At 45.6% G+C, this 58762-nt stretch overlaps 2 protein-coding genes across 2 annotated transcripts; both read right to left on the bottom strand.

Annotated features, from left to right (window-relative positions):
- Positions 1-401: 401 nt before the first annotated feature.
- LOC143961751 (E3 ubiquitin-protein ligase TRIM39-like) lies at positions 402-25625 on the bottom strand. The gene is made up of 2 exons (XM_077471092.1): positions 25358-25625; positions 402-8979 (listed from the first exon to the last, which is right to left on the bottom strand). The coding sequence occupies exon 2, from the start codon at positions 8975-8977 to the stop codon at positions 7340-7342; it is 1638 nt and encodes a 545-aa protein (XP_077327218.1). The 5' UTR covers positions 8978-8979; positions 25358-25625; the 3' UTR covers positions 402-7339.
- Positions 25626-29664: 4039 nt separating this feature from the next.
- LOC143961752 (E3 ubiquitin-protein ligase TRIM39-like) lies at positions 29665-42263 on the bottom strand. The gene is made up of 2 exons (XM_077471093.1): positions 41995-42263; positions 29665-31950 (listed from the first exon to the last, which is right to left on the bottom strand). The coding sequence occupies exon 2, from the start codon at positions 31946-31948 to the stop codon at positions 30311-30313; it is 1638 nt and encodes a 545-aa protein (XP_077327219.1). The 5' UTR covers positions 31949-31950; positions 41995-42263; the 3' UTR covers positions 29665-30310.
- Between the last annotated feature and the right edge of the window lie 16499 nt (positions 42264-58762).

The raw sequence follows: 58762 nt of genomic DNA on the forward strand, positions 1-58762 counted from the left end.
ATGGCTCTGTCAGTGTAACATGACTGTGTGGTGCTGACTTTCCTGATATATGACTGTACTGTGTGTTACAGACTATAACTCAGCACAGCCATAACAAAGTCAGCATCACACAGTCATGTTACACTGACAGAGCCACACAGCACCTGCTGTGCTCTGATCATCATAATGATAATGACCATGAGCACATAGTGAGATGCTACTTTTACACATGTGATGGGGGAAGGGACAGTAAAAATACATAGCCAAGCTGCATTTTTACCACCCCCAAACCACTCTCCTTTCATAACCTTTCACCCAAGCTTTGCAATTAGGTCCTTTTTCATGCAGACCTGATTGAAAGCTCCGTATGAAGACACAAACTGAATGGGCACAGATGTCAAAACACTGACATCTCTCCCATTCAGATGCAGTTATGATTGGTGGGGCGCTGTAAATGTTAAATGTTCCAGCTCCTGCCTCCTGCCCTGACAGCGTGGAGGCAGGGGTGGGGTTATGGGCGGAGCCAGGATGGGTTGTGGGCTGGGTCAATGGGGCCCCGTCAGGTAGGCTGTATGGGGCCCCATGATTTCTAACAGCGGCCCTGTCCTTGCTTACTGATGTGATTATGCATGCATTAATATGAGGTATATGGACATTACTGTGGTTTCGTACTAGAGCCAACTAGTATCCAAATATGGGTAACGCACCTGTTTATCATTTACCTCAGAACAACCTAAAGATTTGTACAGGAAGTGACTGTTTGTTTGGATTCTGAAGGTTGACCTCGTTACCCAGGAGTACGTGTGTGACCTACCCATTAACATTCTCTTCTGCAGTGCATGCTGGGTAGGGGATATAAGGGACAGCAGCGGCCATTTTAGGTCTCTTGGGACCACTTTACCTGCCTGTGCGGATCGGTGGAGGGGTGTCCCGAGAGGCAGTGACTAACAGCTATTGCGGAGCGCCAGACTGCTCGCGTTTGTGAGGTGACCTGACGGAGCCTGAGAGCTGGTAATCAGATTGACAAGGCCCAGAGATGCTTATCGGAGTATCGGAGGACCAGATCCAGTCAGTGGAGTGACACAGAGCATCTGCCCAGCTGATACAGAAGCAAGCTACAGTTGCTGGATCAAAGTCATCACCCACAACTCCGATCCAGTTGGTGAGCGTGTTACGGCCCACTGTTTGTTAATTTGCTGCACACAGTTAGACTCCCTTACAGGCCTCGCTGGAACCTGTTGTTCCACAGAGGTGTAACAGAGCAACTGACATTGAGCGGGCTTGAGGCCTACTTCACTTTAGTGCCCAAGCGTCGTGTATAAGTTCTTGGAGTTATACCTGGAGTACCTTAAGCTAACTCTTACCTACCTTTGGATTACAAATATCAGAGGAGTCATCTCTAGCTAGCAAAGAAAGAAGATACGGGAGAGAGTACTTTAAGTGAGGCCTCACCTATAACTTTAAACTAGCGGGAGCTCCCAGGTTTAGATACATAGAAATATATATATATATATATATATATATATATATATATATATATATATATATCTTTCATATTGTATTTGTCTGCTGATTTATATTGTACTGACATCCTACGTTGGGATGACAGCACAATTACTGTAACCACCTATTGAAATATTTTACAGTAAAAAATATTTCTGGTTAAGTATCCAGTTGTGTGGTGTATTGTCTTTCCTCACCAGGTGGAGCCATTGGATCCTTATGGTACAATACATGTACTTTGCATTGTTGTATATTGTACTGCATTACATTGCACCACAGCTGTGCCAAGGGGATTGAGTCAAGTCAGTGGGGTTTCTAGGTAGAGTGCAGGCCCAATCAAAACCAGCAGCTCCTTCAGGGGTAAGTGCTACACGTGGGGGCGTCATCCAGGATCCTGTCACTCTAATAGCAAGCCTGCCCCCTTGGCATCACCATGGATCCAGTCAAAGCAATCCAATGGTGCGAAGCAGAAGAGACACGCTCAGAAGCAAGCGTGGCCATCGAACTTCCAGGAAGTGACTGGGGAGAGAAACAGGTCAAAGAGATGGTCCAAGTCTTGTCCCCAGACAGGAAGGCACATGTAGTCGCAGTGAAGACAGACTACAACACTGGTTACACCTACGCACTGATAGAGTGGGGACAGGGCATCCCTGAAAGCTTCCATGGTGCCAGTATAAAGTTGTCTGAAAGGACAGAACTCCAACTGACACTACCGATCCAACAAGTTGGGGTTTCTGGAAAATCACAGGCAGAGCAACAGTTGGCTGACCTGAAAACACAGTATTGCAATATACAAGAAAAGTTTCAGGAGACCTCCAGATTAGTGGCTGAGCGCATTAGCGAAGCACGTGCCTCCCTGGAAGATCAGACGGATGGACAAGTGACGCTTAACCCGGTGAAGACACAGAAAAGACCCAGCCAGGGCCGCTTGCAGGAAGTAACCATCCGTAAAGACTTCCGCATTGATGGTTAGATAGGAGAAAAGGGACAGAAGCACAAGCTGTCCTACACCAGTCTTCTACACCAAGTAGAGTTAGGGTTACAGAAAGGATACTTGGAGTCCGAAATCAGAGAGGCGGTAATCCATGCCATCAGCCCAGGCTCAAGTGTCAGAGACATGTTGGAAAGGAAGACTGGAATGGCCTTGAATCAGTTAATGAGAATACTGAAGAGCTACTATGGAGGAAGACACTGCTGAACTGTGTCACAGATTGATGAACATAACTCAGGATATCAAAGAAACACCTCAGAACTTCCTGTTCTGGGCTATTGAGCTTAAGGACTGCCTGCTGTCTGCAAGTCAAGAAGAGGGAGCTGGAGAACACTTTGGAGCAGAGTTAATCCAGAAGAAATTCCGGAGATCTGTGACTACAGGATTGAGGAGTGATAATATTAAGATGGCTCTGAAACAGTACTTGGAAGATCTCTCTACTTCAGATGAAGTACTTATCGAGAAGATGAATGAAGCAGATAAGATGGAGAGGGACCAAAAACAGAAGAAGCTCCAATTCCCCAGCAACTTTCCAGAGATTGATGGAAAAAACAGTGGGTGACATGAACCTAATAGAAGTACTGGTCTACCTGGATGACATAATAGTGTTTGGAAGAACGTTGGAAGAACATGAAGAACATGAAGAACGCCTGGAAAAAGTCCTGAAGAGACTTCATGAGGAAGGCCTGAAACTCTCTATGGAGACATGTCAGTTCTACCAGCCCTCAGTGAATTACCTGGGACACATTGTGTCTGAAGAGGGAGTAGCAACTGATCCCAAGAAGTTAGAAGCTGTAACTTCTTGGCCCAGGCCTACCAACGTAACTGAACTCAGGTCATTCTTAGGATTCTGTTCCTACTATAGAAGGTTCGTGCAAGAGTTTGCAAAGATAGCCCACCCACTCACTGAGCTACTGAAGAATCACAAAGAGGCCAATGAAAACCCAAATCAGTCGGCAAAGCCGGAAGAAGGGCCCAGGAAAAAGAAAGAGTCTATCCAGGACCAGTGGACTCCAGCATGTGAAGAAGCCTTCAGACAGCTGAAGTGGAGCCTTACCACTTCTCCAGTTATAGCCTATTCCGAACCTGCCAAGCCTTACGAACTACACGTAGATGCCAGCCGAGGCGGCCTAGGAGGGGTGCTCTACCAGGAGCATGAAGGGCATCTGCGACCAGTTGCCTATGTGAGCAGAAGTTTGAGTCCCGCTGAAAAAAACTATCCAACTCACAAGCTTGAATTTCTGGCTCTGAAGTGGGCAGTGGTAGACAAGCTGAAGGATTACCTGTACGGGGCTGAATTCATAGTGAAGATGGACAACAACCCCCTTACTTACTTGCTCACCACTGCGAAGCTGGACGCCACTGGTCACAGGTGGCTAGCCGCTCTTTTGGCATTTACCTTCAGCCTGAAGTACAGACCAGGAGCTGGTAACCGAGATGCGTATGCTCTGCCCAGAAGGTCCCACAACCCTCAAGATCCCTCAGGAGACTGGACTCAGCTTACCCCAGAAGGGGTAAGGGCCCTGTGTGAAGGCACAAGCCAATCCAGAAAAGGTGGGCCCAGAGCTGAAGAAATAGGAGTGTCCTCAGTGGTAGTCCCCAGGTGCTATTGCAATGTCTCCCAGGTTATGCAAGAAGGTCTTCCCAAGCTATCCAGGAAGGATCTCAGGAGAGATCAAGAGGAAGACCCATTGTGTGGAACGGTACTAAAGGCATTGGAACACAAACAGTCTGAGGTACTGAAGAAGAGTCCCAGTAAAGAAGCCCGGGTGCTCTTGAAGGAATGGGATCGGTTGCAATTGCACAGGGGGTGGTCTACTGAAGGGGCCCCTCCGATGTCCCAGAAGAGAAGTGGCAGTTGTTCTTGCCGGAAAAGCACAGAGAGAGAGTATTGATTGCCCTGCATGACCACCATGGCCATTTGGGAGCAGAAAGGACATATTCTACTGGCCCTACATGAGGAAAGAAGTGGAGAGTTACTGTCATTCCTGCCTCAGGTGCATACAGCGGAAGACATTGCCTCATTGGGCCATCTAGAGAGTCAGGGCCCAATGGACTTAGTTTGCATAAACTTTCTCTGCTTAGAATCAGACCTAAGTGGGCAAGGGGACATCTTAGTGGTGACAGATCGCTTCACCCGTTATGCCCAGGCATTTCCCACTAGAGACCAGCAAGCAACCACAGTGGCAAAGACTCTTGTTGAAAAGTTTTTCATCCATTATGGCTTACCTCGAAGGATACATTTGGACCAAGGGAGAATCTTCAAGAGCAGGTTGATAAAAAGGCTGCTGGATTTACTGGGCATACAGAAGTCCAGGACTACTCCTTATCACCCACAAGGGGACACTCAGCCAGAGAGGTTCAACAGGACCCTCCTGAATATGTTGGGGACATTAACAGCAGAGCAAAAGCCAAAATGGAGTAGACACATTGCGGCACTGTGTCCATGCCTACAACAGCACCAAAAGTGACGCCACTGGGTATTCACCCTATCGACTGATGTTCGGCCGTGAAGCCCATCTACCAGTGGATCTGGCTTTTGGAACCTCCCTGGATCACACCTCAGAGACCTCCCATAGAGGATATGTGTATAGGCTGAGGAGGAATTTAAAAATTGCTTATGAGCAGGCCAAAGCCACATCGAACTCCAGGGAGAACTGGAACAAGAGGAACTTTGATCTGAAAGTGAGAGTTGAAGATCTTCAACCAGGTGACCGGGTTCTACTATGGAATCTAGGCATTCCAGGCAAATATAAGCTGGCTAATCACTGGAGGTCGCAGCCTTATGTTGTGTGCAGAAAGCTTCCAGGGCTCCCCGTGTATGAGATAAAGCCAGAAGGAAACACTGGACCAGTGAAGACTTGGCACAGGAATCACCTCTTGCCCCTCACTGAAGCAGTTAGGATAAGTACAGAGGAGGAACCCTCATCCTCATCCACCTATGTGAGTAGGCCATCAACCAGATCTCAGCCTGTGCCTTCTACAGAGGAAAATTAAGAAGTAGAAATGAGTTGGTTGTGGCCTACAGAAACTTTAGAAGTAGATGCTGACGTCTCTTCAGAGGTGGGAGAAGAAACTGATGGGACTCTCAGAGCAGAGGCTTTGGAGTTTGTATCAACAACTTATCCTACAGAGGAGCTTAGTATTTCAAATGGCTCCCCACCTGCAGACATTGAGGAAGAGGTTGAAGATACTTGCCAAAAGGAAATGGAAACCCAGAAAGTACCAAGAGCAAAGAGGGACATTCGCCTGCCTCGCAGACTGACTTATGATACATTGGGCGAATGCTCTGAAGCCTCACAGTTTGTCAGCAAAAGAAACTCAGAACTGCCTGGTCCCTCTACTACTGATTCAGTAGGGGACAGCCCCACCTCACCTCTTGGCACATCTGTACAAGATATGGTAGTATCAGCTGTGAGTGCACAGGATAGCTCCTCACCATATGACAACTGGTGGGAAGTTCCTCTAACTGTACTGTATGATCGTATAGATACTAAGATACAGGATAGAGCCAGCAATTTGAGCCTCTTTCGGGACCAAAGAGTTAAAGCAGGGGGAGTGTGTAGCACTGACATCTTTGCTTACTGATGTGATTATGCATGCATTAATATGAGGTATATGGACATTACTGTGGTTTCGAACTAGAGCCAACTAGTAGCCAAATATGGGTAACGCACCTGTTTATCATTTACCTCAGAACAACCTAAAGACTTGTACAGGAAGTGACTGTTTGTTTGGATTCTGAAGGTTGACCTCGTTACCCAGGAGTCCGTGTGTGACCTACCCATGGACACTCTCTTATGCAGTGCATGCTGGGTAGGGGATATAAGGGACAGCATCGGCCATTTTAGGTCTCTTGGGACCACGTTACCTGCCTGTGCGGATCGGTGGAGGGGTGTCCCCGAGAGGCAGTGACTAACAGCTATTGCGGAGTGCCAGACTGCTCGCGTTTGTGAGGTGACCTGACGGAGCCTGAGAGCTGGTGATCAGATTGACGAGGCCCAGAGATGCTTATCAGAGTATCGGAGGACCAGATTCAGTCAGCGGAGTGACACGGAGCATCTGCCCAGCTGATACAGAAGCAAGCTACAGTTGCCGGATCAAAGTCATCACCCACAACCCCGATCCAGTTGGTGAGCGTGTTACGGCCCACTGTTTGTTAATTTGCTGCACACAGTTAGACTCCCTTACAGGCCTCGCTGGAACCTGTTGTTCCACGGAGGTGTAACAGAGCAACTGACATTGAGCAGGCTTGAGGCCTACTTCACTTTAGTGCCTAAGTGTCATGTATAAGTTCTTGGAGTTATACCTGGAGTACCTTAAGCTAACTCTTTCCTACCTTTTGGATTACAAATATCAGAGGAGTCATCTCTAGCTAGCGAAGAAAGAAGATAGGGGAGAGAGAATATATATATGTCTTGCATATTGTATTTGTCTGTTGATTTATATTGTACTGACATCCTACGTTGGGATGACAGCACAATTACTGTAACCACCAATTGAAATATTTTACAGTAAACAATATTTCTGGTTAAGTATCCAGTTGTGTGGTGTATGGTCTTTCCTCACCAGGTGGAGCCAGTGGATCCTGATGGTACAATACAGGTACTTTGCATTGTTGTATATTGTACTGCATTACATTGCACCACAGCTGTGCCAAGGGGATTGAGTCAAGTCAGTGGGGTTTCTAGGTAGACTTCAGGCCCAATCAAAACCAGCAGCTCCTTCAGGGCTAAGTGCTACATATCTAAATATAAAAAATATATGTATGATATTTATAGTTGCACATGCTCCAAGCATTAACTACAATGGATCAATCCTACCCTCTTTCCCTGTGTCACTACTTTTGGGTCGAGTTATCGCATATCATGCTTTGCCCCCACATATCTTTATACAACCTATTGCTGCACATAACCCAGCATGGAGGGGCTCAGTGAAGGTGGTGGTGAAGGTGTGGAGGTGTCGGATCGGATCACACAGATCATAAAAGGAGATCCGCCCGGCCTCATAATCCAGATATATCCTGACTCTGTTACTAGAGATATTGGCAGGTAAGGGGGTCTCTTTGTTGTCATGTCTCACAAAATGCTGACTACCAGTTCTGAGCAAAGCCCAGGACTTGTTATTCTTTCCTATTCCTGCCTCCAAAACTTTTCTGCCCATGCTGGGGTAACACATCCCAACTCTCCAGTATCGTGATCCTCCAACATCCACTTCCCAGTAATGTTTCCCCGAGGAAAAAATCTGACTGCTCAACACCTGAGGATAATCCTGAAATCTCTCTGGTCTTTCTGGGCGATTCTGGTTCCTCACTGACCAGGATAAAGTTTTCCTGTCATCTGATATACAAAGCTTATTACCAGCTGTATTTACATCCAGTAATATGTCTGCAGCCCCCTGTATATAGAATACATTTACCTTTGTTAAAATATCAGATAAACATGTGTGTAAGACCCCCGCCACATCCAGACCCCCTCCATCATGGAGGAGTTCCTCATGTCTCTCTCTGTCCTCATTATCTCCATCCTCAGTATCACACAAGTCACCTGTGTCTGATTCCTGTAAGACAGTCAGTGGATCCGTCACGTTACACAGCTCCTCAATGTGACGCAACTTCCTGGACAGCTCCTCCTTCTTTATTTCCAGATCCCGGATGGAGATGGAGATCCGCTCTGCCCTCCCGGAGATGTCCCTCAGGGCTCTCTTCTCCAGGTCTTCCAGACGTCTCCTTAGATCTCTAAACTGGGCAGTGACTCTCTCGGTGTCACCAGCTGCTTTTCCTTCTACTTTCCTCTTGTGTTCCTGCAGACTCTGGACTCTTTCCTCCATCATCTTCCTCTGTGTCGAAAGTTTGTGCAGAATGCTCTTCTGTTTGTTCTTTTTCTTCTTAAAAGCCTCATCCATCATCTCCACCTGGTGTCCCCGATGTTCTCCAACCAAGCTGCAGGCTACACAAATACTGGTTTTATCCTTAGTGCAGTAATACTCCAGGACCTTCTTATGGACGGAGCATTTCCTGCTCTCCATGGACAAGGTGGGGTCACATAAGACGTGTTCTGTGGACTTTTTATGGACTTTAAGGTGTTTATCACACAGAGAAACCTCACAGTGTAGACAGGATTTAACAGCAGGTACAGCAGAGTCCACACAGTAAGTACAGAAGACCCCGGACTCCTGATCCGTCTGAGCAGACGGGGAATTCTCCACTTTGTTATGCACTGGTATGTTATACCCCAGTGTAGGACGACTCCTGAATCTTTTTCTACATACAGAACAGAAGAAATCTCCAGCCCCTCTCTGTGTATAAAGCGCATGAGCAATACAGACCCGGCAGAAGTTGTGTCCGCATTGTAGCTTTACAGGATCTGTAGAAATGTTCGGACAGACTGAACATTTCAGCTCAGGTCTCGGATCAGTAGATACTGCCTCTGAATGTAGAGTGGGGTAATAGCCATCGTTATCCTCTGAGATTAACTCTAAGGTGTTTAATACATCTTCGGACATTGCTGAAATTACAAAAAAACATTAAGTCATGGTTGGCTATTCTTACAGGACATAAATAACATAAATATGATGTTCTTTTATAGTAAAGTGTTAGCTGATCACACTTTTGAGTCACGTGTTATACTGACTCATTGCTGTACTATGTAACTGCCTGATCATTTTAAAGTAAACCCGTCATTTAGAAAAAAATCATAAGGTAGACCCAACTTCCACCCTCCCCAGAATCACATATATACCTTACCTTTTGCTCCTTTGACATTCTGTATGGTAGCTGGGAACTAAAGGCAAACATTGTGAAAGTTTTGAGTACACAGGGCTAAGGGCTCTCCCCACCCCCACATGACAGTTTAATGGCACTAACCAAAACTTTTATATGGGAGGAAGGGAAGTGAGTGATCCAGAGAGTCCTGGACTACACAGTCACGCTGAAGAATAGGGGTTTTTCACCTTTAAGGAAAGGGGAGCGGTGCCAGCTCAGGGGCGGGGCCACGCGGAGGAGAAGGGGAAGTGAGGGAAGGATTTCGTCATCGGAGAGCGGCAGGGAAGAGATTCCCACCCACCCTCCCTAGTTATGGTAATTTGGAAAGGCTGTGTTTTGGGTCTGTAGGAGGAGGAAATGTAGGTTATATGGATATATAACATGGTTGGTACCCATCTGCGGCATGGGGGTTATAAGTTACCTTCTGGTTAAGAGGGGTTAACCAGGAGGGGGTAATGGTAGGTCACTGCGAAGGTTGGGTACCGTCTCACAGTCTGGGGGTTTGCGACGGGAGGCCTAAAAGTTAAACGGAGTTTGTCGCAGCGACCAGTGGTGTGTATTCCCCTCTAAGCCCTTGTACACACGGTCGGACATTCCGACAACAAAATCCGATTTTGTCCGAAACTGGTGTTGCATACACACATTCGGACAAAGTTGAACGAAAATCCGATCGTTCGGAAGGTGATGACGTTATTTCGTTACGACGGGACTACGTTCAGGCTAGTAGCCAATAGCTTTGGTCTAGGAATTTGATCTGAGCATGCGTGGCACTTTGTCCGATCGGAATTCTCTACAAACAATCGGACAAAGTCCGATCGGACCATGTTGTGTGAGAATTTTATAGCCCAGCTCTAAACCTTTGTCGGTCGGAATTCAGGGACGGACTGACAACTCATGGGGCCGCCAGGCAATAGGAGATTATGGGGCCCCCAGGCAATCAGAGATTATGGGGCCACACAGTATACACAGACATGTTTCTATTGGCTGAGAAGGTACTGGAGAGGTGGGACAGCTATAATCTCTGGATTTTTACATACTGTCCCTGGTTTTACTGAGGCTGGCATCCCTGATGGGCACCCTAGTGGCCCGGGGCCCTCGGGCAGTGCCCGAGTGGCCAAATGGTCAGTCCGCCCTGGGGTCGGATATTCCGACGGAAACAGTCCGATGGAGCCCACACACGGTCGGATTATCCGACAACACAGTCCGATCAGACATTTTCCGTCGGAATGTTCTACCGTGTGTACAAGGGCTTAGACCTTTGTAAAGTACTAAAAGGTTATTTAAAAGTTATTTTAAAATGTTATTTATTTAATTTATGTTATTTTGTTAATAAAAGGCCGTCAAGGCCATTTACTCCATAACCTTGTCATGTCATTTGTGGGGGGTTGTTGGAAGGAGTACAGATTAAGTTTATGGTTGCTTTATAGACTGGGGTCTTAAGTCCTTCACAGGTCATGAGTTAAGTTTGTCCTTAAATCAATTCATGTTTATATATGTTCCACTATTGTTACTATTGTACAGTAGGATCACACGTTACTGAAATGCATTGCTATGACCTTGTATGTAGGCAGGCTTGACTGCAGTGGCAATGCAGGCGGGGGGAGGGGGGTAGTCAAAAGCAGCTTGGTTCCTCTATGATTTTCTTTGGTCAGGGAGGCAGCTATCCGCTTGGATGCCGGCTCCCCATGTGGCTTTGGCAGCCATCTTTGGTCGAACAGAGTCTATTTAAGACTCTGGTTTTAGGGCTTTGCGTGCTTTTTTGGGAGTGGCTATCGTAATGAATGAATCCTCATCTGTCAGGGACAGTGCTAGAGATGTGAGATGTTCCAGAGGAGTAGGAACAGTGCAGGGACTAGGTCTACCTCCCAGAAAGCCTAACCTTTTGAGTTAGGACTGGCCAGGCTACATTCAGTGGGGCAGATTCTGTCAGAATTCTCCATTCTTTATCTTGTGGGTCCATAGCTGTCTTAGTTGTAAGTGGTTCAGGTTGGGTGTGCTCCCCCCCACTGGGCCTTTTGTACTGAAGAACTTTTCTACAATATACTGTATTTGCCAAATTGGGACTCTATGTGTATGTGTGTGTTTTTCAGGGGGCCCAATTAGGGGTAGAGGCGAACTGCACCACATTATAAGCTACCATGCCCTCCTGGAGTGATAAACAGTACCGACAGCTGTATATACAACTGGCTATTCCCTGTGCCACATTACAAGCTGTCATGCCCTCCTTAAGTAATAAACAGTACCGACAGCTGGAGAAACAACTGGCTATTCCCTTCCAAGAATACACTCTGCCATAGTAATGTCTTCAGCTACTGGAAAAAAACCTACTGGTCTTTGCCAATAGCCCTAAGGACTATGGATGCACTGAGGCAGTAGACCAGGCAATTCACACGGGGGATGCTCTACCCATCCAGGAGTGGTAACATCATATTCCCCCAGCCCTGTGCCAGGAGGTCAAGGAATTGATCCATAAGTTGCGTCAAAGTGGGCTAATCCGGGAGAGCCACAGCCCATGGGCCGCTCTTGTTGTCTTATTGCAGAAAAAAGATGGAAGCCTGCCGTTCTGTGCGGACTATCATAAGCTAAATGCCTGCACCCACCAGGATGTCTACCACTTGCCTACAGTGGAGGAGTCACTTATAGCACTGGGCCAAGCACATGCCTTGGCAAATGGCTACTGGCAAGTCCAGGTGAGGGAACAAGAGCAAGAGAAAAACACTTTCATTGCACCCCTGGGACTATTTGAGTTTGTTTGTATGCCCTTATGGCTGAGCAATGCCCCCAGTAATTTTTAACAGTTGATGGAGGGATGTTTGGGGGATTACAACTTTGACACTATATTAATCTATCCTGACGACATCATTATTTTCTCCAAATCATTCAAAGAGCGTATTCAGCACCTGAACCAGTTGTTCACCCATCTGGCTCAATATGAGTTGAAGTTGAAGCCCAACAAGTGCTTCCTTATGCGACCGAAGATCCAATACCTGGGACATATTGTGGAGGCTGGGGAGGAAGGGGGGGTCTCCCTGGACTCGGCCAAGGTTCAGGCAGTACAGGAGTGGCTTCCCAAGGACTATCACTGAACTACATTCTTTCCTGGGACTGGTGGGTTATTCCTGTCACACCCCTTACCCAATTACTGAGCTGCCAGAGGAAAGGGGGGCTATTCCTCTCAATCCAGTCCCAACAGCAGGAGCCACAACAGAAGGCCTTTGAAGCTCTGAAGCAAAAACTAATGTCCGTATCTCTGTTGGCCTATGCCGATTACTCAAAACCCTTCCGGGGGTGGGGGGGGTATGTGGATGGGAGCTTACAAGAGCTGGGAGCAGTTCTAGCCTAGGAGCAGGAGGGATGCAGTGTTTGCCTATTCCAGTCACGGCCTGTGGCCATCAGAACAAAACCCCCACATTTACAGTTCCTTTAACCACTTTCAGACCGGACCATTTTGCTGGTAAATGACCAGAGGTCTTTTTACACTTTGGCACTGCGCTGCTTTAACTGGTAATTGCGCGGTCATGCAATGTTGTACCCAAACAAAATTTGCGTCCTTTTCTTCCCACAAATAGAGCTTTCTTTTGATGGTATTTGATTGCCTCTGCGATTTTTATTTTTTGCGATATAAACGTAAAAAGACCGCAAATTTTGAAAAAAAATGATATTTTCTACTTTTTGTTATTAGAAAAATCCAATAAACTCAATTTTAGTCATACATTTAGGCCAAAATGTATTCAGCCACATGTCTTTGGTAAAAAAAAAGTCAATAATTGTATATTTATTGGTTTGCGCAAAAGTTGTCACATCTACAAACTAAGGTACGTTTTCTGGAATTTACGCAGCTTTTAGTTTACGACTGTCTATCTCATTTCTTGAGGTGCTAAAATGACAGGGCAGTACAAAACCCCCCCAAATGACCCCATTTTGGAAAGTAGACCCCCTAAGGAAATTGATAAGAGGCATGTTGAGCCCATTGAATATTTTATTTTTTTGCCTCAAGCGATTGAATAATGACAAAAAAAAATTTTTTTTTTTTTTTTTACACAAAGTTGTCACTAAATGATATATTGCTCACACATGCTATGGGCGTATGTGAAATGACACCCCAAAATAAATTCTGCTGCTTCTCCTGAGTACGGGGATACCACATATGTGGGACTTTTTGGGAGCCTAGCCGCGTACAGGGCCCCGAAAACCAAGCACCGCCTTCAGGCTTTCTAAGGGCGTAAATTTTTGATTTCACGCCTCACTACCTATTACAGTTTTGAAGGCCATAAAATGCCAAGATGGCACAAAACCCCCACAAATGACCCCATTTTAGAAAGTAGACACCCCAAGCTATTTGCTGAGAGGCATGTTGAGTCCATGGAATATTTTATATTTTGCCACAAGTTGCGGGAAAATTACAAACTTTTTTTTTTTTTTTTTTTTTTTCACAAAGTTGTCACTAAATGATATATTGCTCATGCATGCCATGGGCATATGTGAAATGACACCCCAAAATAAATTCTGCTGCTTCTCCTGAGTACGGGGATACCACATATGTGGGACTTTTTGGGAGCCTAGCCGCGTACGGGGCCCCGAAAACCAAGCACCGCCTTCAGGCTTTCTAAGGGCGTAATTTTTTGAGTTCACTTCTCACTACCTATTACAGTTTTGAAGGCCATAAAATGCCAAGATGGCACAAAACCCCCACAAATGACCCCATTTTAGAAAGTAGACACCCCAAGCTATTTGCTGAGAGGCATGTTGAGTCCATGGAATATTTTATATTTTGCCACAAGTTGCGGGAAAATTACAAACTTTTTTTTTTTTCACAAAGTTGTCACTAAATGATATATTGCTCACGCATGCCATGGGCATATGTGAAATGACACCCCAAAATAAATTCTGCTGCTTCTCCTGAGTACGGGGATACCACATATGTGGGACTTTTTGGGAGCCTAGCCGCGTACGGGGCCCCAAAAACCAAGCACCGCCTTCAGGCTTTCTAAGGGCGTTAGTTTTGAAGGCCATAAAATGCCAAGATGGCACAAACCCCCCCCCCCAAATGACCCCATTTTAGAAAGTAGACACCCCTAAATTTAGGGGTACACTAGTGAGACTAGGTAATAAATGGCGGGTGCCCTGAAACTATAAAAAAATAACTAACCAACCAGCGTCACCTGTAACAGTTATATGGTGATCACTGGTGAAAGGGTTAACTAGGGGGCAATCAGGGGGCTTTATGCGGTAGTATATGGGGGTCCCTGGCGCTATAAAAAGCTGCGGCGAACCTAAATACCTACCTGCCTAACTAGCGTCACCTGTGACACTAATACAGCGATCAGAAAAACGATCGCTTATTAGGCTGGGTTCACACTGGAGCGATGCGGGAACGCCACGAATGCGCGGCGGGTTCCCGCATCGCATGCCTCCCGGCGGCAGTTCACACTGCCCTATGCGAACTGCTGGGAGTGTCAGTGAAATGTTAATGACACCCCCAGATCAGTTCGCATATCGCAGTGCGATCTGCAAACTTGGATCGCATGGTGTGAACACCCATGCGATCCGATTCTGCTGCGGACCAAAAAAAGGGTCCCGTGCGAGTTTGCGGCGGGTGCGGCGGGTGCGACACGAATTCAGCCATACTATCTGTATAGCTGAACTCGAATCGCACAGAGATCGGATGTGATTTGCACTGCAGTGCGGTGCGAATCACATCCGTTCTCATAAACCGCTGCAATGTGAACCCAGCCTTAGTGACACTGGCGACGGGGGGTGATCACGGGGTTAAACCTTTATTGGGGGGGTTAGGGGGGTACCTTAGAACTAAAGGGGGCTAACCCTAACTGCCCTAACAGTTATTAGTCACAAATGACACCTGCCGGGTGATCAGGGGGTTAAACCTTTATTAGGTAATAAATGGCGGGTGCCCTGAAACTATAAAAAAATAACTAACCAACCAGCGTCACCTGTAACAGTTATATGGTGATCACTGGTGAAAGGGTTAACTAGGGGGCAATCAGGGGGCTTTATGCGGTAGTATATGGGGGTCCCTAGCGCTATAAAAAGCTGCGGCGAACCTAAATACCTACCTGCCTAACTAGCGTCACCTGTGACACTAATACGGCGATCAGAAAAATGATCGCTTATTAGGCTGGGTTCACACTGGAGCGATGCGGAAACGCCGCGAATCCGCGGCGGGTTCCCGCATCGCATGCCTCCCGGCGGCAGTTCACACTGCCCTATGCGAACTGCTGGGAGTGTCAGTGAAATGTTACTGACACCCCCAGATCAGTTCGCATATCGCAGTGCGATCTGCAAACTCGGATCGCATGGTGTGAACACCCATGCGATCTGATTCTGCTGCGGGCCAAAAAAAGGGTCCCGTGCGAATTTGCGGCGGGTGCGGCGGGTGTGGCGGGTGCGGCGGGTGCGGCGAATGGCTGAACTCGAATCGCACAGAGATCGGATGTGATTTGCACTGCAGTGCGGTGCGAATCACATTCGTTCTCATAAACCGCTGCAATGTGAACCCAGCCTTAGTGACACTGGCGACGGGGGGTGATCACGGGGTTAAACCTTTATTGGGGGGGTTAGGGGGGTACATTAGAACTAAAGGGGGCTAACCCTAACTGCCCTAACAGTTATTACAGTCACAAATGACACCAATGCAAAAAAAAAAAAAAAAAAAAAAAAAAATGACATTGGTGTCACTGTGACTGGGGGGCAGGGGTAATTGGGGGGGTGATCGGGGGGTAAAGGGGGGGTGTGAGTGTGCCTGGCATGTTCTACTGTGTGTGGGATGTGTTGGTGCAACTCACTGATCCGCTCTCCTCCGTGTCGGAACGAAAAATACCGACACGGAGGAGAGAATACATCACTTCCTCTCCTGTGTTTACATTACAGGAGAGGAAGTGATGTCACCGGGGATTTCCATTCGTCGGGAGCGATCGCGAGGGGGTGGCCATGAATGAATGGCCGTCCCCTCGTCCGGGATCGCTCCCGAACGAAAACCGACCGCCGCAGGCACCGGGCGGGGGCCCGATCGGGCCCCCGACCCGCGGGAGGCAAAGCACGTACATGTACGTGCTTATGCCTGCCCGTGCCATTCTGCCGACGTACATCGGCGTGAGGCGGTCGGCAAGTGGTTAAACTGGAGTTACTGGCTCTGGTGTGGCTCATCACGTAAAAGTTTGCTAAGTACCTCATGGGCACAGAAATAGAGGTCTTCACGGACAATAAACCCCTTATCTATAAACGGCTAAACTGGGGGCACTTGAACAGAGGTGGGTCACCTGGATGGCCTGTTTCAACTACAATATACATTACAAGCATTGTTCAATGATCATCCGGATGCCCTCTCCCAGTATCTGGGGGAGCACCCAAGTGAGGATGTGGACATGGGTCAGGAGGATCTGGAGGTGGCCCTCATTCTGTCCATTGCAGCCTCCTCCTTCTTCCAACAACCAGTTCTCCAAGATAGGTCTATTGAAATCCACACCCTTGAGGAATGAGCTTTGATCCAACAAAAAGACCCCAACCTCATATACAGTAGGTACAGCATTTCCTGTCTCGATGGCACAGGTTGTCCTTATACATAGTTACAAAGGTACATAGTAGGCGAGGTTGAAAAAAGACAAAAGTCCATCAAGTCCAACCTATGTGTGATTATATGTCAGTATTACATTGTATATCCCTGTATGTTGTGGTCTTTCAGGTGCTTATCCACTCGTTTTTTTTTTTTAATTCTCGTTGCTCCCCACTGAAACCACTGCTTGTGGAAGGGAATTCCACATGCTTACCTCTCTTACAGTAAATAACCCTCTACGCAGTTTAGGGTTAAACCTCATTTGCCATGTAGTTGCCCACCCCATTTATTTGTTCAGATCTTCTTGCAAGGTTCCCACCTCCTGTTGAGAAGATATTGCCCTGCTTAGCTTAGTATCATCTGCAAATGCTGAGATTGAACTATTTATCCCATCCTCTAGGTCGTTTATGAATAAATGAAATAGGATTGATCCCAGGACAGAACCCTCTTTCCCCCACTTTCCACCCCTGCCCATTCTGAGTAATCCACATTTATAATTACCCTCTGAACTCGCCCCTGTAGCCAGTTTTCAATCCATGTACTCACCCTTTTGTCCATGCCAACGGACCTTACTTTGTACAGTAAACGTTTATGAGGAACTGTATCAAATGCTTTTGCAAAATCCAGATACACCACATCTATGGGCCTTCCTTTATCTAGATGGCAACTCACCTCCTCATAGAAGGTTAATAGATTGGTTTGGCAAGAACGATTCTTCATGAATCCATGCTGATTACTGCTAATGATACTGTTGTCATTACTAAAATCTTGTATATAGTCCTTTATCATCCCCTCCAAGAGTTTGCATACCATTGATGTTAGGCTAACTAGTCTGTAATTCCCAGGGATGTATCCCGGCCCTTTTTTAAATATTGGTGATACATTGGCTTTTCTCCAATCATCAGGTACCATTCCAGTCAGTAGACTGTTCGTAAAAATTAGGATCAATGGTCTGGCAATTACTTGACTGAGTTCCTTAAGGACCCTTGGTCCCAGTGACTTATTAATGTTACTTTTTTCAAGTCTATTTCAAATTTTGTCCTCTGTTAGCCATGAGGGTTCTTCCTGTGACGTGTCATGAGGATAAACATTGCAGTTTTGGTTACTGAAGCCCCCTGATTCCCTTGCGAAGACTGAGGAGCAGAAAAAAAAAATCAATACCTTCACCATCACTCTATTATTAGTAACCAGATTTCCTTCTTCATTCTTTATGGGACAAATATCATCTGACCTCCCTTTCTTACTATTTATGTACTTAAAGAATTTCTTGGGATTTTTCTTACTCTGCCTTTCGTATTCTATCTTAGCCGCCCTGATTGCACCCTTACATTTTTTGTTGCATTCTTTGTAAAGTTGGAATACTGATGATGATCCCTCAGCCTTGTATTTTTTGAAGGCCTTCTTTGCTTTTATATGCATTTTTACGTTGGAATTAAGCCACCCAGGAGCTCTGGGTTAGCTCTTTTAAATTTATTTGCCATTGGGATGCACTGGCTAATGCCCTTATTTAATATGCTCTTAAGGCATACGCATTTCTCCTCCATGTTCTTTGTTCCTAAAATTTTATTCCAATTTGGATCTTCTAGCAAGGCTCTTAGTTTAGGGAAGTTGGCTTTTTTGAAATTCAGTGTCTTTGTATTCCCCTTATGTTTCCCATTAGTGTGATTTATACTGAAATTAATTGACCTGTGATCCCTCTTTCCTAAATTACCCCGTATTTCCACATCCGTGATCAGATCTGTATTGTTGGTAATCAGTAGGTCTAGTAACGCTTTGTAGCTAGTTAGTGCATTTACCATCTGACCCATGAAGTTGTCCTGCAAGACATTGAGGAACTGGCTCGCCTTAGACCACCCAGTCTATGTGTGGATAATTAAAGTCCCCCATTATGATAACACTTCCCATCCTCGCCGCTAATTCAGATTGTTATAGGAGATCTGTCTCCACCTCCTCCCTCTGGTTAGGGGGCCTATAGCATACTCCTGTATTACTTTTGTCTTAGTTTGATCCCTTTGCAGCTCTACCCATAAGGATTCCACCTCCTCCCTTGCTCCCTTAGTGATGTCATCTCTCACATTCACTTGTACACTATTTTTTTATATACAGGCATACCCCTCCCCCTTTTTTACCCTCTCTTCCCTGCAATATAGGGAATACTCTTGAATGGTTGCCAGCCAATCGTGAGAGCTGTTAAACCAAGTCTCTGAAATTCCTACAAAATCGAAATCCTTCTCATACAACAGTATTGTTAGTTCTCCCATCTTGTCTGCCAGACTCCTGGCATTGGTGAACATGCCACGTAGTTTAGACCGGTCGTATACTGTCTCCTTATTGGGTGTTCTGAGGTTGCAAATAGGACTTGTTACTATACTTACCTTGGGTTTAGAGACTTTAGTCAACCTACCACTAATGCCCCCAATACTACCCTCTGAAATATGTTCCGCGTTTACTATCTCTACCTCTGGACCCTTCCCCTCGTTGCCTAGTTTAAAAGTCCCTCTAACTTTTCGGCCATCTTCACTCCTCAGATTTGCACCCTCCTCATTTAGGTGCAGTCCGTCCCTTCTATAGAGCTGGTGACCGACAGAGAAGTCGGCCCAGTCCTCCAGGAACCCAAATCCCTCCTTACTACACCAGCTCCTCAGCCACTTGTTTACTTCCCTAATCTCCCTCTTCCTTTCTGGTGTGGCTTGAGGTACCGGTAGTATTCCTGAGAATACTACTTTGGAGGTCCTTTTCCTCAATTTAGCTCCCAAGTCCATAAAATCGTTTTTTAGGACACTCCATCTGCCTCTGACTTTGTCATTGGTGCCATCGTGTACCATGACAGCCGGGGCTTCCCCAGCCCCTCCCAGTAATCTGTCCACCAGATCTGTGATGTGCTGAACCCGAGCGTCTGGTTGACAACATACAGTTTGGCACTTCTGGTCTTTGTGACAGATTGCCCTCTCTGTCCTTCTAAGAATTGAGTCCATTACCACCAGAATCTGTCTTTCCTTTCCTTTAGCGTCACTCCCGCCCTCACTTGAGTAATTATTCCCCTTGCAGCCAGGGGAGTCCCTTAGCTCCAGCACTGCTGGTCCCTGACTGGTTTCATCGACGTTACTCAACCGGGTGTACTTTTTGGGATGTTCTAGCCCAGGACCTGCCTCCCTTATTCTTTCCCCTCTATCCTTCCACACTGTCAAACGTTGCTGGACACAGTGAGAGCGATCTTGAGGCAATGGTATCAGCTTTAATCCCAGGGCAACATACTGTACCATCACACACATCCCAACTGAGCAGTGGAATATTCAATAAAAATATATGAAATAGAACCGTGGAATATTCTGCAAGTTGTGGTCCCCCAGCTGGATATTTTCAAGGTCTATTAAGTGCTTCATGCCTCAAGTGGGCACTTTGGGGGTGATTGAACAAAAGCTTTGGTCACAAGATATTTCTTCTGCCCTCTTCTGCAGAGACGATGGAGCAGGCTTGTCGGGAGTGTATAGTCTGTGCTGTGCATAAAGATCCTCCTCCTGAAAATACTACCCCAATGGTTATTAAGACCTCGGAACCCTTTGGGCTTGTAACAGTGGACTTCCTAACAGTTTCCAACTCCCCCCTCTGGTTTTGCTATGCCCTAGTCTTTATGGATAACTTCACTTTTGACATTTCATATTTCACACCAAGTTTGCCATGGTAGTGTCCACTAAAGACCATTGTCTATCTGTTTTGGGAGCACATGGTCCAGCCGTACAGTTGCCCCAACCACCCAAGGCTCTGGGATTACAAGCAGAAGATGACGACTCTGAAGTTGACTCCCACAAACCACAGTGAGGTTCACTTCCCAATGTGGTGTATCCTTGGGCAACTCCCTGCAAAGTACTCTGATTATGTTTGAAATGTTGTTGCCATTATCTTAATTATGTTTTGCATCGTTTCATGTCGTTCTGCATCTATCAAAGAGGGGGGGGGGGGGATGTAGGCAGGTGCAGTCTCTATTCTCCACTGCAGGTGGCACTCGACCACAGTGTCAATGCAGGGGGGAAGGAAGTCGAGAGGGGCTTGGTTGCTCTATGAGTTCCTCGGTCACATGGAGGCAGCTATCCGATTGAATGCTGGTGTCTCATGTGTGGTTGGTGGCCATCTTAGGTCAGGCAGAGTCTAATTAAGACTAAGCGAATGGTCACCAAGACAAATAGAGAGAGCGAATCACAGACAGGGATAAAAACCTGAAGGGGATTACGGCTCTCTACCAGCAAGTGGAAGGCAATGTCCTTGCCTCGCTGGACAGGGTGGTCACCGGTAAGGTGCATATTACCGCTGACTCACAGTCCAGCAGGCATGGACAGGGACATTACCTATCTTTCACGGCGCATTGGGTGACTTCTGGCAGCTGGGAAGGATGCAGGACAATGTGCAGTAGTGTTGGAGGTTGTTCCGCCACCATGCCTCCAAAATGCTACTACTGGTGATTGTGACACACCTCTCTCCTCCACCCCTTCCTCTTCTTCTTCCTCCATGGCCTTTTCCTGTGCTTTGTCCTCGGAAACCAGCGGTGCTCTGTAGGCATTCAAGGGGTGCACATTCAGTGCTGCTGGAGGCTTTGTAACCGAGCACAGGGTGTGCCTGTCCACCAACTCGTTTGATCGACTGACCTTTTTAAAAATGAATCAGTCTTGGATCACCACCAGCTACCAAGCACCTGAAGCTGATGTAACTGAATCATTTTTTTTGGAATGTCACATCCCTTCAAGACTGCCTATGCTGATGCTGAGTGACTACCCTGTTATGCTGAGTGACTATCCTCTTCCTCCTCAATGATCATGCTGATAGCTTGGAAGAACATTTTTGGTTCTGGGCGCCACCACCAGTGGCTAAGGCCCAATTTTTCAGCCCCTGTTTAACAGGGGCATGTAATTACAATTTTTGATGCAATACTTGATTTCTTTTCATGAGATGGTAAGTAAAACGTTGGACAGAGGGTTGGCGGTGGACGTGGTATACTTGGACAGAGGGGTGGCTGTGGACGTGGTATACTCGGACAGAAGGGGGGCGGTGGACGTGGTATACTTGGATTTTGCAAAAGAATTCGATACAGTTCCGCACACACGGCTCATGTGTAAGGTAAAGTCTACAGGTTTGGAAATATCAGTTTGTAGATGGATAGAAAACTGGCTAAAAGACAGAATTCAGAGAGTAGTGGTTAATGATTCTTACTCTGAATGGTCTAAGGTTATCAGTGGTGTACCCCAAGGTTCAGTGCTGGGACCCTTACTTTTTAATATCTTTATAAATGATATTGGGTTTGGGATCAAAAGTAACATTTCCGACTTTGCAGATGACACCAAGCTATGCAGTGGAATAACGTCCTTACAGGATGTCTCCAATTTACAAGCCGACCTCAATGCTCTGTCTAATTGGGCGACTATGTGGCAGATGAGGTTTAATGTTGAGAAATGTAAAGTTATGCACTTGGGGGCTGAGAATATGCATCATACATACGTGCTAGGGGGAGTACAACTGGAGGGATCCATAGTGGAGAAGGATCTGGGGGTTTTGGTAGATCATAAGCTCGATAATAGCATGCAATGCCAAGCTGCGGTTTCCAAAGTGAGCAAAGTCCTTTCTTGTATAAGAGAGGTATGGACTCCAGAGAGAGAGAGAGATATCATTTTGCCCCTGTTCAAATCATTAGTAAGACCTCATCTGGAATATGCAGTTCAGTTTTGGGCTCCAGTTCTCAAAAAGGATATCGGGGAACTGGAGAAAGTGCAGAGAAGGGCAACCAAACTGATAAGAGGCATGGAGGAACTCAGCTATGAGGAAAGATTAGAGGAACTGAATTTATTCACTCTTGATAAGAGGAGATTAAGGGGGGATATGATCAACATGTACAAATATATAAGGGGTCCATATAGTGAACTTGGTGTCGAGTTATTCACTTTACAGTCAACAAAGAGGACAAGGGGGCACTCTTTACGTCTAGAGGAAACGAGATTTCATCTCCAAATACAGAAAGGTTTCTTCACAGTAAGAGCTGTGAAAATGTGGAATAGACTCCCTGCAGAGGTGGTTCTGGCCAGATCAGTAGATTGCTTTAAGAAGGGCCTGGATTATTTCCTAAGTGTACATAATATAACTGGGTACTAACATTTATAGGTAAAGTTGATCCGGGGAAAATCCGATTGCCTCTCGGGGGATCAGGAAGGAATTTTTTCCCCTGCTTTAGCAAATTGGATCATGCTCTGCTGAGGTTTTTTTTGCCTTCCTCTGGATCAACATTGGGTATAGAATTGGGTATATGGGATTGTATGATATAATTATTATTATTATTTTTTTTTTTGTGGTTGAACTGGATGGACTTGTGTCTTTTTTTAACCTGACTAACTATGTAACTATGTAACTTTACAGAAGGACTCATTCCTGCACTCCAACTAGAGTATCTGTGAGGGGTTGCAGTTTTATGGCCCCAGCAACAGTGCCTAAGGCCCAATTTTGAATCCCCTGTTTAACAGGGGCATGCAATTACAATTTTTGATGCAATACTTTGCAGCAGGGCTCATTCCTGTGCTCCAACTAGAGTATCTGTGAGGGGTTGCAGTGTTGTGGCACCAGTGCCTAATGCCCAATTTTTCTGCTCCTGTTCAACAGGTGCATGTAATTACAATTCTTGATATATTTCACAGCAGGGCCCGTTCCAGTACCCCCCAAGAGTAACTGTGAGGACTTACAGTGTTATGGCACCAGCACCACCACCACCACCACCAAAGGCCCAATTTTTCTACCACTGTTCAACAATGGCATGTAATTACAATTCTTGATATAATAGTTCACAGCAGGGCGTTCCAGCGCCCACCAAGAGTCACTTTGAGGGCTTACAGTGTTGTGGCAAAACCAACACCTTCAAACATCCAACTTACAAACGTCTCCTACTTGCAAACGGAAGGAGACAACAGGAAGTGAGATGAAATCTACCCCAAGGAAGGGAAATTCTCTCCTGTAAGAGTTGATATGGGAAAAACGTGTCTCCTCTCCACTGATGCTTTATCCCAATCCTTGTTTTACTAAAAACCCCAAATTTTCACAAAACATTTCTTATTGGGACAGAAAGTGAGGTGAAATCTTCTGAAGAGGTGCACAGACAGCAAAAAAAAGTTACAGGGCTGATAACCCTTCCCTATGTTTTTGCCGGGACCAGACATTACATTAAAGCTGCAAGCAGTTTTAAATGACTTTTTTTGCATTGATACATGTCCCCTGGGGCAGGACCCGGGTCCCCAAACACTTTTTAGGACAACATCTTGCATATTAGCCTTTAAAATGAGCACTTTTTATTTTAACGTTCAAGTCCCATAGACTTCAATGGGGTTCTAAAGTTCACTCAAATTTTCGGTCCGTTCTCAGGTTCTGGTGCGAACCGAACCGGGGGGGTGTTCGGCTCATCCCTACTCCTTATATTGGGAAAAATGTTCCTTACATTGTGAGTTAATGGGAAAAATGCGATATGTATTGGGGGGGTTAACCGCTTGTCAACCAGTGCGCGACGATGTACGTTGGCACAATGGCACAGCTGCGCAAATGGGTGCACCTGTATGTCCTCTTTAAGACGTGGCATTGTGGGCACGTACTCCGTGACCGCGCTCGCGGGTCCCACAGACTCGATGTTCGCCAGTGTCCCGTGATCATGTCACAGAGCAGTAGAACGGGGAGATGCCTTTGTAAACAAGGAATTTTCCCTGTTCTGCCTAGTGACAGGACAGAGATCTACTGTTCCCTGTCATCGGGAGCTGTGATCGCTGTCATGCCAGTGGTAGCCCATCCCCCCCCCACAGTTAGAATCATTCCCTAGGACACACTTAACCACTTGTTCGCCCCTAGTGTTTAACCCCTTACCTGCCAGTGTCATTTATACAGTAATCAGTGCATTTTTATAGCACTGATTGCTGTAGAAATGATAATGGTCCCAAAATAGTGTCAAAAGTGTCCGATGTGTCCGCCATAATGTTGCAGTCCAGATAAAAAACGCAGATCACCGCCATTACTAGTAAAAAAAAAGTTTATAATAAAAATGGCATTAAAAATTATCCCCTGTTTTTTTAGACTCTATAAATTTTGCGCAAACCAATCAATATACACTTATTGCATTTTTTTTTTTACCAAAAATATGTAGTAGAATACATATCGGCCTAAACTGAGAAAGAAATTTGTTTTTTTTTATATATATATTTTGGGGGGATATTTATTATAGCAAAAAGTAAAAAATAATGCTTTTTTTTCAAAATTGTTGCTCTTTTTTTGTTTATAGCGCAAAAAAATCAAAATCGCAGAGGTGATCAAATACCACCAAAAGAAAGCTCTATTTGTGAGTAAAAAAGGACGTCAATTTTGTTTGGGTGCAATGTCGCAGGACCGCGCAATTGTCAGTTAAAGCGACGCAGTGCTGAATCACAAAAAGTGCTCTGGTCAGGAAAGGGGTAAAATCTTCCGGGGCTGAAGTGGTTAATAGAAAGATTTCTCCCTCTTACAGATAGGTAAAGAATACGCAGCATATTATCAGTCTTCATACCTGATGCTGCGTCCTCTGGTCTCGGTGATATCTCGCTGTGTGATAGGGAAGTCAGTTATAATATTTCTTCATTAAGATTAGTTTCATTTCCCAGCTCTGCCCTCAGATCCTCCCCTCCCCCTCCTGTTTCCTCCATCGTGCAGCGTACTCAGTCTTGGCTCCGTGTTCTGGCACGCTGGTCGGTGAGTTTCACAAGGTCTCCACAATAATCACACAGACAACCCAACACCCACACACACCATTCACTAAAGCAGGACAGACTCTTCGCTCTGGAAATGTTAGTAAATAAGGTGAAGCCGGGTTCAGTTTGAATATCCAATCATGTGCCAGAGAAATTGCACCGACGTGATTTTTTTTGCATGCACATTATCGAGTGTTGAAAGTGAAAATGGTTTCATCTTATTTCTTAGAGCTGAACGCTGAGCATGAAAACTTTTACCTAAATATATTGTCCAATAGCCACAAAGGACATAAACACATTCTGGTGAGCAGCAACTGCCTTTACAAACCAAGATACTACCTTATAAAAATAGCAGTGACACCGGATCCTAAACAAGTACATGCCCTGCCTCCTCACTAGGGATGAGCTGAACACCCCCCGATTTGGTTCGCACCAGAACCTGCGAACGGACCGAAAATATGTGTGAACTTTAGAACCCCATTAAAGTCTATGGGACTCGAACGGTCAAAATCAAAAGTGCTCATTTTAAAGGCTAACATGCAAGTTATTGTCCTAAAAAGGGTTTGGGGACATGTATCAATGCAAAAAAAAAAAAAAGTTTTAAAAACTGCAGTTTTTCGGGAGCACTGATTTTAATGATGCTTAAAGTGAAAAAAAAAAGTAAAATATTACTTTAAATATGGTGCCTGGGGGTGTCTGTAGTATGCCTGTGAAGTGCCACGTGTTTCCCGTGTTTAGAACAGTCCCTGCACAAAATGACATTTCTAACGGAAAAAAAGTCATTTAAAACTGCTTGCATAGGTAGCCCCCCTGCCCATTACCAGCCCCTTTGGGTCTTGTACGGATATTAAGGGGAACCCCATACCCAAATATAAAAAAAGGAAACGCATGGGGCCCCCAGGCCCTATATACTCAGAACAGCAGTATACAGGGGGTGCAAACAAGACAGGGACTGTGTAGGTTTGTTGTGTTAAGTAGAATCTGTTTGTAATTTTCAACTGGTACATTTTTAAAGTGTAGCTCCAGTCAAAGAATCTATTTTTAAGCTTTTTGGAAAACATAGGGAAGGGTTATCACCCCTGTATAATTTGTTTTGCCGTCCGTCTTTTTTCATCTCACTTCCTGTTGTCTCCTCCAGTTTGCAAGTAGGAGACGTTTGTAAGCTGGATGTTTGAAAGTAGGGGCCTGTTCTATATGCTGTGCAGAAATGGCGGAACAAGGTGTTGGTGTTGCCACAACACTGTAAGCCCTCAAAGTGACTCTTGGTGGGCGCTGGAGCGCCCTGCTGTGAACTATTATATCAAGAATTGTAATTACATGCCATTGTTGAACAGTGGTAGAAAAATTGGGCCTTTGGTGGTTGTGGTGGTGGTGGTGCTGGTGCCATAACACTGTAAGTCCTCACAGTTACTCTCGGTGGGCGCAGGAACAGGCCCTGCTGTGAAATATTATATCAAGAATTGTAATTACATGCACCTGTTAAACAGGGACTGAAAAATTGGGCCTTAGGCACTGGTGCCACAACACTGCAACACCTCACAGAAACTCTAGTTGGAGAGCAGGAATGAGCCCTGCTGCAAAGTATTGAATCAAAAATTGTAATTACATGCCCTTGTTAAACAGGGGCTGAAAAATTGGGCCTTAGGCACTGCTGCTGGTGCCACGACACTGCAACACCTCACAGATACTCTAGTTGGAGTGCAGGAATGAGCTCTGCTGCAAAGTATTGCATTTAAAATTGTAATTACACGCCCCTGTTAAACAGGGGCTTAAAAATTGGGCCTTAGGCACCGGTGCTGGTGCCAAGACACTGAAACCCCTCACAGATACTCTAGTTGGAGTGCAGGAATAAGCCCTGCTGCAAAGTATTGCATCAAAAATTTTAATTACATGCCCCTGTTAAACAGGGGCTGAAAAATTGGGCCTTAGCCACAGGTGGCGGCGCCCAGAACCAAAAATGTTCTTCCAAGCTATCAGCAGGATCATTGAGGAGGAAGAGGATAGTCAGTCAGCATAACAGGATAGCCACTCAGCATCAGCATAGTCAGTCTTGAAGGGATGTGACATTTAAAAAAAAAAATATTCGGTTACATCAGCTTCAGGTGCTTGGTAGCTGGTGGTATTCCAAGACTGATTCATTTTTATGAAGGACAGTCGATCAACCGAGTCGGTGGACAGACGCACCCTGTGATCGGATACAAAGCCTCCAGCAGCACTGAATGTACGTTCCGAAAGAATGCTGGATGCAGGACAGGCCAGTATCTCAATTGCATACTGTGCAAGCTCTGGCCAGTGATCCATCCTCAAGACCCAGTAACCCAGAGGATTTTCGGTGGGAAAGATGTCCAAGTCTGACCTTGCCCCTAGGTATTCCTGCACCATGTAAAAAACAGTAAAGTTAGCCCAATTTTTTTTGTACAACATGAAAGATGATGTTATGTCGAATAAATAGATACCTAACATGTCACGCTTTAAAATTGCGCACGCTCGTGGAATAGCGCCAAACTTCGATACTTAAAAATCTCTATAGGTGTCAATTTAATTTTTTTTTACAGGTTACTTGTTTAGAGTTACAGAGGAGGTCTTGGGATACCATTTTTTGCTCTAACACACATGGCGATACCTCACATGTGTGATTTGAGTGCCGTTTACATATGTGGGCGAGACTTGCGTATGTGTTTACTTTTATTTATTTTTTTATTTTACACTTTCTCTTTAAAAAAAAAAAAAATTGATCACTTTTATTCCTATTACAAGGAATGTAAACATCCCTTGTAATAGGAATAGTGTGTGACAGGTCCTCTTTATGGAGAGATGTGGGGTCTATAAGACCCCACATCTCTCCTTTAGGCTGGAAAGGCTGAGATCAAAAAAAATAAAAATAAACTCTCTCTCTGTCTTTCAAGCTACGTCCTCGGCTTTGTTTACTTACGCCGGCCCAGACTTGACATCATAAAATTGCGCCCAGGCCCCCGAGGGTCAAAGAGATGATTGGGGACCAGCTGGTCACCAGCAATCTCTATGGTAAACTTCCGTCGCCGACTGATTAGTTCTCTGGCTCGCCGATCGCAGGGGCGAGCCGGGAGAAGCACCGGAGGGCGGCGGAAGGGGGGGGACGTCCTCTCCTGCCACCTGTAAGAACGATCAAGTGGCTGAATTACCGCTATGATTGTTCTTATGATGCACAGAATCACCGGCTGAAAAAGATGATATCTGGATGGTGCCTGTAGCTTCAGATATCCCCACTCAAAGTCCTGTGAAGTCATGTGACGGCCTACGGGTGGAAAGTGATTAAAATATGTCAGGCAGAAAAATCTTATATCTGTAGATGTAAGAAGAAATCAGGACACACAAAACAATATCTCCTGGTATCTCCCTGATGACCGGCCCCAGTAGCTGGTAAAGATGTTGCCTGCATTGCTTCAGCGGTAATAGGTTTTCAATTATCAGTCTTTTTTGCCATCACCATATTATTGTCCAGCTGATCGGGCAAGCAGCCTGCTATCACATCCTGCATGCTTGGGTCAAATCTGGGTTCATCCCAAACCTTAGCTCATCACTCTTTACAATGACATATAAAAGACCATGTAAGTAGGATTGCCACCTTCTCTTCAAGCCAAACCTAAACACTTTAGAGGCACAGGGCCAATTTTATTTCCTCCCGTAGTATACACCATAGGATTATAAAAGACCTGGGACACCTTTGGGTGCCCCAAGGAGAGTAGTACCTATGTGCACAGTGGGTGTGGCCAAACTGCTCCTGCTAACATCATTGCCCAGCCCCCCAGTGATGCCGAGCCTGCCCCCAGACAGCCGCCCGCAGATTCATGCTCGACTATCTCGGTTACTTGGGAAGCCACAGCCCGATCTGAATAATGTGTCCGGGTTTTAGGCAGACTGGCTGAATCCTGGACAGGTGGCAACCCCACTTGTAAGCCACATAAATGATGACTTACTTAAAAATACCAAACCATACTAGATGAGCAGTTCATGGAACCACCACTGTGACGGAATGTCCCCCACACTCCGATTGAGTGTTTCCATCTATATACTGCTTCCTAAGTCCTGGAACACAAGTCCAATGGATCTGGCTATAGGAACCCCCAAGAACTAGACGACACCAGTCTTCGAGGACATCAGGAATGACCTTTATTTGAGATCTCACACAAAATATATATACAGCGGGGTGACTAAAAGCTAACCTAATTAGCACGAGCCAATTATCTAATCAACACTCAGACTAGTTGACTGAGAGATAAGACTTTTCGGCTCCTAGCTCACTAACAATTCAATAAACATTACCATAAACATCAACACAGGGTTAATTAGCCCAAACAACAATGTGTGGAATACTATTACAAGCCAGACTAGACTAATTTACATTATACAAGCAAACAAACAGGTGGCTGGTGTTCATGACATTAGCATCTGACAGTGTGTGTCCCAACAGCATGAGGCAACACACATTATATATACATATATACAGCATTGAATCTGACTAGCACAGATTATAGTGGGGTTCTCATTCACCCTGTGCCCCTTAAAATCCAGGGCCCATAATCAGTCGGCAAGAGGCTTGCATTCAGTCCTCTCAAAAAGCCTGTGCCCTGGCTAGGTCTGTCACAACCACCCTCTGCTCAGCTCTAATATACAAGAGTGCAGTTTCTTTCCTTCTTATGTCTTATGTCCTTTATAAAGAAGATGTGTATTTTCCTGGACTGTAAACTGACAAACCTCCCTCCTGTGAGGTCACCAGTTTCTTGGTGGAGTCCTCACATCTCCTTAGTCCCCCCACATATCTTTATACAACCTCTTGCTGCACATAACCCAGCATGGAGGGGCTCAGTGAAGGTGGTGGTGAAGGTGTGGAGGTGACGGATCGGGTCACACAGATCATAAAAGGAGATCCGCCCGGCCTCATAATCCAGATATATCCTGACTCTGTTACTGGAGAGATTTGTAGATAAGAGGGTACATTTTTTGTCATGTCTCACAAAATACTTGCTACTAGACCTTAGAAAACCCCAGGACTTGTTATTCTTTCCTATTCCTGCCTCTAAATCTGTCTTATCTATACTGGTGTAACACATCCCGACTCTCCATTCCCCTGACCCCCCGACATCCACTTCCCAGTAATGTCTCCCTGAGGAGAAACTCTGACTGCTCAACACCAGAGGATACTGGAATCTCTCAGGCTTTTTGGGGTGATTCTGGTTTATATTTAACCTGGATACAGTTTTCCTGTCATCTGATATCTGTAGAATATTATCAGCTGTGTTTACATCCAATAATATGTCTGCAGCTTTCTGTTTATAAAAGTATACATTTACCCCTCTTATTATATCAGATAACGTGTGTAATGTGCGTAAGACTCCCACCACATCCAGACCCCCTCCATCATGGAGGAGCTCCTCATGTCTCTCTCTGTCCTCGTTATCTCCATCCTCAGTATCACACAAGTCACCTGTGTCTGATTCCTGTAAGACAGTCAGTGGATCCGTCACGTTACACAGCTCCTCAATGTGACGCAACTTCCTGGACAGCTCCTCCTTCTTTATTTCTAGATCCCGGATGGAGATGGAGATCCGCTCTGCCCTCCCGGAGATGTCCCTCAGGACTCTCTTCTCCAGGTCTTCCAGACGTCTCTTGAGATCTCTAAACAGGGCAGTGACTCTCTCGGTGTCACCAGCGGCTTCTTCTTCTACTTTCCTCCGGTGTTCCTGCAGACTCTGGACTCTTTCCTCCATCTTCTTACTCTTTGGCAGAAGTTTCTGCAAAATGTTCCTCTGTTTGTTCTTTTTATTCTTAGAAGCCTCATCCATTATCTCCACCGGATGTCCTTGATGTTCTCCAATGAGACAGCAAGACACGCAGACACAGGTCTCATCCTCAGTGCAATAATACTCCAGGATCTTCTTATGGACGGAGCATTTCCTGTTCTCCATGGACAAGGTGGGGTCACATAAGATGTGTTCTGGGGACTGTTTGTGGACTCTCAGGTGTTTATCACACAGAGAAACCTCACAGTGCAGACAGGCTCTAACAGCAGATACAGGATAGTCCACACAATATGTACAGAAGACCTCATTCTCCTTCTTATATGGTTGTGCTCTGGTAGTCATTGCTATGTTTCTCTGCAGTGCAGGACGACTCCTGAACCGTTTTCTACATACAGGACAGAAGTAATCTCCAGACCCCTCCTGTTTATCCAGCACACGATTAATACAGACCTGGCAGAAGTTGTGTCCACATTGCAGCATTACAGGATCAGTATAAATCTTTACACAGATGGAACATTTCAGCTCAGGTTTTAGATCAGTAGATGCTGTGTCTAAATGTGGAGATGTGGCGTAAAGGTCATCAATATTCTCCAAGATTAGCTCTAAGGTGTTTAATACATTTTCGGACATTGCTGAAATTACAAAAATATGAAATCGTGGTTGGCTGGTCTTACAGGACATAAATACCTTAAGCATGATGTTCTTCTATAGTAAAGTGTCAGCTGATCACACTTTTGTGCCCCATGTTATACTGACTCAGTCATTGCTGTGAGCTGGAGAAGGAATCCACAGGAGTGGAAGTTTAACAAAGAGTTGACCGAGGACCTTATGGTCCTCGGTCAGCCACAGAGTGGGCTTTCTCACCTCACTACATAGACAACTAATGGGGTAGGCTGTGAAAGCCTGCAGCTACCAGGCTGAATTTGCTTGGGCATTTACACCACACTATAGCAAAGGGTGCAATCGGCACAAACTCAATAAAATGCACCCAATTCGTTTCCAGCTGAACAGTTAAAGGTTAATCACAACATCTTGAGGATAACAATATAAAAAAGAAGTGTGGTGCAAAAGACCCAATCTGAAACACAAATATACGATATACAATATACAAAAAATGGTAAAAGTCCAAATGCTTGGTAAGCAGAACCGAGCATTTGGACTTTCCAGAAGCACAAGGTATGCGTGACAATCCCTCCACCATCGAGTTGCCTGCTCACTCCCCTTAAGAGAATGACCCCTGAACTAACAGGAAATCTTAAAGTGGAGGTCCATCCTAAAGTGGACCTTCCGCTCATTGGAATCCTCCCCCCCCCTCCAGCACCACAATTGCCACCTTTCAGGGGGGAGGGGGTGCAGGTACTTGTACAGTACAGATATCTGCACCCACTTCCGGGATAGCTCTCTGCAGAAAGGGGCATAGATTACGCCCCTTTCCGAAAGTCCCCCGCTGCCTGCTGGGAAACACACAGATCCCAGAGGCAGCGGGTCCATCCTTATTGGGCAGCACGACTCGCGCATGCGCAGTAGGGAACCGGGAAATGAAGCCGAAAGGCTCCACTTCCTGATTCCCATACCCAAGATGGCGGCGGCAGCACCCGAGAGACGATCGAGAGATCGGCTTCGGGTGCCGACATCGCGGGCACGCTGGGCGGGTAAGTGTCCTTATTTTAAAAGTCAGCAGCTGCAGTATTTGTAGCTGCTGGCTTTAAAAAAAGAAAAAACGGCGGAACTCCCGGCGGACTCCCGCTTTAAGGGTGACTAGTGGCCAACAATGTAAAGAGCAATCTCCCAATGGTCCCCATAGACATGCGAAATAGAAAGAAATCAAAGTGCTCTCTACTTTAAATCAACCAAGCTTTAGTAAGATAAAAGGTTCCTACTCACATAAAGAACAAACAGTAAAGACATGTAGCATAGGACGGCAGTGGGTGACCTCATTCGAACAGCAACTCGATGGTGGAGGGATTGTCACATTCCTTGTGCTAAATCTCTTTTTACACATTTGCTGCTGCCTGGGCTTTGCAGTTATTCTTAGCAAGCATGCGGACTTTTCCATTATTTTTTTTAGATTGTATTTTTGTATTTCAGGTTGTTTTGTTTTTTTCTGCTGCTCTTCTTTTAAAGGCTTTGGTATGAGTTTAGGGGGGCCTCAAACTATTTTCTTTTACCCAATTCCTGCCTCTTTGTTTACATTCACCTTTCAGCATGGAAACCCTGACTGATAGCTGAATGAGCATGGTGGGAATAAGTCAATGTTGTGTAACACCCTGAAGTTTAGGCAGGGTTGCTCCTCACATATTTACTTGGCAGGAGTAGTTATCCTGGTTGATTGATAGAGATCTATTGATTTCTCCCCAAGTTTGGCCCTGTTGCACTTTTCTCTTCTATCACTGGGTGGCGAGCTACTTGGTGGTACTAGATATGAGAAGGGCAACACAAGTTCAGGTTATAGGTATATGGGGTATCTCAGTCAATGGGCAGGGGTTTTCTTGGATCCCTTGGCCTGCTGGGAGAGCCTATATATTTGGGTGGAGTCAGGTGATTTATGTTCTGTGCCACCTGGACAGCTGTCTGGATGGACATGTGTTGTATTGCCCGGGCTGTTATGCCGGAGATGGGGCCTATCCCGGGCACATCTGGCTGCTAGGCTTTCTGAGGGCCTATTCAGAAGCAAGAGAGCAGCGCAGGGTTGGGACTGCGGCTTGTAGTCCAACCAAAAGTGACGGTTCTACCGGCTGGAGAACGTGTCGTGGTCAGAGTCAGAGGGGAAGCTGACGCCAGTAAGAGACTGTCTGCCTTATTACCAGGAAAAACACAATGAGTAACTGAAGCAAGTACCAGAGCAGCATTCTTACCAACTGGGGACCGTGAAGAATGGGGAAACTTCAGTGGGAATCAAGCCAGGGACCCAGCCAGCGGAGGTAATGATTGCAGAGCAGCCTTGTGTGTCAAGCTAGGGACCGATCAGACCAACATTACAGCCAATGTGGGTGAAGCTTGAGAGGTATCTAGAGTGCCAAGCTAGGGACCCATAGGTTATGCTTGAGGAAGATACCACCATAAAGATTGAAGGAGCTCAGGGGATTCAGTGGCAGTAAATCAGCGGATCTAGTGAGAGACTGGGAGCTCAGTAGGCTGAAGAAGTACAAGGAGTGTTTGTAGTGAAAGAGAAAGGAACTGTTACGTTTGTGTTAGGAACTGTTAAAGACTGTTGCCATAGGAGACAGCATTCCTGCACATACAGATGTGGTGTCTTGCTAGATGCCTTTCCCTGCATGGCTGTCCTCCTATTGAAATCTCGGCATCTGCCAATTGATCATGCAACTACCTAAGGTTGTCCTGGCCCTAACACTCTTTCCCAAAAAAAAAAAGATTGTTAAGAGAAAAAAACTTTTTACATTCAAGAAGTGTCTGGCGCCAAATAACTTTAACTACTCTGCACCCACCATGCCTCACAACCCACCACAAGCAGAAGGATGTCAGCTATCTTTGGCTCTGGAGGTTCTTATTAGATCGAAGGAGGTCTGGGGCCTTGCTACGTTTGGCACCCAACATAGGGCTAAGGCGTTATCTTTGCAGCCATCGCCCTTGGCAACCGGCCTCAGCTCTATCAGGATTTTGATTGGCTCTGTCAGAAAGGTGGTAAGTAGCCTTTACACTTCTAATGCACTATATTGTCCTGTGTACTACCAATGTGAGGAAGAACCAACAAGTCTCAATGCTCAGGGGAGAGGATCAGCCTGGCCTTTTGACACTTCCCAATTAGGGAAAAGAGGCATAGAGGAGAGCAAAGAAAAATCTCAAGAAATTCTTTAAGTACTTAAACAGTAAAAAAGGGAGGACAGACCATATTGGCCCCATAAAGAATGAGGAAGGTCATCTGGTTACAAAGGATGGGGAGATGGTGAAGCTATTGAACTTATTATTTTCCTCAGTCTTCACGAGGGAATCGGGGGGCTTCAGTAATCAAAACTGCAGTGTTTTTCCTCATGGCACATCACAGGAAGCACCTCCATGGCTAACAGAGGACAGAATTAAAATTAGACTTGGGAAACTTAACATTAATAAATCACCGGGACCAGATGGCTTGCACCCGAGGGTACTTAGGGAACTTAGTCAAGTAATTGCCAGACCATTGTTCCTAATCTTTACTGACAGTCTACTGACTGGAATGGTACCAGCTGATTGGAGAAAAACCAATGTAGCACCAATATTTAAAAAGGCCCCAAAATACATCCCTGGGAATTACAGAAGAATCCTTCTTGCCAAACCAATCTATTAACCTTCTATGAGGAGGTGAGTTTCCATCTAGATAAAGGAAGGCTCGTAGAAGTGGTGTATCTGGATTTTGCAAAAGCATTTGACACAGTTCCCCATAAATGTTTACTGTACAAAATAAGGTCCATTGGCATGGACCATAGGGTGAGTACATGGATTGAAATCTGGCTACAAGGGTGAGTTCAGAGGGTGGTGATAAATGGGGAGTACTCAGAATGGTCAGGGGTGGGTAGTGGGGTCCCTCAGGGTTCTGTGCTGGGACCAATCCTATTTAATTTGTTCATAAACGACCTGGAGGATGGGGTAAACAGTTCAATCTCTGTATTTGCGGGCGATACTAAGCTAAGCAGGGCAATAACTTCTCCGCAGGATGTGGAAACGTTGCAAGAAGATCTGAACAAATTAATGGGGTGGGCAACTACATGGCAAATGAGGTTCAATGTAGAAAAATTGAAAATAATGTATTTGGGTGGCAAAAATATGAATGCAATCTATACACTGGGGGGGGGGAGACCCTCTGGGGGAATCTAGGATGGAGAAGGACCTGGGGGGTCCTAGTAGATGATGGGCTCAGCAATGCCAAGCTGCTGCTCACAAAGCAAACAGAATATTGGCATTAAAAAGGGGATCAACTCCAGAGATAAAACAATAATTCTCCGGCTCTACAAGACTCTGGTCCGGCCGCACCTGGAGTATACTGTCCAGTTCTGGGCACCGGTCCTCAGGAAGGATGTACTGGAAATGGAGCGAGTACAAAGAAGGGCAACAAAGCTAATAAAGGGTCTGGAGGATATTAGTTATGAGGAAAAGTTGTGAGCTCTGAACTTATTCTCTCTGGAGAAGAGACGCTTGAGAGGGGATATGATTTCAATATACAAATACCGTACTGGGGACCCCACAATAGTGATAAAACTTTTTTTTGCGGAAGGGAGTTTAACAAGACACGTGGACATTGATTAAAATTAGAAGAAAAGAGGTTTAACCTACATAGAGGATTCTTTACTGTAAGAGCAACAAGGAAGAGAGGCCTGGAGCGAGGGAATGAAAAGGACTAGCAGAGGGACAACATGACAAGGTAAGGGAACAGCAAGGGTTAACAAAATAGTGAAAAGCTGGGGGATTAATGATTGGAGGAGACAGTGGGAATATGTGGGGTTTAGTTTATTTAAGGAGCAAGGGGGGGTGACATGGGCAACGCTGTAGGGGATCTTGTCAGAGGAACAGTTTACCACCCACCCTTTATTTCATGTGAAAATGGACATGTCATGGCAGCCAGGAGATGGCGGTAGTGGTCTTTGATGGTGGCAAGTAACCTATGAGATGGAAGTGTGGGGGACCCATTGGTGGTATTGGCCCACGATGTATTTAGTTAACACGAGTTAACTGGATGATGGTAATGGTGGCACTACTGGACTGGGTTTGTCTCTGAGCCGGTGTGACATGCCTGGTGGCCTCATACACAAAAGCCTGCAGTGTGGAAGGGGAATGGAGTTATGTTGGGAAGTGCCGTCAAAGACCACCAAAGTGGGAGCAACTGATATTATGGAATTTTCTATTATGGTTAAAATGTTTATATATTTTTGAATATTTGTGAATAAAAAGGCTGCTATGGAGGAGTTCCCGCTCTGCAGAGGAGGATAAAGAAGTGCTGAGTAAAGTGTATCTGAGGTTTGAAGAGAAAGATGGTGCACTTCGTGAGCGTGATGGCGGATTGGAGAAAGTATGCTCCGAGTGTTGGTTTTAGTCTGAGTGATGTGAAACCTGTCCAAACTGACACCGGAGTGCCGTATACACGGAAGGGTAAGATTGCCCTGTATACGACTGGAGGCTACGAGGCTCTGGGACTAATCTGTGAGAAGAGTTTTGGGCCTGACCACACAGTTGAGGCTTTGGATCGTCTGTGGACGCTGTGGAGAGCATCTGTTTGAGGTTGTACCTCCGCGGATCCTACAAGTGGATTGGGACAGGAGTGTCGCCAACCCGACTGGGAGTGATACTCAGAATCCACCGGCCATCAACTTTTTCAGGGGAGGGGCATCATTTTAAGGTCACCCATTCTCCACCCCTTTTTGATAATGTCATGAAAGGAGAGGGGCTTAGTCATTATCACATAAAGCGTGATAACCCTCCCCCCTTCCACCGCCACATTTGTCACATTTGGTGGGGGTTGTACTTGGTCTTGCAGTGGCCAAGATGTGGGAACTGTTGTTGAAGCCTCTGCTAGTTTATAAGTGGATGTGGCTGACCACATGTCAGTTTCTGCAATATTAATCCCCAGCATTAAAGCAGACTTCCGCCGAAAAAATAAAAAAATAAATGAAAGTCAGCAGCTACAAATAGTGTCTCCCAAAAGACAGCGAGGGGGACGAAGGAGAGGCCGTACATGGCGTACATGGCCACGGATTCTGTGGCAATCTGGAAGTGGGAGCAAATACCTGTATTATACGGGTATCTGCTCCCCCCTCCCCCCTTTCCGCCCTGAAAGGTGCCAAACGTGACACTGGAGGGGGGAGGAACCGGATAAGCGGAAGTTAAATTTTTGGGTGAAACTCCGCTTTAATCCCAAGCATTGGTGTCAGTTTCTGCAATAATAACCCCCAGTATTCGTGTTAGTCTCTGCAATAATCCCAAGCATTGGTGCAGTAGCTGCAATATTAGCCCCAGCATAGATAGTCAGTTGTGATATGCTAATTTAAAACCATGCAGCATGAAGAATCTAACTAACAGTGACATTGGCCACTAATTCAGCTCAAGGGGTTAATGAATACTGCTATCGATCACTAATGCAGTGTCGGTCGGTGGCAGTGTTAATTACCCCTTTGTATTGCAGCAGGAATAGGTTAACCACTTCCGGACCGCCACATGCCGATATACGTCCTGACTTTAACCACTAGAGATCCGCGCTATAGCCGAATGACGGCTACAGTGCAGACCTGCTTTGTTGGGACAACGTCAATAGAGCGGCCTGAGCGCCCTGTGATCGGCGAGTCTACGAGACTCGCCTGATCACGGATCCGAGCAAGGGGTTGATCCCGACCCCTTACCACGTGATCAGCTGTCAGCCAATGACAGCTGATCATGTGACAAAACAGAGCCGGTAATCGGCAATTTTTTCTCTTCGCGCTGACAGCGCGAGGAGAAAAAAAAAGCCGATCACCGGCGGCTGTGATCGGGACATCAGTCCCGATCACGGCCAACTTATCAGTACCCACCTCCCCCTTGCCAGTTATTAATAAAAGTGCCACCCAGCAGTGCCACCCATCAGTGGCCATAGTGCCATACATTAGTGCCCACAGTGCCATACATCAATACCCACAGTGCTATACATCAGTACCCACAGTGCCACCTATCAGTGCCCACAATCTGCCTCAACAACAGTGCTGCACCTCAGTGCCACATATCCGTGCCCATCAGTGTCATCTACCAGTGCCCATCAGTGCCCATCAGTGCCGCCCATCAGTGCCCAGCAGTGCCACCTATCAGAGCCACCTATCAGTGCCACCTATCAGTGCCCATCAGTCCCATCTATCAGTGGTACCTATCAGTGCCCCTTAGTACCACCCATCCGTGCCACCCATCCGTGCCACCCATCAGTGCCCATCTTTGCCCATCAGTGCCGCCTTATCTGTGCCCATCAGTACTGCCTTATCTGTGCCTATCGGTACCACCTTATCTGTGCCTATTAGTGTCGCTTTAACTGTGCCTATCAGTGCCCACCAGTGCAGCCTATCAGTGCCCACCAGTGCCGCCTCATCAGCGCATTTCAATGAAGGAGAAAAAATGACCTGTTTTCAAAATTTTATAACAAACTATTAAACATGATTTTTTATTTTTTTTGCATCTTTTTTTGTTTGTTTAGCAAAAAATAAAACTCCCAGCTGTGATTAAATACCACCAAAAGAAAGCTCTATTTGTGGGAAAAAAAATGATATAAATTTCATTTTGGGTACAGTGTTGTATGACCGCGCAATTGTCATTCAAAGTGCATCAGCGCTGAAAGCTGAAAATTGGTCTGGGCAGGAGGGGGGTTTAAGTGCCCAGCAAGCAAGTGGTTAAAGAGGAACATTGTTGTTATGGCAGCAGCTCCTCTTTTTCGTCCGGCGGTCCAGTTTCCGATAATAGTGGTCTCTGTGGCGGATTCGCTGCAAGATCACTTTAATTGGTGGCGGGAGAGGGCCCCCCCCCCATTCCGCCGCGCTCCGGTGCCCTCTACCGCTTATGGCGGAGGCGAGCCGATCCTTTCACATCAGTGGCATGGAGACGTGTGAGGGGAAGGTGGCCTCCACCCCTCTCCATACCATTGCAGGGCGGAAGCATCAAAACGTCACTTCCGCCCATAGCTCTTGAAGGGCCTTTTCTTTTATTAAATTTTTTTTTATTGCATTTTAGTGTAAATATGAGAGGTGAGGTCTTTTTGACCCCCCAGATCCCATATTTAAGAGGTCCTGTCATGCTTTTTTCTATTACAAGGGATGTTTACATTCCTTGTAATAGGAATAAAACTGACACACATTTTTTTTTTTTTTAAAGATAAAAAATAAAAACTAAAATAAATAATAATAAAAAAAAAAAAGGATTTTGTAAACGCACCCTGCCCCGCCGAGCTCGTGTGCAGAAGCGAACACAAACGTGAGTAGCGCCCGCATATGAAAACGGTGTTCAAATCACACATGTGAGGTATCGCCGCAATCGGTAGAGCGAGAGCAATAATTTTAGCCCCAGACCCCATCTCAATATACGCAACCTGTAGAATTATTTTTTTATAAACGTTGCCTATGGAGATTTTTAAGGGTCAAAGTTAGTTGTCATTCCACACCGGGCGCCCCATTCATATACTAGGGTCAATTTTGGGCAGAAACCAATTAACCTACCTGCATGTCTTTGGATTGTGGGAGGAAACCAGAGTACCCAGAGGAAACCCACGCAGGCACGGGGAGAACATGCAAACTCCAGGCAGGTAGTGTCGTGGTTGGGATTGAAACCAGCGACCCTTCTTACGGCTAGGTGAAAGTGCTACCCACTACACCACTGTGCTACCCAATTGTACTTACCTAGGTGGATTCAACATTGGTCCGATGCTGCTTCTGTCCCTCGCCAGCTCTGAGACCGAGAACCGATCAAACACTGCTGATCGCTTGGTTCTCACAGCTCCCTGGGCAGAGAGAGCTGGTGACTGTCAGTCATTGGTTCTCTGCCCCCCCCCTGCCCCTCGCTCACTGGAGCGCTGAGCTGTGGAGGGGGCTGGAGTGGGTGGCTCAGGCTCTCAGCAGCTCGCTGAGAGGCTGAGCTGGATGCCAGTCCAAGGCTGTGAGCGGATCCCGAGCATATGATTGCGATCTTTCCTGAGCCTGGACCAGCTCTGTAACATCAGACGACAGCGGGCTTCACCCTGCTGTCTGCTGAAAACGAGTCACCGGAGTGCAGAACGGACTGCACTCCTGTGATTCACAGAAGAAGTACAGCCATACAAGCTTTCCCCATACTTTTCCTTTAACTGACATATAATCACACACATAGGTTGGACTTGATGGACTTGTGTCTTTTTTCAACCTCGTCTACCTACTATGTGAAAAATGTCCCATGTATTGGGAGGTCAATAGAAAGATTTCTGCCTCTTACAGACACAGTATCTCACAAAAGTGAGTACACCCCTCACATTTTTGTAAATATTTTTATTCTATCTTTTCATGTGACAACACTGAAGAAATGACACTTTGCTACAATATCCATGAAACCATGAATGCCAACATGTACTGTGACATACTGAAGCAGAGCATGATCCCCTCCTTTCGGAGACTGGGCCGCAGGGCAGTATTCCAACATGATAACGACACCAAACACACCTCCAAGACCACCACTGCCTTGCTAAAGAAGCTGAGGGTAAAGGTGATGGACTGGCCAAGCATGTCTCCAGACCTAAACCCTATTGATCATCTGTGGGACATCCTCAAACGGAAGGTGGAGGAGCACAAGGTCTCTAACATCCACCAGCTCTGTGATGTCATCATGGGGGAGGGGAAGAGGACTCCAGTGTCAACCTGTGAAACTCTGGTGACCTCCATGCCCAAGAGGGTTAAGGCAGTGCTGGAAAACAATGGTGGTCACACAAAATATTGACACTTTGGGCCCAGTTTGGACATTTTCACTTAGGGGGTGTCCTGACTTTTGTTGCCAGCGGTTTAGACATTTATGGCTGTGTGTTGAGTTATTTTGAGGGGACGGCAAATTTACACTGTTATACAAGCTGCACACTCACTACTTTACATTGTAGCAAAGTGTAATTACTTCAGTGTTGTCACATGAAAAGATAGAAGAAAATATTTACAAAAATGTGAGGGGTGTACTTACTTTTGTCAGATACTGTAGGTAAGAATTGGATATACTATCATCCTTCATACCTGACTCTGCGTCCTCTGGTGCTCGGTGATATCTCGCTGTGTGATATGGAAGTCAGATATTTCTTCACCGAGTTTAGTTTCATTTCCCAGCTCTGCTCTCGGATCCTCCCCCTCCCCCCCCTGTTTCCTCCGTTGTGTAGCGTGCTCAGACTTGGCTCCGTGTTCTGGCACGCTGGTCGGTGATTCCTCATAACACAATCTTCATCTCCACTATACATACAAACACAATTCACTAATACACTCATACATGTCTGAGGGATGTCCTGACCCTGCCTGTGAAATGGTGCATCTGTACGATGTATACAACCTCCTACAGCAACACTGATATTCTTTTTTATTTGGAAAACATATTCTTTAATGAGGTATAGGCTGAGGGTATTACACAATACATAGTGTACATAAAAGAGTAAGAACATACCAGCGCTGTGACCGTTCTTTCAGTGATGTCCTCTCATATATGCCTGGTGTTCACGGGCAGTACTCCCACAGTTCCCAGCACAGACATCCCCAGTTGACCCTCTGCCCACAGCACTATGTGTTGACCTTTGAGTTGATGTGTGAGTAAACCAGGGAAGGGTACACATTCATTTGGGTGGGCTTTTGTTCCCCTTCCCCTTCGCCTTCCTCTATTATTGCTTCATCACTAGATTGTAATGTTATTTAGATATCTTTTTATAGTGACGCACATTGCACCTGCTCCTGAGGAAGTCTACAACACGAAACACGTCAAGTTTTGTTATTATTAACAATTTATATAGCGGCAACAGTTTACACAGAGCTTTACAATGTAGAGGGGGGGGGGGCAGCACAATTACAGTACAGTTTAATACAGAAGAGACAGGAGGGCCCTGCTTGTAGAGCTTACATTCTAAAGGGAGGGGGTGGTGGTACAAAACGTAATAGATGCGGGGAATGATTTGATGGGGTTGTTAGGTGGGTGTGGGATAGGCTTCCCTGAATAAGTGCGTTTTCAGGGATCTCCTAAAGGTGGACAGGTAAGGTTAGGTTTTTTTTTATAGTGACACATATTGCACCTGCTCCTGAGTAAGCCTACTCCACGAAACATGTCAAGTTTTTTTTTATTATTATTGTTATTATTAACAATTTATATAGCAGCAACAGTTTATGCAGACGTTTACAATGTAGAGGGGGGACAGCACAATTACAGTACAGTAGAATACAGGAGAGACAGGAGGGCCCGGCTCATAGAGCTTACATTCTAAAGGGAGGGGGTGGTGGTACAAAGGGTAATAGATGCGGGGAATGATTTGATGGGGTTGTTAGGTGGGTGTGGGATAGGCTTCCCTGAATAAGTGAGTTTTGAGGGATCTCCTAAAGGTAGATAGGTTAGGTTAAAAAAATTTTTTATAGTGACGCACATTGCTTCTGCTCCTGAGGAAGTCTACTCCACGAAACACGTCAAGTTTTTTTTATTATTATTGTTATTATTAACAATTTATATAGCGGCAACAGTTTACGCAGATCTTTACAATGTAGAGGAGAAACAGCACAACTACAGTACAGTTCAATACAGAAGGGACCGTAGGGCCCTGCTCGTAGAGCTTACATTCTAAAGGGAGGGGGTGGTGGTACAAAAGGTAATAGATGCGGGGAATGATTTGATGGGGTTGTTAGGTGGGTGTGGGATAGGCTTCCCTGAATAAATGAGTTTTCAGGGATCTCCTAAAGGTGAACAGGTTAGGTTAGGTTTTTTTTTATAGTGACACATATTGCACCTGCTCCTGAGGAAGCCTAATCCACGAAACACGTCAAGTTTTTTTTATTATTGTTATTATTAACAATTTATATAGCGCCAACAGTTTACGCAGCACTATACAATGTAGAGGGGGGACAGCACAACTACAGTACAGTTCAATACAGAAGGGACAGGTGGGCCCTGCTCGTAGAGCTTACATTCTAAAGGGAGGGGGTGGTGGTACAAACGGTAATAGATGTGGGGAATGATATGATGGTGTTGTTAGGTGCGTGTGGGATAGGCTTCCCTGAATAAGTGAGTTTTCAGGGATCTCCTAAAGGTGGACAGGTTAGGTTAGGTTTTTTTATAGTGACACATATTGCACCTGCTCCTGCGAAAGCCTACTCCACGAAACACGTCAAGTTTTTTTATTATTATTGTTATTTTTAACAATTTATATAGCGCCAACAGTTTACGCATCACTTTACAATTTAGAGGGGGGGGGGGACAGCACAATCACAGTACAGTTCAATAAAGAAGGGACTGGTGGGCCCTGCTCATAGAGCTTACATTCTAAAGGGAGGGGGGTGGTGATACAAAAAGTAATAGATGCAGGGAATGATATGATGGGGTTGTTAGGTAGGTGTGGGATAGGTTTCCCTGAATAAGTGCGTTTTCGGTGATCTCCCATAGCAGAGATAGAAGAATGACTCTGGTATATAGGGGCAATGTGGTCCCATAGCAGAGAGGTAACAATGGCTCTGGTCTATAGGGGGCGACGTAGTCCCATAGCAGAGATGTAAGAATGGCTCTGGTCTATTGGGGGCGACATAGTCCCATAGCAGAGATGTAAGAATGGCTCTGGTCTATAGGGGGCGATGTGGTCCCATAGCAGAGATGTAAGAATGGCTCTGGTCTATAGGGGGCGACGTGGTCCCATAGCAGAGATGTAAGAATGGCTCTGGTCTATAGGGGGCGATGTGGTCCCATAGCAGAGATGTAAGAATGGCTCTGGTCTATAGGGGGTGATGTAGTCCCATAGCAGAGATGTAAGAATGGCTCTGGTCTATAGGGGGCGATGTGGTCCCATAGCAGAGCTGTAAGAATGGCTCTGGTCTATAGGGGGCGATGTGGTCCCATAGCAGAGATGTAAGAATGGCTCTGGTCTATAGGGGGCGATGTGGTCCCATAGCAGAGCTGTAAGAATGGCTCTGGTCTATAGGGGGCGATGTGGTTCCATAGCAGAGATGTAAGAATGGCTCTGGTCTATAGGGGGCGATGTGGTCCCATAGCAGAGATGTAACAATGGCTCTGGTCTATAGGGGGCGATGTGGTCCCATAGCAGAGATATAAGAATGGCTCTGGTCTATAGGGGGCGATGTGGTCCCATAGCAGAGATATAAGAATGGCTCTGGTCTATAGGGGGCTGTTGTGCTTTTTAAGGACAGTTTCCCGCACAGTATTTAAGTAATTTTTAATGAGGATATTTTTAAGATACAAAATCAATCTATATGACACAGTCTATATATGTGAAACTTATTCACGGAGACAAGTGATCATACAAAATAGTTACATTTATCGGTTGACAAAAACAAATATTTACATGAAATTAAAATACAGATTGCATTACATGAACAGCTAGAAATTGAACGGAAACACCCACCAAATGGGAGTGTAGTAAATTGAACGTAATATCACCATGACAACTTCTCGGTGGAATCAATAACCTTAAGATAATTGACAATTAAACAGAACGCCTGTATTTCACACATTCAACCGTTACTATACTGCAGGTAAGTAAGTGGTTAACAATGTGAAATAAATTAGACGTTTGTTTGTCAATAAAAGTGGCAACTGTGCAAAAAAGAAATATATAAGGAAAAATTTAATTTAGAGAAAAAAAAAATCTAAAAAGCGGTTATTGATTCGGGAGAACGATTATCAATAGCAGAATATTCAATACATCAATATTTGAGAGAACGTAGAAGATATAATCAACATGGCATAATTACCCAATCCAAGATGGCTACTAGTCTGGATTGTTCCAAGGAGCAGGAATCTTCACGAATGTAAAAAGATGTATTCATGCATGGTGCATGGGTGTCAGTCTGTCTGGGAGTGTGTGCATCTCCCAGTGTCCCTTCTCAGGGTGGCTCCCCGAGCCTTCCTCCCTTATGGCATCTTTCTTGTTTCTTAACCACTTACAGACCAGACCATTTTGCTGGTCAAAGACCAGACCACTTTTTGCAATTCGGCACTGCGTCACTTTAACTGACAATTGCGCGGTCGTGCGACGTGGCTCCCAAACAAAATTGACGTCCTTTTTTTCCCACAAATAGAGCTTTCTTTTGGTGGTATTTGATCACCTCTGCGGTTTTTATTTTTTGCGCTATAAACTAAAATAGAGCGACAATTTTGAAAAAAACGCATTATTTTTTACTTTATGATATAATATCACCCAAAAATATATAAAAAAACATTTGTTTCCCTCAGTTTAGTCCGATACGTATTCTTCTACATATTTTTGGTAAAAAAAATCGCAATAAGCGATTATTGATTGGTTTGCACAAAAGTTATAGCGTTTACAAAATAGGGGACAGTTTTACGGCATTTTTATTAATATTTTTTTTTACTAGTATTGGTGGCGATCAGCGATTTTTATTGTGACTGCGACATTATGGCTGACACATCGGACATTTTTGACACATTTTTGGGACCATTGTCATTTATACAGCAATCAGTGCTATATAAATGCAGTGATTCCTGTGTAAATGACACTGGCAGTGAAGGGGTTAACCCGTGGGTGGCAGTGTAGGGGTTAAGTGTTCCTAGGGGTGTGTTACTAACTGTTGGGGGCTGGGCTTTAATTTAGTGAACACTGATCTCTGCTCCAATCACATGGAGCAGAGATCAGCATCACTAGTTGCTAGGCAGAATGGAGAAATGCTGTTTACAACGGCATTTCTTCATTCGGCCGCTCCGTGAGACGATCGCGGGTACGCCCGCGGCGATCGAGTCCGCGGGTCCGCGCCGCCGGCGGCGCGCTCCTGATGGCAGGGCGGCAAATTTAAAGGGACGTACAGGTACGCCCATTTGCCTGCCTGTGCCATTCTGCCGACGTACATCGGCGTGCGCTGGTCGGCAAGTGGTTAAATATCCTCTTAAACAATAAGATCATAAAATGATACTAAGTCCTGTCACAAAGGTACGTGTTCCCTCCTCATCGGCAGGCAAAATTTAATAATTAACCTTTCTCGGGAGTGTGATTTTTAAGGTAATAGCACCTTCAACCACCAGGTGTCTCACATGTGTTTTGTGTTTATCTCTTTAAGTTAATATTTTTTTATATTTATAATGTGTATTATTTTTTTTTTTATATATATATATATATATATATATGTTCTAACTTTTTCTAATTTCTTTTTTTTATTAATTTATACAAACGTATATTACAATCACAACATTTATACATTTTACAGAGAGAAAAAAAAGTATATGTTCTAACTAATATATCTCTAGTGTTCAGGGATGCTAGTAACCGACATAATAGAAAATATGCTTAACATAATTATTATAGAAAATGGTTATATATATATGTATATCAATGTATATCTATAAAAATTTAGTCCATTTAGAAAGGACACAGATTATATATATATGTATTTTCTTTATAAAAAGTTCTTTAGACCATTAGATACAAAAATTATAATATTCATTTTGTGACCTACAAATATCACATATAATTTGAATGACTTATAAAAGATATGGATGACTCTGGTATATTTTCCTTGATTCTTATAACATCCATTGCGAAATAACATATTATATGTCCATATCATATGTATTTGTCATTTCACATTGGTTCCTGTAACTGTTGTCATCCTAGCGCAGTGATGGCGAACCTTGGCACCCCAGATGTTTTGGAACTACATTTCCCATGATGCTCAACTACACAGCAGAGTGCACGAGCATCATGGGAAATGTAGTTCCAAAACATCTGGGGTGTCAAGGTTTCGCCATCACTGCTCTAGCGTATAATTAACTGAAGTCTCCTGCCATTGTCTTATGAGAAGCTGAGACAATACTGGCGACTTTGCTTAGTGAGCCATCTTACTTACTGAAACAATGGGATATTTGTTCTAGCTATTCAGGTTTTTTTTTTTTTTTTTTTTTTTTTTTTATTGTATTTTTTATTGAGAGAATTTTTTTTTACAGAAAATGAAAATATACAGAACTGACAATAGACAAAGAAAGTCTGGAGCATACCATATTGGAGAGACTGATATAACCGCATTGTGGCTACAGATATACAGTAGCAGCCCAAGGATAAGAGTAAATAACTAAAAGAAAATAAAGCAAAACAGAACGCATAAAGGAAATAAACAACAGAAAAATATTACGTAAAACAATATAAAAATAAAAAAGAAAGACTGAGAGACATCATATATGCCGTAATGCAGGGGTTGGGGTCTTGAACTGGAGCTTCAATAACATGACTAACATCGGACAAAAGAGGGTTACGTACCACTATAAATTTCCTCATGAGATACGGTAAGCTTCGGGTGGCCGATGGGTCAGCATAAAAAGACCCAAAGTACCGACAAGATACAAAGCATTGGGGAGTGAGAAGGTCAGGGAGCACTAGGAGATGGACACCGACCGGGTGGCTAGGGGTACCAAGGGCACCTGTGGGAGTCCAAAGGTCGAGGCATCCCATGGGGCCCAAATCACACCAAACTGGTCAATCCCATCCTCCACCATAGCCAGCTATTCAGGTTTTAACGACTGTTATACACACGGTCGGAATTCCGGCCAGAAAAAGACAGATGAGAGCGTTTCATCGGAAAATGCGACCGTGCGTACGCTCCATCGGAATTTAGCTGCCCGAATTTCCGCCAGCCAAAAATTGATAGCTTGTTCTCAATTTTCCCCAGACGGAAAAACTTTCTATTGGAAATTTCGATCGTGTGTAATGCAATTCCGACACTCCAAAAAATATCATGCTCAGATTCAACTACAAGACGGAAGCTATTGGCTACTGGCTATTGAACTTCCCTTTTCTAGTCCCGTCGTACGTGTTGAACGTCACTGCGTTCTAAACGATCAGAATTTGGTGTGACCGTGTGTAGGCAAGACAGCTTGAGCCGAATTCCTTCGGAATTCCGTCGGGAAAACCATCAGGGCTTCTTCCAACGAGAATTCCGATCGTGTGTAAGGCAGATAAATGTTTTTATGGTGTCTTTGACAACAAAATCTCTCCCCCAACATCTGCTTGTAAAAACCTTAAATAGTTGATTTATTTGAGACTTGTAAAAGAGAAAATAAGCTCATCTGCTTTTCAAGAGCAATATCTCACTTCATTTGTGAGGCCTACTGAAATCTCTCATCTCTGCCAGTGAATGTTAAATGTATTTCTTTGTGAATTCACAACAGGGCGATGTGGTCCTATAGCAGAGATGTCAGAATAGCTCTGGTCTATAGGGGGCGATGTGGTCCTATAGCAGAGATGTCAGAATAGCTCTGGTCTATAGGGGACAACCGGGCTGGACTGGGACAACAATTTGGCCCTGGACTTCATCCAGACCAGCCCCCTTTAATTTTGCAAACAAGCACAAAAACAGTATATAAAACTATACAGTGGTGTGAAAAAGTGTTTGCCCCCTTCCTCATTTCCTGTTCCTTTGCATGTTTGTCACACTTAAGTGTTTCGGAACATCAAACCAATTTAAACAATAGTCAAGGACAACACAAGTAAACACAAAATGCAATTTGTAAATGAAGGTGTTTATTATTAAAGGTGAAAAAAAATCCAAACCATCATGGCCCTGTGTGAAAAAGTGATTGCCCCCTAAACCTAATAACTGGTTGGGCCACCCTTAGCAGCAACAACTGCAACCAAGCGTTTGCGATAACGTGCAATGAGGCTTTTACAGCGTCCTGGAGGAATTTTGGCCCACTCATCTTTGCAGAATTGTCCTAATTCAGTTACATTAGAGGGTTTTCGAACATGAACGGCCTTTTTAAGGTCATACCACAACATCTCAATAGGATTCAGGTCAGGACTTTGGCTAGGCCACTCCAAAGTCTTCATTTTGTTTTTCTTCAGCCATTCGGTGGTGGACTTGCTGGTGTGTTTAGGATCATTGTCCTGCTGCAGAACCCAAGTTCGTTTCAGCTTGAGTACACGAACAGATGGTCGGACATTCTCCTTCAGGATCTCTTGGTAGACAGCAGAATTCATAGTTCCTTTTATCACGGCAAGTCTTCCAGGTCCTGAAGCAGCAAAACAGCCCCAGACCATCACACTACCACCACCATATTTTACTGTTGGTATAATGTTCTTTTTATGAAATGCAGTGTTCCTTTTACGCCAGATATACTTGGACACACACCTTCCAAAGAGTTCCACTTTTGTCTCATCGGTCCACAGAATGTTGTCCCAAAAGTCTTGGGGATCATCAAGATGTGTTGTGGAGAAATTGAGACGAGCTTTGATGTTCTTTTTGCTCAGCAGTGGTTTTCTCCTTGGAACTCTGCCATGCAGGCCATTTTTGCCCAGTCTTTTCCTGATGGTGGAGGCATGAACACTGACCTTAACTGAGGCAAGTGAGGCCTGCAGTTCCTTGGACGTTGTTGTGGGGTCTTTTGTGACCTCTTGGATGAGTCGTCGCTGCGCTCTTGGGGTAATTTTGGGCGGCCGGCCACTCCTGGGAAGGTTCACCACTGTTCCATGTCTTCGCCATTTGTGGATAATGGCTCTCACTGTGGTTCGCTGGATTCCCAAAGCTTTGGAAATGGCTTTATAACCCTTTCCAGACTGATAGATCTCAATTACTTTCTTTCTCAATTGTTCCTGAATTTCTTTGGGTCTCGGCATGATGTGTAGCTTTTAAGGATCTTCTGGTGGACCTTACTGTGTCAAGCAGCTCCTATTTAAGTGATGCCTTGATTGTGAACAGGTGTGGCAATAATCAGGCCTGGGTGTGGCTAGAGAAATTGAACTCAGGTGTGGACAACCACAGTTATAGTATGTTTTAACAAGGGGGGCAATCACTTTTTCACACAGGGCCATGATGGTTTGGATTTTTTTTCACCTTTAATAATAAACACCTTCATTTACAAATTGCATTTTGTGTTTACTTGTGTTGTCCTTGACTATTGTTTAAATTGGTTTGATGTTCCGAAACACTTAAGTGTGACAAACATGCAAAGGAACAGGAAATGAGGAAGGGGGCAAACACTTTTTCACACCACTGTATGTAATTGTGGAAAAAACATAAGTAGCATAACATAAGGAGTCCTCACTAACCTCTTTTATTATTTCACTTATTCTCCTCTGTATTTTTCTCATCTTTCTCACATCACTGCTTGAAGTTGAGGGCAAGCCGCGCAGCCATTACTTTGTCACTGAAACCAGCCCACTGAGCCATTGGCCCACCGGGAAACTCCCTGTAGTCCCAATGGCCAGTACATGCCTGGGGGGGCGATGTGGTCCTATAGCAGAGATGTCAGAATGGCTCTGGTCTATAGGGGGCGATGTGGTCCTATAGCAGAGATGTAAGAATGGCTCTGGTCTATAGGGGGCGATGTGGTCCTATAGCAGAGATGTCAGAACGGCTCTGGTCTATAGGGGACGATGTGGTCCCATAGCAGAGATGTCAGAATGGCTCTGGTCTATAGGGGGCGATGTGGTCCTATAGCAGAGATGTCAGAATGGCTCTGGTCTATAGGGGGCAATGTGATCCTATAGCAGAGATGTAAGAATGGCTCTGGTCTATAGGGGGCGATGTGGTCCTATAGCAGAGATGTAAGAACGGCTCTGGTCTATAGGGGGTGATATGGAGGTGGACTGGTTGATGTGATGCGATTGGAGGATTTTAGGTAAAAACACACAAAGATGGGGTACACACAGGGGCGGACTGACAACTCATGGGGCCCCCAGGCAATAGGAGATTATAGGGCCCCCAGGCAATCAGAGATTATGGGGCCACACAGTATACACAAACACACACAGTATGCAATCACACAGTATACACACACATATTTCTATTGGCCGAGAAGGTACTGGAGAGGTGGGGTAGCTATAATGTCGGGATTTTTAGACCAAAAAGATGTCGGTAAGGGACATTTTAAAGACAGATGTAAAAAAAAAACACACATTTTTACATACTGTCCCTGGTTTTGCTGAGGCTGGCAACCCTGATGGGGCCCCCTAGTGGCATGGGGCCCTCGGGCAGTGCCCGAGTGGCCCAATGGTCAGTCCGCCCCTGGGTACACAGTATATTCTCCTCCTTTATAGCGTATGCTGCGTCTTCTGGGCTCGGTGATGTCACACTGTGTGATATGGAAGTCGCCTTTAACATGTCTTCATTGTTTGCTTTCATTTCACGGCGCTCTGCCCTCAGATCCTCCCCTCCCCCTCCTGTTTCCTCCCTTGTGGCTCCGTGTTCTGGCGCGCCGGTCAGTGATTCTTCATAACATCTCCACAATAATCCCACAGACATATGGTCCGGAAAGGGTACTCAGTGAACCCAACACTTTGGTGGACCCAACAATGGGGGTTTGTTATGCCAGCTCATTCACTATAAAAGGTTGGGTTCCCAGCAGACATAAGGACAATTGGTTCCATTCATTAAGAGGTAACTCCCATCTTAAGAATTTTTTTGGCATTCACAAAAAAAACTACTAAAATGCCACATGTGCTATTTTATTAAGTCATGCGCATTTTTAGTAGTAAAATCCTGCAGTAATCCTTAACAAACAGTGTAAATACAGTAGCTGGTTGTTAAGGAGAGGGCAGCCGATGGCATCCTTAACAACCAGTACACAACATGGTTGTTAAGGAGTTGGTGGTTGCCCCATCCTAACAACCAATGAGTCTTCTGTCAGGGGATCCCCGCTGACAGCTGAATGTAAAGACAAGAATTACTGGCAATGAAAAATTAAGAAAAATAACACACCTAAATAAAAAAAGGCCTCGGGTCCAACCCCCCGAAAATCCATTCCAGACCCTTATCCAAGCATGCAGCCTGACAGGCCAGGGACAAGTGAGCACCCCCCTCACTCCTGAGCCATACCAACTAACCATGCTCTCAACATGGGGGAGGGTAGCTTTGGAGTGGGGAGGATCCCCCCCAAAGCACCTTGTCCCAATGTTGATGAGAACAAGGGTCTCTTCCCCACAACCCTGGCTGGTGCTTATGGAGGCTTATCCGAATCTGGAAGCCCCCTTTAACAACAACAATTTAATACACCCTACTCATTCACCAAAAAAGTGTTAAGAATGCCCCCCCCAGTTTAGACCCAATGTCAATCATGATTAATGCAAGCTGCTGACCCGAAAAATAAAAAAAGCTCAGTTCCCGGTGAAGGCTCCCGTCGAATGACAGCTCCGCCACCTACCACCGTTAAATAACTAAGGGGCGGGGCCACCCGGTGATGGTAGTTTATTTAGTAGCAGGAGGCAGAGGAGCTGTCATTCCGAGTGGAGCTTTTCTTTTTTTCTTTCTATTTTGGGTCGGCGGCAATTCTTCGTGATTGATGTTGGCTCTACACCGGGGATCATTTTGTTTTAAATAAAGGACTTGTCAAAAACCCTTGTTGTGTTCTGATAAGCCCCTTGCCCACAAACCCCCACCAGCACCGGCCAGGGTTGTAAGGGAGAGGCCCTTGTCCTCATCAACAAGGCGCTTTGGGGGGAACCCCACTGCCCCAAAGCATCACCCCCACATTATGGGCATGTGGCCTGATATAGTCCAGGAGCAGGGGGGGCGCTTGCTCGTCACTCCCCTTTACTGACCTGCTGGGCTGCATGATTGGATAAGAGTCAGGTATGGCTTGGGGGGGGCTCACACCGTTTTTTTTTTTTTTTATCTGGCATGGGGTTCCCGTCAAAATCCATACTAGACTCGAAGGGCCTGTTATGGATTGGTGTGGGGGGAGGGGGGCAGGCTGTTTTTTTCCACAATGTTTAAGTGCCGTAAAATTTGTTGTTTACATTCAGCTGTCAGCTGATGACTCATCGGTTGTTAAGGACACGGCAGCCTCCCACTCCTTAACAACCATGTTGTTTTCTTGTTGTTAAGGATGCCAGCAGCTGCTGCTTCCTTAACTATCGCATAGGGAGAGGTTAGTGGAGGATTTGTTGGCACTGGCAGGTCTGATAAAGTGGATGAAAATACTTACCGAATGTAGGTAGGTAACAGAATACTGAGCTATTGTGGATGGGGGCAGCCTCTTCATGTGCATTGCTTACAGTTATTCCAGGCTACATGTGTGTCTTTAAAAGTACTTATTTTCCATTTTTCTGCTAGCTTAATTGTTTGCACATCATGTTCCTGTGTCCAAAATTAATTTCACTGCTAACTGGCTGCATGTGTATTATCAAGAACATACTTCCTAATTATTTCATTATGTCATTTTTTTATTTTATTTTTCCTTTTGTGAAAAGTCCTTTTCTTTAACCACTTGCCGGCCATGCTGTAGCCGAATAACAGCACGACCGGCGTATGACGTCCTCCCGTGATCACGCCCACCACGCACCTGCTGCAGCGTGAAGGTGGCATGCTCTGTGATCACTGTGTCCTCCAGATACTGCTGATCACAGATTGATGAAAAGAGCCAGTTACAGCTGATCACGAATGAAAACAGAAGTGGGTTATTTTTAATAATGACGGCGATCAGCGATTTTTAGCTGGACTGCAACATTGCGTCGGACAGATCGGACACCTAACTGACATTTTTGACACTTTTTGGGGGACCAGTGACACTAATACAATGATCAGTGCTAAAAATATGCACTGACACTGCCTGGGAAGGGGTTAACATCAGGGACGATCAAAGGGCTAAATGTATCCCTAGGAGGTGCTTGCTAACTGTGTGGGGGATGGATTCATTAGATGAACAAAGTTATCCGTGTTCCTGGTTAGCGGGAACCTAAGATCACTCTATTCATCTCTGAGAGAACAGCAGTCTGCCTTGTTTGCATTGGCAGCCCGCTGTTTTATTCCTGTGGGGAGCGGTCGTGGGTGGCCGGACTGTATGCTACTATAAATACAGTTCGATAAGCAACACCTTATTTTATGGCAGTGCCCCTCCCGAGACTAGACCCTGGATCCGCCACTGGTTAGACCCCTTTCACACTGCAGGCGATTTAGCACTAAAAGATAGCACCTGAAAAGTGCCTCTCATGCCCCTCCAGCGTGAAAGTCTGAGTTCTTTCACACTGAGGCGGTGCGCTTGCGGGACAGGAAAAAAAAGTCCTGCAAGCAACGTCTTTTGGGGGGTTTGGGAGCGGTGTATACACCACTCCCAAAACACCCTGCCCATTGAAATGAATGAGCAGCGCCGTCGAAGCGCCTGTGAAAGCGCTTCTGCAGCGCTGCAACACAGGTGCTTTTAACCATTTCTCTGGCCGCTAGCAGCCCAAAAGCATTGGTAGCACAACGGTAATGCGCCGCTAAAACTTGCGGTGCTTTACCACTAATGCACCCAGTGTGAAAGTAGCCAAAAGCGCTGAAAACAAAAGAGAAAAACTAATTGGTTGCCAGCATTAGTAAATTCCCCCCAAAGTTTTTTTTTATCCAATATTCTAGTGATGAAGGCTTGATGACAATTCTGTTGACACTAAACAATAAGAACGATTGGGCTACCTGAGGGCTTACTTCCACCACCACAGATGGATTTATGAGGGCTTACTTCCATCACCACAGATGGACTTATGAGGGCTTGCTTCCACCACCACAGATGGACTTATGAGGACTTACTTCCACCACCACAGATGGACTTATGAGGGCTTACTTCCACCACCACAGATGGACTTATGAAGGCTTACTTCCACCACCACAGGTGGACTTGTGAGGGCTTACTTCCATCACCACAGATGGACTTATGAGAGCTTACTTCCACCACCACAGATGTACTTGTGTGGGCTTACTTCCACCACCACAGATGGACTTGTGAGGGCTTACTTCCACCACCACAGATGGACTTGTGAGGGCTTACTTCCACCACCACAGATGGACTTGTGAGGGCTGACTTCCACCACCACAGATGGACTTGTGAGGGCTTACTTCCACCACCACAGATGGATTTATGAGGACTTACTTCCACCACCACAGATGGACTTGTGAGGGCTTACTTCCACCACCACAGATGGACTTATGAGGGCTTGCTTCCACCACCACAGATGGACTTATGAGGACTTACTTCCACCACCACAGATGGACTTGTGAGGGCTTACTTCCATCACCACAAATGGACTTATGAGAGCTTACTTCCACCACCACAGATGTACTTGTGTGGGCTTACTTCCACCACCACAGATGGACTTATGAGGGCTTACTTCCACCACCACAGATGGACTTATGAAGGCTTACTTCCACCACCACAGATGGACTTGTGAGGGCTTACTTCCATCACCACAGATGGACTTATGAGAGCTTACTTCCACCACCACAGATGTACTTGTGTGGGCTTACTTCCACCACCACAGATGGACTTGTGAGGGCTTACTTCCACCAGCACAGATGGACTTGTGAGGGCTTACTTCCACCACCACAGATGGACTTGTGAGGGCTTACTTCCACCACCACAGATGGACTTGTGAGGGCTTACTTCCACCACCACAGATGGATTTATGAGGACTTACTTCCACCACCACAGATGGACTTGTGAGGGCTTACTTCCACCACCCCAGATGGACTTGTGAGGGCTTACTTCCACCACCACAGATGGATTTATGAGGGCTTACTTCCACCACCACAGATGGACTTATGAGGGCTTACTTCCACCACCATAGATGGACTTATGAGGGCTTACTTCCACCACCACAGATGGACTTGTGAGGGCTTACTTGCACCACCACAGATGGAATTGTGAGGGCTTACTTCCACCACCACAGATGGACTTGTGAGGGCTTACTTCCACCACCACAGATGGACTTATGATGGCTTACTTCCACCACCATAGATGGACTTATGAGGGCTTACTTCCACCACCACAGATGGACTTATGATGGCTTACTTCCACCACCATAGATGGACTTATGAGGGCTTACTTCCACCACCATAGATGGACTTATGAGGACTTATTCCACCACCACAGATGGACTTGTGAGAGCTTACTTCCACCACTACAGATGGACTTATGAGGGCTTACTTCCACCACCACAGATGGACTTATGAGGGCTTACTTCCACCACCATAGATGGACTTGTGAGGGCTTACTTCCACCACCACAGATGGACTTGTGAGGGCTTACTTGCACCACCACAGATGGACTTGTGAGGGCTTACTTCCACCACCACAGATGGACTTGTGAGGGCTTACTTGCACCACCACAGATGGACTTGTGAGGGCTTAATTCCACCACCACAGATGGACTTGTGAGGGCTTACTTCCACCACCACAGATGGACTTATGATGGCTTACTTCCACCACCATAGATGGATTTATGAAGACTTACTTCCACCACCACAGATGGACTTGTGAGGGCTTACTTCCACCACCACAGATGGACTTATGAGGGCTTACTTCCACCACCATAGATGGACTTGTGAGGGCTTACTTCCACCACCACAGATGGACTTGTGAGGGCTTACTTGCACCACCACAGATGGACTTATGAGAGCTTACTTTCACCACCACAGATGTACTTGTGTGGGCTTACTTACACCACCACAGATGGACTTATGAGGGCTTACTTCCACCACCACAGATGGACTTATGAAGGCTTACTTCCACCACCACAGATGGACTTGTGAGGGCTTACTTCCATCACCACAGATGGACTTATGAGAGCTTACTTCCACCACCACAGATGTACTTGTGTGGGCTTACTTCCACCACCACAGATGGACTTGTGAGGGCTTACTTCCACCACCACAGATGGACTTGTGAGGGCTTACTTCCACCAGCACAGATGGACTTGTGAGGGCTTACTTCCACCACCACAGATGGACTTGTGAGGGCTTACTTCCACCACCACAGATGGATTTATGAGGACTTACTTCCACCACCACAGATGGACTTGTGAGGGCTTACTTCCACCACCACAGATGGACTTGTGAGGGCTTACTTCCACCACCACAGATGGATTTATGAGGGCTTACTTCCACCACCACAGATGGACTTATGAGGGCTTACTTCCACCACCATAGATGGACTTATGAGGGCTTACTTCCACCACCACAGATGGACTTGTGAGGGCTTACTTGCACCACCACAGATGGAATTGTGAGGGCTTACTTCCACCACCACAGATGGACTTGTGAGGGCTTACTTCCACCACCACAGATGGACTTATGATGGCTTACTTCCACCACCATAGATGGACTTATGAGGGCTTACTTCCACCACCACAGATGGACGTATGATGGCTTACTTCCACCACCATAGATGGACTTATGAGGGTTTACTTCCACCACCATAGATGGACTTATGAGGACTTATTCCACCACCACAGATGGACTTCTGAGAGCTTACTTCCACCACCACAGATGGACTTATGAGGGCTTACTTCCACCACCACAGATGGACTTATGAGGGCTTACTTCCACCACCACAGATGGACTTATGAGGGCTTACTTCCACCACCATAGATGGACTTGTGAGGGCTTACTTCCACCACCACAGATGGACTTGTGAGGGCTTACTTGCACCACCACAGATGGACTTGTGAGGGCTTACTTCCACCACCACAGATGGACTTGTGAGGGCTTACTTGCACCACCACAGATGGACTTGTAAGGGGCTTAATTCCACCACCACAGATGGACTTGTGAGGGCTTACTTCCACCACCACAGATGGACTTATGATGGCTTACTTCCACCACCATAGATGGACTTATGAGGGCTTACTTCCACCACCATAGATGGACTTATGAGGACTTACTTCCACCACCACAGATGGACTTGTGAGAGCTTACTTCCACCACCACAGATGGACTTGTGAGAGCTTACTTCCACCACCACAGATGGACTTATGAGGGCTTACTTCCACCACCATAGATGGACTTATGAGGGCTTACTTCCACCACCATAGATGGACTTATGAGAGCTTACTTCCACCACC

The sequence above is a fragment of the Lithobates pipiens genome, unplaced genomic scaffold, assembly GCF_037356315.1.
Source record: "Lithobates pipiens isolate NorthernLeopardFrog02 unplaced genomic scaffold, aLitPip1_a1.2 Scaffold_8, whole genome shotgun sequence".
Lineage (NCBI taxonomy): Eukaryota > Metazoa > Chordata > Amphibia > Anura > Ranidae > Lithobates > Lithobates pipiens.

Bases quoted from the DNA above. Each gene is read 5' to 3' on its own strand.
- LOC143961751 (XM_077471092.1), bottom strand. From the start codon at position 8,977: ATGTCCGAAGATGTATTAAACACCTTAGAGTTAATCTCAGAGGATAAC.
- LOC143961752 (XM_077471093.1), bottom strand. From the start codon at position 31,948: ATGTCCGAAAATGTATTAAACACCTTAGAGCTAATCTTGGAGAATATT.